This window comes from Salminus brasiliensis, chromosome 4 (genome assembly GCF_030463535.1).
Source record: "Salminus brasiliensis chromosome 4, fSalBra1.hap2, whole genome shotgun sequence".
In the NCBI taxonomy this organism is placed as follows: Eukaryota; Metazoa; Chordata; class Actinopteri; order Characiformes; family Bryconidae; genus Salminus; species Salminus brasiliensis.
Genome location: NC_132881.1, coordinates 13,355,308 through 13,427,396, shown reverse-complemented (window position 1 = coordinate 13,427,396; position 72,089 = coordinate 13,355,308). Strand labels below are relative to the sequence as shown.

Below are 72,089 nucleotides of genomic sequence, written 5' to 3'. Positions count from 1 at the left end.
GACAAAAAAAGAAAGTCAATACATGTATAGAAACTGAATGATGACCTACCTGTTACACACTTGCAAACAGATTGATAGCGAGCCACACACAGTTGCAGATGCACAGACCCTTGGTTCATGTGGTCCGAAAGACCTTTAAGACAAAGAAAGAAAGTAAAAACTTGTATAGAAACTGAATGATCACCTACCTGTTACACACTTTCAGACAGAGAGTAGCGAGTCACACACAGTTGCAGATGCACAGACGCTTGGATCATGTAGTCCGAAAAACCTGTAAGACAAAAAAGGAAGTCAATACATGTATAGAAACTGAATGATCACTTACCTGTTACACACTTGCAGACAGATAGAAGCGAGTCAAACACAGTTGCAGATGCACAGACCCTTGGTTTATGTGGTCCGAAAAACCTGTAAGACAAAAAAAGAAAGTCAATACATGTATAGAAACTGAATGATCACCTACCTGTTACACACTTGCAGACACAGAGTAGCGAGTCAAACACAGTTGCAGATGCACAGACCCTTGGTTTATGTGGTCCGAAAAACCTGTAAGACAAAAAAGAAAGTCAATACATGTATAGAAACTGAATGATCACCTACCTGTTACACACTTGCAAACAGATCGATAGCGAGCCACACACACAGTGGCAATGGAAATACCCTTGGTTCATGCGGTCCGAAAAACCTGTAAGACAAAAAAAGAAAGTCAATACATGTATAGAAGCTGAATGATCACCTACCTGTTACACACTTGCAGACAGATAGTAGCGAGTCACACACAGTTGTAGATGCACAGACCCTTGGATCATGTGGTCGGAAAAACCTGTAAGACAAAAAAAGAAAGTCAATACATGTATAGAAACTGAATGATCACCAACCTGTTACACATTTGCAGACAGATAGTAGCGAGTTACACACAGTTGCAGATGCACAGACCCTTAGTTCATGCGGTCCGAAAAACCTGTAAGAAAAAAAAGAAAGTCAAAACATGTATAGAAACTGAATGATCACCTACCTGTTACACACTTGCAGACAGATAGTAGCGAGTCAAACACAGTTGCAGATGCACAGACCCTTGGTTCATGAGGTCCGAAAAATCTGTAAGACAGAAAAAGAAAGTCAATACATGTATAGAAACTGAATGATCACCTACCTGTTACACACTTGCAGACAGAGAGTAGCGAGTCAAACACAGTTGCAGATGCACAGACCCTTGGTTCATGCGGTCCGAAAAACCTGTAAGACAAAAAAAGAAAGTCAATACATGTATAGAAACTGAATGATCACTTACCTGTTACACACTTGCAGACAGATAGTAGCGAGTCACACAGTTGCAGATATACAGACCCTTGGTTCATGCGGTCCGAAAAACCTGTAAGACAAAAAAAGAAAGTCAATACATGTATAGAAACTGAATGATCACCTACCTGTTACACACTTGCAGACAGATTGATAGCGCGCCACACACAGTGGCAATGGAAAGACCCTTGGTCCATTCGGTCCGAAAAACCTGTAAGACAAAAAAAGAAAGTCAATACATGTATAGAAACTGAATGATCACCTACCTGTTACACACTTGCAGACAGATTGATAGCGCGCCACACACAGTGGCAATGGAAAGACCCTTGGTTCATGCGGTCCGAAAAACCTGTAAGACAAAAAAAGAAAGTCAATACATGTATAGAAGCTGAATGATCACCTACCTGTTACACACTTGCAGACAGATAGTAGCGAGTCACACACAGTTGGAGATGCACAGACCCTTAGTTCATGAGGTCCGAAAAACCTGTAAGACCAAAAAAGAAAGTAAATACATGTATAGAAACTGAATGATCACCTACCTGTTACACACTTGCAGACAGATAGTAGCGAGTCACACACAGTTGGAGATGCACAGACCCTTGGTTTATGAGGTCCGAAAAATCTGTAAGACAAAAAAAGAAAGTCAATACATGTATAGAAACTTAATGATCACCTACCTGTTACACACTTGCAGACAGATTGATAGCGAGCCACACACACAGTGGCAATGGAAAGACCCTAGGTTCATGCGGTCCGAAAAACCTGTAAGACAAAAAAAGAAAGTCAATACATGTATAGAAGCTGAATGATCACCTACCTGTTACACACTTGCAGACAGATAGTAGCGAGTCACACACAGTTGGAGATGCACAGACCCTTAGTTCATGAGGTCTGAAAAACCTGTAAGACAAAAAAAGAAAGTCAATACATGTATAGAAGCTGAATGATCACCTACCTGTTACACACTTGCAGACAGATAGTAGCGAGTCACACACAGTTGGAGATGCACAGACCCTTGGTTCATGAGGTCCGAAAAACCTGTAAGACAAAAAAAGAAAGTCAATACATGTATAGAAGCTGAATGATCACCTACCTGTTACACACTTGCAGACAGATAGTAGCGAATCACACACAGTTGGAGATGCACAGACCCTTGGTTCATGAGGTCCGAAAAATCAGAAAGACAAAAAAAGAAAGTCAATACATGTATAGAAACTGAATGATCACCTACCTGTTACACACTTGCAGACAGATTGATAGCGCGCCACACACAGGTTTTTCGGACCGCATGAACCAAGGGTCTTTCCATTGCCACTGTGTAAGACAAAAAAAGAAAGTCAATACATGTATAGAAACTGAATGATGACCTACCTGTTACACACTTGCAAACAGATTGATAGCGAGCCACACACAGTTGCAGATGCACAGACCCTTGGTTCATGTGGTCCGAAAGACCTTTAAGACAAAGAAAGAAAGTAAAAACTTGTATAGAAACTGAATGATCACCTACCTGTTACACACTTTCAGACAGAGAGTAGCGAGTCACACACAGTTGCAGATGCACAGACGCTTGGATCATGTAGTCCGAAAAACCTGTAAGACAAAAAAGGAAGTCAATACATGTATAGAAACTGAATGATCACTTACCTGTTACACACTTGCAGACAGATAGAAGCGAATCAAACACAGTTGCAGATGCACAGACCCTTGGTTTATGTGGTCCGAAAAACCTGTAAGACAAAAAAGAAAGTCAATACATGTATAGAAACTGAATGATCACCTACCTGTTACACACTTGCAAACAGATCGATAGCGAGCCACACACACAGTGGCAATGGAAATACCCTTGGTTCATGCGGTCCGAAAAACCTGTAAGACAAAAAAAGAAAGTCAATACATGTATAGAAGCTGAATGATCACCTACCTGTTACACACTTGCAGACAGATAGTAGCGAGTCACACACAGTTGTAGATGCACAGACCCTTGGATCATGTGGTCGGAAAAACCTGTAAGACAAAAAAAGAAAGTCAATACATGTATAGAAACTGAATGATCACCAACCTGTTACACATTTGCAGACAGATAGTAGCGAGTTACACACAGTTGCAGATGCACAGACCCTTAGTTCATGCGGTCCGAAAAACCTGTAAGAAAAAAAAGAAAGTCAAAACATGTATAGAAACTGAATGATCACCTACCTGTTACACACTTGCAGACAGATAGTAGCGAGTCAAACACAGTTGCAGATGCACAGACCCTTGGTTCATGAGGTCCGAAAAATCTGTAACACAGAAAAAGAAAGTCAATACATGTATAGAAACTGAATGATCACCTACCTGTTACACACTTGCAGACAGAGAGTAGCGAGTCAAACACAGTTGCAGATGCACAGACCCTTGGTTCATGCGGTCCGAAAAACCTGTAAGACAAAAAAAGAAAGTCAATACATGTATAGAAACTGAATGATCACCTACCTGTTACACACTTGCAGACAGATTGATAGCGAGCCACACACACAGTGGCAATGGAAAGACCCTAGGTTCATGCGGTCCGAAAAACCTGTAAGACAAAAAAAGAAAGTCAATACATGTATAGAAGCTGAATGATCACCTACCTGTTACACACTTGCAGACAGATAGTAGCGAGTCACACACAGTTGGAGATGCACAGACCCTTAGTTCATGAGGTCCGAAAAACCTGTAAGACAAAAAAAGAAAGTCAATACATGTATAGAAGCTGAATGATCACCTACCTGTTACACACTTGCAGACAGATAGTAGCGAGTCACACACAGTTGGAGATGCACAGACCCTTGGTTCATGAGGTCCGAAAAACCTGTAAGACAAAAAAAGAAAGTCAATACATGTATAGAAGCTGAATGATCACCTACCTGTTACACACTTGCAGACAGATAGTAGCGAGTCACACACAGTTGGAGATGCACAGACCCTTGGTTCATGAGGTCCGAAAAATCAGAAAGACAAAAAAAGAAAGTCAATACATGTATAGAAACTGAATGATCACCTACCTGTTACACACTTGCAGACAGATTGATAGCGCGCCACACACAGGTTTTTCGGACCGCATGAACCAAGGGTCTTTCCATTGCCACTGTGTAAGACAAAAAAAGAAAGTCAATACATGTATAGAAACTGAATGATGACCTACCTGTTACACACTTGCAAACAGATTGATAGCGAGCCACACACAGTTGCAGATGCACAGACCCTTGGTTCATGTGGTCCGAAAGACCTTTAAGACAAAGAAAGAAAGTAAAAACTTGTATAGAAACTGAATGATCACCTACCTGTTACACACTTTCAGACAGAGAGTAGCGAGTCACACACAGTTGCAGATGCACAGACGCTTGGATCATGTAGTCCGAAAAACCTGTAAGACAAAAAAGGAAGTCAATACATGTATAGAAACTGAATGATCACTTACCTGTTACACACTTGCAGACAGATAGAAGCGAGTCAAACACAGTTGCAGATGCACAGACCCTTGGTTTATGTGGTCCGAAAAACCTGTAAGACAAAAAAAGAAAGTCAATACATGTATAGAAACTGAATGATCACCTACCTGTTACACACTTGCAGACACAGAGTAGCGAGTCAAACACAGTTGCAGATGCACAGACCCTTGGTTTATGTGGTCCGAAAAACCTGTAAGACAAAAAAGAAAGTCAATACATGTATAGAAACTGAATGATCACCTACCTGTTACACACTTGCAAACAGATCGATAGCGAGCCACACACACAGTGGCAATGGAAATACCCTTGGTTCATGCGGTCCGAAAAACCTGTAAGACAAAAAAAGAAAGTCAATACATGTATAGAAGCTGAATGATCACCTACCTGTTACACACTTGCAGACAGATAGTAGCGAGTCACACACAGTTGTAGATGCACAGACCCTTGGATCATGTGGTCGGAAAAACCTGTAAGACAAAAAAAGAAAGTCAATACATGTATAGAAACTGAATGATCACCAACCTGTTACACATTTGCAGACAGATAGTAGCGAGTTACACACAGTTGCAGATGCACAGACCCTTAGTTCATGCGGTCCGAAAAACCTGTAAGAAAAAAAAGAAAGTCAAAACATGTATAGAAACTGAATGATCACCTACCTGTTACACACTTGCAGACAGATAGTAGCGAGTCAAACACAGTTGCAGATGCACAGACCCTTGGTTCATGAGGTCCGAAAAATCTGTAAGACAGAAAAAGAAAGTCAATACATGTATAGAAACTGAATGATCACCTACCTGTTACACACTTGCAGACAGAGAGTAGCGAGTCAAACACAGTTGCAGATGCACAGACCCTTGGTTCATGCGGTCCGAAAAACCTGTAAGACAAAAAAAGAAAGTCAATACATGTATAGAAACTGAATGATCACTTACCTGTTACACACTTGCAGACAGATAGTAGCGAGTCACACAGTTGCAGATATACAGACCCTTGGTTCATGCGGTCCGAAAAACCTGTAAGACAAAAAAAGAAAGTCAATACATGTATAGAAACTGAATGATCACCTACCTGTTACACACTTGCAGACAGATTGATAGCGCGCCACACACAGTGGCAATGGAAAGACCCTTGGTCCATTCGGTCCGAAAAACCTGTAAGACAAAAAAAGAAAGTCAATACATGTATAGAAACTGAATGATCACCTACCTGTTACACACTTGCAGACAGATTGAAAGCGCGCCACACACAGTGGCAATGGAAAGACCCTTGGTTCATGCGGTCCGAAAAACCTGTAAGACAAAAAAAGAAAGTCAATACATGTATAGAAGCTGAATGATCACCTACCTGTTACACACTTGCAGACAGATAGTAGCGAGTCACACACAGTTGGAGATGCACAGACCCTTAGTTCATGAGGTCCGAAAAACCTGTAAGACCAAAAAAGAAAGTAAATACATGTATAGAAACTGAATGATCACCTACCTGTTACACACTTGCAGACAGATAGTAGCGAGTCACACACAGTTGGAGATGCACAGACCCTTGGTTTATGAGGTCCGAAAAATCTGTAAGACAAAAAAAGAAAGTCAATACATGTATAGAAACTTAATGATCACCTACCTGTTACACACTTGCAGACAGATTGATAGCGAGCCACACACACAGTGGCAATGGAAAGACCCTAGGTTCATGCGGTCCGAAAAACCTGTAAGACAAAAAAAGAAAGTCAATACATGTATAGAAGCTGAATGATCACCTACCTGTTACACACTTGCAGACAGATAGTAGCGAGTCACACACAGTTGGAGATGCACAGACCCTTAGTTCATGAGGTCTGAAAAACCTGTAAGACAAAAAAAGAAAGTCAATACATGTATAGAAGCTGAATGATCACCTACCTGTTACACACTTGCAGACAGATAGTAGCGAGTCACACACAGTTGGAGATGCACAGACCCTTGGTTCATGAGGTCCGAAAAACCTGTAAGACAAAAAAAGAAAGTCAATACATGTATAGAAGCTGAATGATCACCTACCTGTTACACACTTGCAGACAGATAGTAGCGAATCACACACAGTTGGAGATGCACAGACCCTTGGTTCATGAGGTCCGAAAAATCAGAAAGACAAAAAAAGAAAGTCAATACATGTATAGAAACTGAATGATCACCTACCTGTTACACACTTGCAGACAGATTGATAGCGCGCCACACACAGGTTTTTCGGACCGCATGAACCAAGGGTCTTTCCATTGCCACTGTGTAAGACAAAAAAAGAAAGTCAATACATGTATAGAAACTGAATGATGACCTACCTGTTACACACTTGCAAACAGATTGATAGCGAGCCACACACAGTTGCAGATGCACAGACCCTTGGTTCATGTGGTCCGAAAGACCTTTAAGACAAAGAAAGAAAGTAAAAACTTGTATAGAAACTGAATGATCACCTACCTGTTACACACTTTCAGACAGAGAGTAGCGAGTCACACACAGTTGCAGATGCACAGACGCTTGGATCATGTAGTCCGAAAAACCTGTAAGACAAAAAAGGAAGTCAATACATGTATAGAAACTGAATGATCACCTACCTGTTACACACTTGCAAACAGATCGATAGCGAGCCACACACACAGTGGCAATGGAAATACCCTTGGTTCATGCGGTCCGAAAAACCTGTAAGACAAAAAAAGAAAGTCAATATATGTATAGAAGCTGAATGATCACCTACCTGTTACACACTTGCAGACAGATAGTAGCGAGTCACACACAGTTGTAGATGCACAGACCCTTGGATCATGTGGTCGGAAAAACCTGTAAGACAAAAAAAGAAAGTCAATACATGTATAGAAACTGAATGATCACCAACCTGTTACACATTTGCAGACAGATAGTAGCGAGTTACACACAGTTGCAGATGCACAGACCCTTAGTTCATGCGGTCCGAAAAACCTGTAAGAAAAAAAAGAAAGTCAAAACATGTATAGAAACTGAATGATCACCTACCTGTTACACACTTGCAGACAGATAGTAGCGAGTCAAACACAGTTGCAGATGCACAGACCCTTGGTTCATGAGGTCCGAAAAATCTGTAACACAGAAAAAGAAAGTCAATACATGTATAGAAACTGAATGATCACCTACCTGTTACACACTTGCAGACAGAGAGTAGCGAGTCAAACACAGTTGCAGATGCACAGACCCTTGGTTCATGCGGTCCGAAAAACCTGTAAGACAAAAAAAGAAAGTCAATACATGTATAGAAACTGAATGATCACCTACCTGTTACACACTTGCAGACAGATTGATAGCGAGCCACACACACAGTGGCAATGGAAAGACCCTAGGTTCATGCGGTCCGAAAAACCTGTAAGACAAAAAAAGAAAGTCAATACATGTATAGAAGCTGAATGATCACCTACCTGTTACACACTTGCAGACAGATAGTAGCGAGTCACACACAGTTGGAGATGCACAGACCCTTAGTTCATGAGGTCCGAAAAACCTGTAAGACAAAAAAAGAAAGTCAATACATGTATAGAAGCTGAATGATCACCTACCTGTTACACACTTGCAGACAGATAGTAGCGAGTCACACACAGTTGGAGATGCACAGACCCTTGGTTCATGAGGTCCGAAAAACCTGTAAGACAAAAAAAGAAAGTCAATACATGTATAGAAGCTGAATGATCACCTACCTGTTACACACTTGCAGACAGATAGTAGCGAGTCACACACAGTTGGAGATGCACAGACCCTTGGTTCATGAGGTCCGAAAAATCAGAAAGACAAAAAAAGAAAGTCAATACATGTATAGAAACTGAATGATCACCTACCTGTTACACACTTGCAGACAGATTGATAGCGCGCCACACACAGGTTTTTCGGACCGCATGAACCAAGGGTCTTTCCATTGCCACTGTGTAAGACAAAAAAAGAAAGTCAATACATGTATAGAAACTGAATGATGACCTACCTGTTACACACTTGCAAACAGATTGATAGCGAGCCACACACAGTTGCAGATGCACAGACCCTTGGTTCAAGTGGTCCGAAAGACCTTTAAGACAAAGAAAGAAAGTAAAAACTTGTATAGAAACTGAATGATCACCTACCTGTTACACACTTTCAGACAGAGAGTAGCGAGTCACACACAGTTGCAGATGCACAGACGCTTGGATCATGTAGTCCGAAAAACCTGTAAGACAAAAAAGGAAGTCAATACATGTATAGAAACTGAATGATCACTTACCTGTTACACACTTGCAGACAGATAGAAGCGAGTCAAACACAGTTGCAGATGCACAGACCCTTGGTTTATGTGGTCCGAAAAACCTGTAAGACAAAAAAAGAAAGTCAATACATGTATAGAAACTGAATGATCACCTACCTGTTACACACTTGCAGACACAGAGTAGCGAGTCAAACACAGTTGCAGATGCACAGACCCTTGGTTTATGTGGTCCGAAAAACATGTAAGACAAAAAAGAAAGTCAATACATGTATAGAAGCTGAATGATCACCTACCTGTTACACACTTGCAGACAGATCGATAGCGAGCCACACACACAGTGGCAATGGAAATACCCTTGGTTCATGCGGTCCGAAAAACCTGTAAGACAAAAAAAGAAAGTCAATACATGTATAGAAGCTGAATGATCACCTACCTGTTACACACTTGCAGACAGATAGTAGCGAGTCAAACACAGTTGCAGATGCACAGACCCTTGGTTTATGTGGTCCGAAAAACCTGTAAGACAAAAAAGAAAGTCAATACATGTATAGAAACTGAATGATCACCTACCTGTTACTCACTTGCAAACAGATAGTAGCGAGTCACACAAAGTTGCAGATGCACAGACCCTTGGTTCATGCGTTCCGAAAAACCTGTAAGACAAAAAAAAGAAAGTCAATACATGTATAGAAACTGAATGATCACCTACCTGTTACACACTTGCTGACAGAGAGTAGCGAGTCACACACAGTTGCAGATGCACAGACATTTGAAGGACTGATCTACCATCAGGAAGGGAGGGGGTCATTCGATCTGAAAAACCTGTAAGACAAAAAAAGAAAGTCAATACTTGTATAGAAACTGAATAATCACCTACCTGTTACTCACTTGCAAACAGATAGTAGCGAGTCACACAAAGTTGCAGATGCACAGACCCTTGGTACATGCAGTCCGAAAAACCTGTAAGACAAAAAAAATACATGTATAGAAACTGAATGATCACCTACCTGTTACACACTTGCAGACAGATTGATAGTGAGCCACACACCGTAGCAATGGACAGACCATTGTTGGCTGTATACACCATCAGGAAGCGGGGGAGCCATTGGTCCTGAAAGCGTGTAAGACAAAAAAAGGCAATACATGTATACAAACTGAACGATCACTTACCAGTTACAGAGTTGCAGAATGATGGACAGCGAACCACACACAGTTGCAGATGCACAGACCCTTCTCGGCTGGATCCACCATTAGGATGGAGGAGGGGGGTGGGGTCTTGGGGTCCAGAAAGCCTGTAAGACAATAAAGTCAATGCATCAATAGAAACTGAATGATCACTTACATGTTACAGAGTTGCAGAACACACAGTTCAGACAGTGAGCCACACAGTTGCTGATGAAAATACATTTCTTGGGTTGATGGGGTTCCTGAGAACCTGTAACACAAAAAAAAGTCAATACAGGTATGGAAACTGAATATAGTGAGGCCGATGGGGTATACTTAGAAAGGAGAGTGGGTTCCGTTCCCAGACCTAATGTGAGAAACTGTACATGAACTGAACAAACATCACGTAAAAGAAATGTTAAGGGGTCCAGCTGTGTCTGCAGCACGTAGACCATGTAAGTAATGGTGGGGGCTAATGATGATTCCTTATGGATGAAATGCAGACATCCTGCATATGAGAACAGTCCAACAACATATGACGTATAGTAGGGTATAAAACATAAGGTATTCCTTTGTCTGGGAGAGAGAGAAGAAGGGCACCCAGAATTGGCAGACTCCTTCCACACTGTACTTTTGTTTGGAATAAAATGTTTCATTGTTACAATTGAAAGACGGTGGTCACGAGTCTCCTTTCAAAAGAAGTCCTCCTCCGAAGAAGTAGAAGAACCACAACAAAGTTTATTGTAGAAAAGGAATTTCTTAGTTTGGCAATGTAGGCTGTCCTAGTTATTTAGCTATATGTTGCTGAAATGATAGATCTGAATTAAATAAGACACCAAGATTTGTAGCTGCTGGACCAGAATAATGCAAAAAAACAGCCAAGTGTAACATTTAGTCTGAGTTTACTTCTAGTGTCTTTTGGACCTAAAAAGAGAACCTATGTTTTGTTACTGTTAAGGAGAACGAAGTCATGTGGCATCCAGAGTACATCCTTCACACAGTCCTCAATTTTCTTTAATCTAGAGTTACTATCAGGTTTGGCTGATATATAGAGCAGGGTCATCTGCATCTGTAAGTTAACACCCTTTCTGCTTATAATTGCCCTGTGGTAACATCTATAATGTAAATAATCCTTAGGCCTTCCACTTTCTTTTGGCCCAGGGAGAAAAAGGAAATTGCGCAATATGCAGAGGTGGTCAGAGTTAGGGGACCTGTCAATAATAGGTGCCTTTCTCACACTTTTCTACATCTGTTGAAGAAAAAATTAAGAAAAATCTCATTAACTTGTTTACTGTAAATGCAGTGTCTTGTCTGCTAATGATACTGAACATGTATACATCACTCTGCATTTAAAAGTAAAAATTAATTAGAACATTTTTGTGTACGATGTAAGCTAATTACAAATAATGCTAATGGGTACAATACACACAGTGCAGCATACGGAATGCTGAAGCATCTGGTGCTAAGGTAGTGGTATGGGGGCCCAAATGAAAATCTGCTTAGGGCCCCATAAAGTCTTGGGCTGGCCCTGGTCACGCAGATGCTCCCAGTGCCTCTCCATGGCCACCATATTCCTTGAAAGTAAACACAGTATTTCATTATCAAACTTTCTACTGTTCGAAACCATTCATCCATAAGAACGTCTTTATCTTCAAAATATTTTAAGCCTTCATGAGGGAAGGGGCAGCTGCTACCGAACCAGGTGATGCTAGCCTGAAATGGGACAGAATGCTAATTTGGAACACATCCTTGCCGAAGTGAGTAGAATGAGCTTGTCGCTGCAAACAGTTGCATATGATGTGTCAATGATTGAGGACACTACAGAATAAATGAAAAACGGCATGCAGGGGCGACTAGCAGAGGAGGAAGGGCAATCTCCAACTTGGAAGAGGCCACTCAACAACTGGTGAATGGCCATGAGCTGCATGGCAAGCGCATAGATACTCTGGAGAGCCGTGTGGAAGATCTGGAAAATAGAAGCTGCCACAATAATGTCAGATTGTTGGGCTTAAAAGAGGGCATTGAAGGGGAGAACTTGATTGTATGCATTGAAATGATACTGTCAGAGGGCCTGCACATGCACATTAACAACAAATTCGAAATTGAAAGAGCACACTGCTCTCCCAGATCTCGTCCGCATGAAGACCAGCCTCAGAGATTGATCCTCTCTGCGTTCAACCACAAGAGATAATGTCTTTAAAGCTGCGAGGGAGAAAGGAGGTGTAGTGTGGAGTGGAAGCAACATTTCCTTGTTTCCATACATGTCGAAGAAGCTGGTTGAGAGGAGGAAAACTTTCTGATTGGCGAAACAGCTGCTGCGTGACAAGAAAGTGAGGTTTCCTTTAGTCTTTCCTGCAGCGCTCCAGTTTGCGTAGAAGAGGAGAAACAAAGTTTGACGTCACAACAGAAGCTGTCAAGTTCATAGAGAAGTAAGTTACTGATGGAGAATAAACTATAAAACATCCACTAGCACAAGGAGACAGAGGTATGATTGGTCTGGATAGCTTTGTGTAGCTGTTTAGGCTATAACCTAGTAGACGTCTCAGACATTCCACTGACCTAAGTTAAGTTCTCTTCTTTTTTTTCTTCCTTTTTTCTCTTTGTTGTTAGTTTTGTGGACATGAATTTAACAAGAAGAGAATCCTCAGCTGGCTACTGGAGACATTTTTCTGTTCATGTTCTTCTAAGATATAAAGGGTAAATAACACTGTGTAATATCTATGCTCCTAACATGGAGGATCCATCTTTCTTTCATGGAGTTAATAAATTGGGAAATGCCCAAGGACAAGGCAGGACTTCAATTAGGTCTTAAATTTAAGGTCTTTAATTTGGGTAGCACAGACAGCGTAGCAATGGTTTTGGAGGCATCTAAAGCATACATTGGGGTAAAAGGATTGCACAGACTCTGAAAAGGGAAAAATAGCTCAATTAGAGAATTAAAACATTGGCAGCAGAACTAAATAGCATGGTAAAAAGAGTTGGCCAGACATTACTCTGAAAGCTTATTTAAAAACATTTGTAAATGTAAGTTTCGAATTCAGGACATTTTCAATAAAAATAAAAAAAAATAAAAAAAAACACGTTCAGACACAATTTTTGGCCAGACAGTTAAAAGAACAATGTTCTGTCCACATCCTTTCTAAAGGTAATAATGATGTCTGTAAACAATTCTATGAGAACCTGTATAGATCAAGCATTTATTCTTGATGCACCAATAACCCAAGAAGAGGTTAAAACTGGCATGAAAACAGGGAAATCACCAGGAACAAATGGGTTTCTGGTGGAGTACTATAAAGAATATAATTACTCCAATACTGACAAATATGTTTCAGGAGGCTTTTCAAAGAGGCTTTTCACTTCCAACATCTCTTAAAAAACACTCCTCACTCTGATACTTAAGAAAGGAAGAGATCATATGGATCCGGCTAACTTTCGACCAATCAGCCTCATCATTGTATATAGTAAGATACTGGCTAAGGTACTGATCTTCAGATTGGAAACAATCTTACCACACATTATACATTCAGATCAAGTAGGCTTTATAAAGGGTAGGTCTTCTACTGATAATTTGAGAAGGCTCATGCACCTAATGTGGTTAAATGCCTCCTAGTCAATGCCAATGCCAGTGGCCACTGTATTGCTTGATGCTCAACAGGCCTTCGATAGGGTCGAGTGGGACTCCTTACACTCGGACCTGTTGAGGTTTGGTTTTGGTTCTGGTTTTGCTAAATGGATAAAATAATATTTGTCAAAACTGATGCTTTAGGGTTGCTGTATGCCACTGCTCTTATTTACAATTGCACTGGAACCCCTAGCGGTGGCCATAAGAGCGAACCCTGCCATCAAAGGAGTAAACCCAGTCACTATGCACTCTCAAGAGGTCTGGGCAAAGGTTCATAAATTGCACAGGATTTCCCACTACAAACAACATCATGCATCATTCTGGTTCAACCCAGAGGTGAAGATTGGGAAGCAGAAAGTGTTTTGAAAAGGGTGTAGACAAGGGTATACACACTGTGAATGATCTCTAAAAAGAGGGGACATTTATGTAATTTACTGAACTTGTTCAACAGTAAATGCTACACGAAAAAGGTGATTTCTGGAAAATTTACAAATTAGACATTGCATAATTAGAAAGCCTTGCTCAGTAAGACCAGCCAACCCAATGGCTAACTATCTAGATAACTCTTATTAAGGCATCAATATTTTATAAAAGCTCAATTTCTTTAATTTGCAGTGTATGTGATCAATTAAGAATAATTTGGCAGAGACATATTAAGTGTGAAATTAATAGGGATACATGGAGTCAGATCATAGCACAAAATGGCAAATTTAGTTAAAGGGAAATTTATACAATATAAAATTCTGCACTGGTATTATTGGACACATTGGAGGCTCTTTAAAATAGGACTAACAAATAGTAGTTTATGTTGGAGGTGTAAAAAAATATGGGAATGCCACATAGTTAAACCATTTTGGCACAGTGTGTTGGAATTGTTGGACACATGGGCGGGAGTAGCCCTGCCAGTGTCTCCCCACTTATGTCTCTTGGGAGATAAAACAGAAACCCCAACTCTAACAAAAGGCGTATATTCAGTTTTGATGCTGGGGATAACCTCAGCCATCAGAGTTATATTAAGACACTGGAAACCACCCACATGTCCTACACTCCAAGAGTGGGAAATCCTAATGAGTGAGACCACATCACATGAGGTTATGTTAGCTAGAATGAGGGGCAAAGGGCCTGTGGAACTGGGAATTTGGGATTATTTTACAGCATGATTATAAGACTTAAACTAAGAGATGTTTGTATACCTTATTATTTCACTTTATAATTATTATTGAAGGATTGGTGTTGGTACAATGTGTATCAGTATGTATATCTGTACCACATGAGCTTTTGTTTACTGTGTTAAATTACAAAAAAGAAATGACTAGGAGTAGCAAGCAGATAGGCAAGTAAAGACTGGGATAGACAGAAAGAGCGTTGTGGTTGGACGGATAGAAAAGAGCATTGTAGAGGGACAGACAGGAATGCAACCCACAGATTCTTACTAAACTCAGTTAACATGGCTGCGTAAATCTAACGCCCATACCCAATCTCACCACTTTCCCGGGTGGTACCATTTCTACATATTTCTAAGACAAAGATGTTGCATTTGAAAGAACAAAGATCATACAAGATAACACTCATTACAGTATAACACTTCACCAAAGTGACATGGGTTGTCGAGCCAAAAAAAACAAAAACAAAACAAAAACAAACAAACAAACAAACAAACAAACAAACCCCACAAACACACACCAGGCCGCAGACAGACAGGCTAACTCTGTGAGCTGCTTTGAGGGGTCACCCAGGTTTCATCGCATTGAGACTGTGTCTGTGCCCCAAATTAAACCCAAACACAGAACATTTAAATCAGCTTGTTTTATTAATTTAATTTGTGTTAAATGTTCGCATTCAAATGATAACCGCACCATCTTAGACCTAAAGCTCGGTCTACTTAAAATTAGATCATTAACTCTGAAAGCAGTCATTGTAAATGAAATGAAGTGATCAGAAATAAGATGTCTGAAACCTGTATTAGACCTGATCAATATTTAGCACTAAATGAAGCCACCCCCGCAGGTTATAAATATGTACATAGCCCTAGATTATCAGGCAGAGGAGGTGGAGTATGCGTAATCTAACAGAAAACACTTATATTCAAAAACACTGTATCAAATTCACTTTGTTTAAGATTCTCTACATTAATATATCAAATCCAGCCACAAATAAAAATGCATTCACACTAACTATTATTTGTAGTCCTCCAGCACCACACTGATTTTGCTGCAGACTCTGCAGTGTGCAGCAACAAAGTTATAATAGTAGGAGACTTTAATATTAATTTTGAAAAAGCAGACGATCCATTAAAAAAGGCCCTTGCATCAATCTTAGATAACTGTAACTGGATCCACACATTACTGTAATCATACCCTAGATTTAGTCCTGAGCCTGGGTGTTAGCGATGATAATCTAAATATTCTACCTCAAGCTTAGTAATATCAGACCATTATTTAATCCCCTATGAGCTACATCTTAAGCAAAATGTTAATTTGGCCCCTTGCCACTTTCTAAAGCATGCAATAACCCAATGACCACTGTACAGTTTACTGAAAACCTCCCAGACCTATCAACCTTAGCTTACACTCCGTCAGATTAAACATAGCTAGATAGATTAACAAACGGTCTATAAAATACCCTTCAATTAACCTTAGACAAAGTGGCTCTGCTCGCACAGTGGTACAGTGATCAAACTCGTACCTTAAAACAAACAGCGCAGAAACTAGAGCGAAAATGGCGGACGACCCAAGTGTCCCAAGATTCCAGCTTCTTTAACCAGTAGTGTTTTTAATTTTTTAAATAATAAAATAGAAAGCATTAAACAACAACTCCAACACTCTTTATTAAATCAAACATTTGACCTTAAATCAAAATTGCCTACTGGAAGCCTTCTACCCACTTCCACTGCCAGATTTAGAAAAAGATTTCCTCAGCAAATTTCACAACCTGTACACTTGACCCAATTCCCTCTAAAATACTATACGAAATACTCCCAATTATAATCAGACCTCTTTTAACAATAGTAAATTCATCCCTTTGCTTAGGGCATGTACCCAAAACCCTTAAATTAGCAGTCATGACACCTTTAATTAAGGAACCAAATCTCCTAGTCCATCCATGAATAAGAAATTCCTATCTGGATTCAGACCCCATCATAGCACAGAGACAGCCCTAGTGAAGATTACAAAGATCTCTTTCTTGCCTCTGATCAAGGCTACGTATTCTTTATTAGCCCTACTAGACCGCAGTGCAGCCTTTGATACAATAGTTCACACTATTCTGCTACAAAGATTAGAGAAAATGGTTGGAATCACAGGAACAGCCCTACCATGGTTTAATTAATTACACAAGTAAGATATGGAGTTCCACAATACTCTATTTTAGGACTGCTATTATTTACATTATACATGTACCACTGGGCAATAATTTCCATTGCCATTGCAGATGACACACAGCTCTATATATCAGCCCAACATGTTGATAAATTTAGATTGAAGAAAATGGAGGACTGTGTAAAGGATATAAAACTCTGGATGTCACATAACTTCTTTCTTCTTAACAGTAACAAAACAAAACTTCTCCTTTTAGGTCCAAAAGACACTAGAAATAAACTATTTTTATTTAGACTTAATGTTAGATCAGCTGATTTTTCCATTATCCCTGGTCCAGCAACTAAAAATCATTTGACTGAATAAAGATTTGAATAAAGTAAACCATCACTTACCTGACTGGCGTGACTGGGTAAGGTCTTGGTGTAGCACCTTCTCAGTGTTTCCAGAGAGCACAACAGATTCCAGGCAGCAGAGGAGAAGCCTTTCTCTGTGATAGAGGACCGGACATCATACCCAATTTCATCACTTTAACTGGTGGTACTATTTCCACATATTTCTCAGACTAGGAGAAGCTGCATTTGCAAACACTAGTAAATTAAACTTCACAGAAATGAATCGGGCTGTCTTACTAATGAGCTAAAAAACACAGTCACTTGTTTGTAAATCCAAGCACATTTGAGTTTGAGAACCTTGAGTTTGGAAAGCTCAGTCAACTTAGTTTGATATTGGATCATTAGATATTCACTTTGCCCCTCCTCTCACTCACAAACAAATCCCCTAAAACCTCAAACATGACTTAAAAAAAACGATGGAGAACAGAGAAACTACACTCATTATATTTCCTCAACATTTCCAGTCTTTCCAATTGGACAAGGATATTTAATCAGAATAACCAGAATTCCTGCAACAGGTGCTGTTGATGCTAAAAGACAAAAAAAAATGCGGAAATCAAAAACTCTCAGAGATAAAGAGCTGCTGGTGTTACTTATAAAGACAAACAAACCTACTGAAGAACAGAGAAGAAATTAAAATCAATGACAAACCTTAACTTCTTCAACAAACAGTTTTTTTTATCACTTTAGAGGTTCTAAACACGCATGTAGCGCATTTTCATAATAAATAAATCACTACTGTGACACTGTGGTACAATATGCCTATTTTAACCATTTTTAATGTAATATTGTTCCAGTTAAACATCCATAAAGCATATAAATCCAAAATCAGCTGTAGTGTAGAGAGACATCTGAAATATACTACTACCCTTAGAATAGCCAGATTACAATATACAAAAAAAGTACTTAAGAGAGCCTGCAGATTTCTTGTGGACTGCTCACTAGTGCTTGAAGGTGGGTAAAATGTTGTCTGTACTCACCCTCTTATTAACGGTACTTACTTGAAGTCCATAGAACCAATCCAAAACACAGGAGTTGGTATTTCAGACATCTTTCTTTCTGATAACAGTTTATAATCCTGGATGTTTCCTTGTGAAAGGAAAGTCTGAACCATGGAAATCCGTGGTTTGAGTTGCTGAGAGTCAATTCAGGAGTGATACATTTGTCTTCTGTGTGTAAAGTCTATCCCAATGTCCATAAGAAGAACAAGTTAGTTGTAAGGACTGCAAATAGAGAAACAAACAAACAAAAAACAAGACAAAAGTGAAGCTTTCTGCAAAAGCAGAACAGCACAAAACCTCATGAAGCCACATCTAAACCACCTTGCTGCTTCATAGTTCCCTCCCTTTTGGCTTGTAACCTGGCCTACTTCCAATATACTGCCACATAGTGGATGGAGTAGGAATTACCATTAAAAAAAAGGTCACAACACTGGAGTCAACCGAGTGTCAGCTATGGCTTCAAGTAGGCCCAAGTTTTAGGATTTTTTTAATGCCAATATAGAAAATAGACAATAGGCAAGTGGCTTAAAGTTCCAACCACAACAGGCCCAATGATACCTAAAGAACCAGCACAACAGGCCCAATGATAATGATCATTACAAATCAATACACATAACCAATCATCAAAATGATTGCATTTTCAACTAAAAAAAAAAAAAACATTCTGTTAATAGACATCTCATATGAAGACATTTGTATCCTTTGAAAAGAACAAAATCTGGCATGTGTGACTGTCTCCTATAAATACTTATAAATAAATGAACACATTGTAAGGTGAATGCTGTGCCAAGCTCTCACAAAGTGGTTTGTATTTCAGACATCCTTCTTTCTGATAACAGTTTATAATCCTGGGTGTTTCCTTGTGAAAGGAAAGTCTGAACCATGGAAATCCCTGGTTTGAGTTGCTGAGAGTCAATTCAGGAGTGATACATTTGTCTTCTGTGTGTAAAGTTTATCCCAATGTCCATAAGAAGAGCAAGTTAGTTGTAAGGACTGCAAATAGAGAAACAAACAAACAGAAAACAAGACAAAAGTGAAGCTTTTTGCAAAAGCAGAACAGCACAAAACCTCATGAATAAAACATACACAAAGCTTGACTGAATATAGAAAGAATTAAATGACAGCAAACTTACAGTGAGTGTTAGAACCTATAGTTCCACCAGTAAGGATCTTCATTACAGTGAGGCCTGAAGTGAGCCACATCTAAACCACCTTGCTGCTTCATAGTTCCCTCCCTTTTGGCTTGTAACCTGGCCTACTTCCAATATACTGCCACATAGTGGATGGAGTAGGAATTACCATGAAAAAAAAAGCAGTCACAACACTGGAGTCACACGAGTGTCAGCTATGGCTTCAAGTAGGCCTAAGTTTTAGGATTTTTTTTGTGCCAATATAGAAAATAGACAATAGGCAAGTGGCTTAAAGTTCCAACCACAACAGGCCCAATGAGACCTAAAGAACCAGCACAACAGGCCCAATGATAATGATAATTACAAATCAATACACATAACCAATCATCAAAATTACTGCATTTTCAACTAAAAAAAACATTCTGTTAAAAGTCATATCTCATATGAAGACTTTTGTATCCTTTGAAAAGAACTAAATCTGGCATGTGTGACTGTGTCCTATAAATACTTATAAATAAATGAACACATTGTAAGGTGAATGCTGTGCCAAGGTCCTGCACAATTGTTTCTTATTTTAGTGACAAATAAATAGCAATTTAATACAACTATTTTACAAAGTTAGTGAGATAATGTTTACATCAATCCTGATGCTTTAAATCTCTCCCACATGGTGAGGTATACGGTTTATTTATTTAACAATGGTATCGGATCGGTACTGTGTATCGATCAATAAGTTTATGTATTGGTATCGATTATGTATGGTGTATCTGTAAATGTAACATATAGGAAACAACATATGACAGCATTATTGTAAGGCATTTCTGGCAACTTCACTGGTTAATAGAATATGCCTACATTGATAAATCCCCTTAAGTTGCACCCTGATTGGTGAATGTTTAGCATGTCAAATGTATGCTTGAATGTGATTGGCTAATACCAACCACAATAACTGACATATCAAGTCCTCTGGTCAGACTATTATAGAACAGGCTAAAGATGCAGCATGTAAAATTGTAGGTTGACTGGATGAATGGTTTCTAAGAGTTATGTACTATTGGCCTCGCTTTCTTGTGACAAATGTCCACCAAACTTGACATACCCCCTCAAAATAATGTGCTGAACAGATTTTGTTAAAATGGGCTTGTTCAAAGTCAAAGTGTTCAAAAGGTACAAGTTATTCCTTATAATTATTATTAATTATAAATATTGCAGGTATTTTGCTACCAGATGTGTGAGGATTGGCAAAAAAATTCTTGAAGTAGAAAGGATCAAGAAATTACCCCCCCCCCCAAAAAAAAAAAAAAAAGAAGAATTTTGTGTGTAGGACACAGATGCTACAGACCAGATGCTATTGAATAAAAACGCTTAATGCTTTGTTGTAACGCCACCATCAGGCCAGTGAATGTCATTTTTCTTGAAGCTGCTGTAACTTTGTTGTGTCCATATGCAATGTGTTTAATGCATATATTAAACAAATTCGTTGTTACGGATTTAGGACACTGGGGGGCACTAGTGGACTGTTTGAGGTAAGAGAAAGAAGAGAGGAAAGGAGGAGAAGAATAAACAAAATAGTAAGCTCTCTGTTCCATAATCGTGTGTGGTTAATGTCTGACTCTGAACGACAAGCAACACAACAAAGTGGCGACGAGAGAAGGAGTGAAGATACAGACATGGCTCTGCTCTCCTTGCAACCTCCTGCTGTGTTCCTGGACTGCCCAGGCAACCCGACAATTCCATTTGCTACTTGGAAAATGCTATTCGATAACTATCTGCTTGCTGTCGGGGGAGGCGAGTTTCCTGCCGAGAGGAAGAGAGCCTTGCTTATTCACTGCTTGGGAACGGAGGGTAACCGAATCTACAGCACCTTACCACTCGAAAAAGATGACTATGAGGGCTCAGTAAAGGCTTTGGAGAAGCACTTCAGTCCAAAACTAAACATTGTCGCAGAAAGATACCGCTTTAGGCAAAGAGCACAAGCTGTAGGTGAGTCAATTGATCACTATGTCGCAGCATTGCGTGAACTGGTAAAAAAATGTCAGTTTGGAGCTATGGAGGATGAGATGCTTCGGGATCAAATTGTAGAGAAAACAAACAGTTCCCGCATCCGTGAAAGACTTTTAATGGAAGAAGGTTTGACACTGGATAAAACTCTGGATGTAGCCAGGCGTACTGAAGCCGCTATAGCTGTTAGCGATTTCTGTGACTGATACAAAGCCCGTTGCTGCTGTGCAAGTGCAAAAGAAGGCCCGTAACCCAAAAAAAAACCTGCTCGTAAAACTGATGGTGCGACGTCATGCTACCGGTGTGGTGCTGCTGAGCACAAAGCAAATGACAAGTCGTGCCCTGCAACAAACTCTAAATGCAAGTCATGTGGAAAATTGGGACACTTCTCAAGAGTATGCAAGTCCTCTCGAAAGCCAGTTAATGAAGTGACTGTGCCTGAAATGTGTGTTTTAAGTGTTGAAAATAATTTCACTGTTGATGCAATTAAACTAATGTGCCCTGTTACCATCACTCTACCAAATACTACTGCTGCATGTAATGTAAAATTGCTAGTTGATACAGGATCTGGCGTTTCTATACTGCCTAATAGTATTTACAATGCTAATTTTAGCTCAGTTAAACTGCATAATCCAAAAGTGCAGCTTGTGACGTATTCTAAGGAAAAACTGAATGTGATAGGATGTCTTAGAGCTGACGTTACTCACAATGGTAGTACTGCCTCTACTGACTTTTACATAGTGAAGACAGGGACACCTGTACTGGGCATGGACCTGGTTACTGCTCTCCAGCTGCAGATTAAAGGAGGACAGTTACTAACACAGGCGTCGGAAATCTGTGCAACGCTCCACCAAGCCAAAGCTCCATCTACTCACTTTGAACATGATGGTGGGTCACCTGCCACGTTCGGATGTGCGAGAAACTTCGTGCACAAAGTGAAGCTCCGGCCTGATGTGAAGCCTGTACGACAGAACCTCCGACGCTTACCTCTCTCAGTTCGCGATGCTGTCTCCGAGGAACTCAAGGACCTGGAAAAACACGGCATAATTGAGAAAATTGATGCGTCTGAATGGGTCTCTCCAATTGTGGTCACCAAAAAAGAGAACTGGTGGCATACGCATGTGTGTTGACCTGAGGGAACTTAACAAGGCTGTGATTAGGGATAGCCATCCATTGCCACTGATTGAGGACATTCTGTCAGAACTGCGTGGCGCCGTGATGTTCTCAACTCTGGATTTGAAATCTGCTTACCATCAACTGACGCTGCATGAAGAGAGTAGGGGGCTCACTGCTTTCATTACACATGAAGGACTGTACCGGTACTGCAGAGTCCCATATGGACTGTGTTCAGCCCCAGCAGCTTTCCAAAAGATGATGATGCAGATTCTCAGTGGCATGAAGGGGGTGCAATGCTACCTTGATGACGTCATTACATATGGATCGTCAGAGGCGGAGCATGACGCCAACCTGAGTGCGGTGTTGCGCAAAATCAATGATGCTGGACTGAAGCTCAATGTTAACAAATGCCAACTCCGGCAAACCACACTAAGCTTCCTTGGTCAAAAGATTGGACCAGAGGGTCTGCTGCCAGATGACTCTCACGTTGCTGCTATTCTGAATGCACTGTCCCCTTCCGATCCTGCAACCTTGCGCTCTTTCCTTGGCCTGAGTGCATGGTACAGCAAGTTTGTGCCAAATTACGCAACTGTCGTTGAGCCCATGAGAGCTCTTCTTTGAAAAGATTGTTCATTTCACTGGAACAAGACAGCTCAAGCAGCATTTAAGCAAGTCAAGCAGTTGATTGTGCATAGCACTGCACTGGTGATGTTTGACCCCAGTAAGTCAACCATTGTTTCAACAGATGCCTCAGACTATGGGGTAGGTGCAGTCTTGACTCAGATGGACAGTAACGGGGCAGAGCAGACTGTTGCTTTTGCATCTCGCAGTCTTTCTGAGGCAGAGAGGAAATACTCTATAGTCGAGAAGGAAGCGCTAGCTTGCGTCTGGGCTGCCGAGAAATGGCGGACATGGCTGTGGGGAAGGAGATTCCTGTTACGCACTGATCACCAAGCACTTACCACGCTGCTGACTACCAAAGGCAATAACCGTGCTGGTCTCCGCATTACCCGATGGTCTGCTCGTCTCCTAGAGTTTGACTACGACGTTGAATACAGAACAGGGTCCCTGAACCATGTTGCTGACTGCCTGTCGAGACTCCCACTGCCTGAAACTGACACTGCATACGCAGAAGAGATTGAGTCAGTGGCTGCCATACTCACTGACCTGAGTGCTGTGTCTGAGGAAGACTTCCGTTCAGAATGTAATGACTGTCCAGTGCTCACTAAACTCCGTGCACAGATACAGAGAGGCTGGCCATCACGGAAGTCTACACTCGATCTTAACATACAGCCATACTTTCCAATTCGCCATGAACTTGCTGTCATGGATGAATGCATAGTCAGAGGGTCTCACAGATTACTTGTGCCAGAGTCATTGCAGAAAAGACTCATTGTGCTAGCCCATGAAACCCACCAGGGTATTGTGCGTACCAAACAACGCCTTAGAGAGTTGTACTGGTGGCCCAAAATGGACTCTCAGATAGAAATATGCATTAAGAACTGCTCAACCTGCCAACAGAATGACAAGACAACTGTCACCCATGATGCTCCACTGCAACCAGTTCCCCTACCAGCTGCTGCTTGGGAAAAGGTGTCCGTAGACATCATAGGCCCATTTGAGAAAGCTCCTCCTGATTGTAGATTTGCCATATCACTGGTAGATTACTTTAGTAAATGGCCTGAAGTAGCGTTTGCTCACCGCGTTGACACGGCTACTATTATACAGTTCCTGACTGCCCTTTTCTCTCGAGAAGGAATCCCAAAGACGCTGATAAGTGACAATGGTCCTCAATTTCTCTCTGCTGAGTTTGCTGACTTTCTCAAAGAGAGTGGAATACAACACCTGAGATCTTCAGTGTACTACCCAAGAGCTAATGGAGAAGTTGAGAGATTCAACAGAAGCGTTAAGGACTGCTTACAGACTGCATCCATTCAAGGAGAACCCTGGAAGTCATTCCTGAGAACTTACCTGAGGGACTACAGAGCAACTCCTCATTCAACCACTGGAGTATCCCCATCAGAACTGCTCCATGGCCGGCGAATGAGAACAAAGCTACAGGTGATCGATATGCCTGCCCCACTAACAGAGAAGAAAGCGATGCGAGAAAGAGTGGGGAGTAAACAACAGAAAATGAAAGCGTACACCGATCAGCAAAGACATGCCAAGTCTTCCAACTTCCAGCCTGGTGACAAAGTGAGGGTGAGGAAACCATGGAAAGTGAAGAAAGGAGAACTGAAGTTTTCTAAACCTAGAACTATCGTGACAAAGAAAGGACCGGATACATACTTGTTGGATGATGGAAGAACCTGGAACTCCTCACATCTGTCCGTACTTCCCAACTTGAGCACAGATGTGGATTCTGATAGGGCAATGGACTGTACTGATACAGGGACTGACCAAATAACTAACTCTGACTCGGTTAGCCAGTCCAGACCTGTCAGAATAAGAAATGCACCTAGCTGGACTAAAGATTTTGTTATGGAATGATCATAAAATGTGATTTACAATATTCAGGTTTTAGTTAAAGTGTTACTGTTACATTAATAATACTGTCAGGTACTTCTGAGTTACAAGAAGGTATTCTTTGTTCAAGAGGGAAGATGTTGTGTCCATATGCAATGTGTTTAATGCATATATTAAACAAATTCGTTGTTACGGATTTAGGACACTGGGGGGCACTAGTGGACTGTTTGAGGTAAGAGAAAGAAGAGAGGAAAGGAGGGGAAGAATGAACAAAATAGTAAGATCTCTGTTCCATAATCGTGTGTGGTTAATGTCTGACTCTGAACGACAAGTCAACACAACAAGCGCCTGTCTAGTAAACAGGAGATCCTGGCTTGGAATCCCAGCGGTGCCTTTTCCTTTGGTAATCTTTAATCAGTAACTGCTACAATGAGTAAATCAACCCTTTTTTTATTGGCGTCAGACTATGACTAACAGTATGCAGAGCTTTGGTGTGTGCTTAGACCACTGGGATTTACATATGCATAGTAAATTTATTATTTGCCTCAAATATTAGCAGCACTACTGTTATTTTATAGGAAGGTTGGCCAAGGAACCAATTTCTTCACCTGGGCTCTGTGGCGCAATGGATAGCGCATTGGACTTCTAGATAAATAGCTGGAGCAAGTCAAAGGTTGTGGGTTTGAGTCCCACCAGAGTCGAGAGTGTTCCCTCTTCTTTATAGCTCTGTCTACTACCTTTTTGTACTTTTATTTGCAAGATTTTCTCTAGTCTTTTTACCTAATTAATAGCAATTTCAAACTTTCAGAAATATTCTGTTTGATGTTGGGGTATTGGAACATATTTGTGCTGCAGAAGATTCTGCATGTATTTGTGAAAAGTGAGATGAAGCAGTTTGAAATGTAGGATTTTAGCCTTCTCTGAATCAGAATGATGTTTGCTGATCCATTAAAAGATGTTTAAACGGAACCTGAAGGATAACAAAAGATGCTAAGTTTTGTGTGTACATTCTGCGTGACAAGGTCTAGTACTCTGTACATGTATATGATAGGTTTAAGCAATTGAGACAAGCTTTCAGAGTTGATGTTATTTGTTTCTGGAAAATGCAGAGGTTCCTAATCAGGGAAGTTGTTTTTGCTGTCTGTGTGAAGTTTGTATGCAAGAGAATGTTTTTGAGTTTGCCTGAAGCTATATTGTATTGATATAGAAGACCAGTCAGGTAGGGCGCCGTGGCTTAGTTGGTTTTCGCGCCTGTCTAGTAAACGGGAGGTCCTGGGTTTGAATCCCAACGGTGCCTTTTCCTTGGGTAATCTTTAATCAGTAACTGCTACAATGAGTAAATCAACTCTTTTTTTATTGGCGTCAGACTATGACTAACAGTATGCAGAGCTTTGGTGTGTGCTTAGACTTGCAGATAATCATCAGACCACTGGGATTTACATATGCATAGTAAATTTATTATTTGCCTCAAATATTAGCAGCACTACTGTTATTTTATAGGAAGGTTGGCCAAGGAACCAGTTTCTTCACCTGGGCTCTCTGGCGCAATGGATAGCGCATTGGACTTCTAGATAAATAGCTGGAGCAAGTCAAAGGTTGTGGGTTTGAGTCCCACCAGAGTCGAGAGTGTTCCCTCTTCTTTATAGCTCTGTCTACTACCTTTTTGTACTTTTATTTGCAAGATTTTCTCTAGTCTTTTTACCTAATTAATAGCAATTTCAAACTTTCAGAAATATTCTGTTTGATGTTGGGGTATTGGAACATATTTGTGCTGCAGAAGATTCTGCATGTATTTGTGAAAAGTGAGATGAAGCAGTTTGAAATGTAGGATTTTAGCCTTTTCTGAATCAGAATGATGTTTGCTGATCCATTAAAAGATGTTTAAAATGAACCTGAAGGGTAAACAAAAGATGCTAAGTTTTGTGTGTACATTCTGCGTGACAAGGTCTAGTACTCTGTACATGTATATGATAGGTTTAAGCAATTGAGACAAGCTTTCAGAGTTGATGTTATTTGTTTCTGGAAAATGCAGAGGTTCCTAATCAGGGAAGTTGTTTTTGCTGTCTGTGTGAAGTTTGTATGCAAGAGAATGTTTTTGAGTTTGCCTGAAGCTATATTGTATTGATTTAGAAGACCAGTCAGGTAGGGCGCCGTGGCTTAGTTGGTTATAGCGCCTGTCTAGTAAAGAGGAGATCCTGGGTTCAAATCCCAGCGGTGCCTTTTCCTTGGGTAATCTTTATTCAGTAACTGCTACAATGAGTAAATCAACCCTTTTTTTATTGGAGTCAGACTATGACTAACAGTATGCAGAGCTTTGGTGTGTGCTTAGACTTGCAGATAATCATCAGACCACTGGGATTTACATATGCATAGTAAATTCATTATTTGCCTCAAATATTAGCAGCACTACTGTTATTTTATAGGAAGGTTGGCCAAGGAACCAGTTTCTTCACCTGGCCTCTGTGGCGCAATGGATAGTGCATTGGACTTTTAGATGCATAGTTGAAGCAATGCAACGGTTGCGGGTTTGAGTCCCACCAGAGTCAGGAGTGTTTCCTCTTCTTTATAGCCCTGCCTACAACCTTTTTGTACTTTTATTTGCAAGATTTTCTCTAGTCTTTTTACCTAATTAATAGCAATTTAAAACTTTAAGAAATATTCTGTTTGATGTTGGGGTATTGGAACATATTTGTGCTGCAGAAGATTCTGCATGTATTTGTGAAAAGTGAGATGAAGCAGTTTGAAATGTAGGATTTTAGCCTTCTCTGAATCAGAATGATGTTTGCTGATCCATTAAAAGATGTTTAAACGGAACCTGAAGGGTAAACAAAAGATGCTAAGTTTTGTGTGTACATTCTGCGTGACAAGGTCTAATACTCTGTACATGTATATGATAGGTTTAAGCAATTGAGACAAGCTTTCAGAGTTGATGTTATTTGTTTCTGGAAAATGCAGAGGTTCCTAATCAGGGAAGTTGTTTTTGCTGTCTGTGTAAAGTTTGTATGCAAGAGAATGTTTTTGAGTTTGCCTGAAGCTACATTGTATTGATATAGAAAACCAGTCATGTAGGGCGCCGTGGCTTAGTTGGTTGTAGCGCCCGTCTAGTAAACAGGAGATCCTGGGTTTGAATCCCAGCGGTGCCTTTTCCTTGGGTAATCTTTAATCAGTAACTGCTACAGTGAGTAAATCAACCCTTTTTTTATTGGCGTCAGACTATGACTAACAGTATGCAGAGCTTTGGTGTGTGCTTAGACTTGCAGATAATCATCAGACCACTGGGATTTACATATGCATAGTAAATTTATTATTTGCCTCAAATATTAGCAGCACTACTGTTATTTTATAGGAAGGTTGGCCAAGGAACCAATTTCTTCACCTGGGCTCTGTGGCGCAATGGATAGCGCATTGGACTTCTAGATAAATAGCTGGAGCAAGTCAAAGGTTGTGGGTTTGAGTCCCACCAGAGTCGAGAGTGTTCCCTTTTCTTTATAGCTCTGTCTACTACCTTTTTGTACTTGTATTTGCAAGATTTTCTCTAGTCTTTTTACCTAATTAATAGCAATTTCAAACTTTCAGAAATATTCGGTTTGATGTTGGGGTATTGGAACATATTTGTGCTGCAGAAGATTCTGCATGTATTTGTGAAAAGTGAGATGAAGCAGTTTGAAATGTAGGATTTTAGCCTTTTCTGAATCAGAATGATGTTTACTGATCCATTAAAAGATGTTTAAACGGAACCTGAAGGGTAAACAAAAGATGCTAAGTTTTGTGTGTACATTCTGCGTGACAAGGTCTAATACTCTGTACATGTATATGATAGGTTTAAGCAATTGAGACAAGCTTTCAGAGTTGATGTTATTTGTTTCTGGAAAATGCAGAGGTTCCTAATCAGGGAAGTTGTTTTTGCTGTCTGTGTCAAGTTTGTATGCAAGAGAATGTTTTTGAGTTTGCCTGAAGCTATATTGTGTTGATATAGAAAACCAGTCAGGTAGGGCGCCGTGGCTTAGTTGGTTTTCGCGCCTGTCTAGTAAACGGGAGGTCCTGGGTTTGAATCCCAACGGTGCCTTTTCCTTGGGTAATCTTTAATCAGTAACTGCTACAATGAGTAAATCAACTCTTTTTTTATTGGCGTCAGACTATGACTAACAGTATGCAGAGCTTTGGTGTGTGCTTAGACTTGCAGATATACATCAGACCACTGGGATTTACATATGCATAGTAAATTTATTATTTGCCTCAAATATTAGCAGCACTACTGTTATTTTATAGGAAGGTTGGCCTGTTATTTTATAGGAAGGTTGGCTTCTTTCCTCTTCTTTACTGTTATTTTATAGGAAGGTTGGCCAAGGAACCAGTTTCTTCACCTGGCCTCTGTGGCGCAATGGATAGTGCATTGGACTTTTAGATGCATAGTTGAAGCAATGCAACGGTTGTGGGTTTGAGTCCCACCAGAGTCAGGAGTGTTTCCTCTTCTTTATAGCTCTGCCTACAACCTTTTTGTACTTTTATTTGCAAGATTTTCTCTAGTCTTTTTACCTAATTAATAGCAATTTCAAACTTTCAGAAATATTCTGTTTGATGTTGGGGTATTGGAACATATTTGTGCTGCAGAAGATTCTGCATGTATTTGTGAAAAGTGAGATGAAGCAGTTTGAAATGTTGGATTTTAGCCTTTTCTGAATCAGAATGATGTTTGCTGATCCATTAAAAGATGTTTAAAATGAACCTGAAGGGTAAACAAAAGATGCTAAGTTTTGTGTGTACATTCTGTGTGACAAGGTCTAGTACTCTGTACATGTATATGATAGGTTTAAGCAATTGAGACAAGCTTTCAGAGTTGATGTTATTTGTTTCTGGAAAATGCAGAGGTTCCTAATCAGGGAAGTTGTTTTTGCTGTCTGTGTGAAGTTTGTATGCAAGAGAATGTTTTTGAGTTTGCCTGAAGCTATATTGTATTGATATAGAAGACCAGTCAGGTAGGGCGCCGTGGCTTAGTTGGTTTTCGCGCCTGTCTAGTAAACGGGAGGTCCTTGGTTTGAATCCCAACGGTGCCTTTTCCTTGGGTAATCTTTAATCAGTAACTGCTACAATGAGTAAATCAACTCTTTTTTTATTGGCGTCAGACTATGACTAACAGTATGCAGAGCTTTGGTGTGTGCTTAGACTTGCAGATAATCATCAGACCACTGGGATTTACATATGCATAGTAAATTTATTATTTGCCTCAAATATTAGCAGCACTACTGTTATTTTATAGGAAGGTTGGCCAAGGAACCAGTTTCTTCACCTGGGCTCTGTGGCGCAATGGATAGCGCATTGGACTTCTAGATAAATAGCTGGAGCAATTCAAAGGTTGTGGGTTCGAGTCCCACCAGAGTCGAGAGTGTTTCCTCTTCTTTATAGCTCTGTCTACTACCTTTTTGTACTTTTATTTGCAAGATTTTCTCTAGTCTTTTTACCTAATTAATAGCAATTTCAAACTTTCAGAAATATTCTGTTTGATGTTGGGGCATTGGAACATATTTGTGCTGCAGAAGATTCTGCATGTATTTGTGAAAAGTGAGATGAAGCAGTTTGAAATGTTGGATTTTAGCCTTTTCTGAATCAGAATGATGTTTGCTGATCCATTAAAAGATGTTTAAAATGAACCTGAAGGGTAAACAAAAGATGCTAAGTTTTGTGTGTACATTCTGTGTGACAAGGTCTAGTACTCTGTACATGTATATGATAGGTTTAAGCAATTGAGACAAGCTTTCAGAGTTGATGTTATTTGTTTCTGGAAAATGCAGAGGTTCCTAATCAGGGAAGTTGTTTTTGCTGTCTGTGTGAAGTTTGTATGCAAGAGAATGTTTTTGAGTTTGCCTGAAGCTATATTGTATTGATTTAGAAGACCAGTCAGGTAGGGTTCCGTGGCTTAGTTGGTTATAGCGCCTGTCTAGTAAAGAGGAGATCCTGGGTTCAAATCCCAGTGGTACCTTTTCCTTGGGTAATCTTTATTCAGTAACTGCTACAATGAGTAAATCAACCCTTTTTTTATTGGAGTCAGACTATGACTAACAGTATGCAGAGCTTTGGTGTGTGCTTAGACATGCAGATAATCATCAGACCACTGGGATTTACATATGCAAAGTAAATTCATTATTTGCCTCAAATATTAGCAGCACTACTGTTATTTTATAGGAAGGTTGGCCAAGGAACCAGTTTCTTCACCTGGGCTCTGTGGTGCAATGGATAGCGCATTGGCCTTCTAGCTGCATAGCTGGAGCAATTCAAAGGTTGTGGGTTCGACTCCCACCAGAGTCGAGAGTGTTTACTCTTCTTTATAGCTCTGTCTACTACCTTTTTGTACTTTTATTTGCAAGATTTTCTCCAGTCTTTTTACCTAATTAATAGCAATTTCAAACTTTCAGAAATATTCTGTTTGATGTTGGGGTATTGGAACATATTTGTGCTGCAGAAGATTCTGCATGTATTTGTGAAAAGTGAGATGAAGCAGTTTGAAATGTTGCATTTTAGCCTTTTCTGAATCAGAATGATGTTTGCTGATCCATTAAAAGATGTTTAAACTGAACCTGAAGGATAACAAAAGATGCAAAGTTTTGTGTGTACATTCTGTGTGACAAGGTCTAGTACTCTGTACATGTATATGATAGGTTTAAGCAATTGAGACAAGCTTTCAGAGTTTATGTTATTTGTTTCTGGAAAATGCAGAGGTTCCTAATCAGGGAAGTTGTTTTTGCTGTCTGTGTGAAGTTTGTATGCAAGAGAATGTTTTTGAGTTTGCCTGAAGCTATATTGTATTGATATAAAAGACCAGTCAGGTACGGCGCCGCGGCTTAGTTGGTTATAGCGCCTGTCTAGTAAACAGGAGGTTCTGCGTTTGTATCCCAGCAGTGCTTTTTCCTTGGGTAATCTTTAATCAGTAACTGCTACAATGAGTAAATCAACCCTTTTTTTTATTGACGTCAGACTATGACTAACAGTATGCAGAGCATTGGTGTTTGCTTAGACCTGCAGATAATCATCAGACCACTGGGATTTACATATGCATAGTAAATTCATTATTTGCCTCAAATATTAGCAGCACTACTGTTATTTTATAGGAAGGTTGGCCAAGGAACCCATTTCATAAACTGGCCTCTGTGATGCAATGGATAGCACATTGGACTTCTAAATGACTAGCTGGAGCAATTCAAAGGTTGTGGGTTTGAGTCCCACCAGAGTCGAGAGTGTTTCCTCTTCTTTATAGCTCTGTCTACTACCTTTTTGTACTTTTATTTGCAAGATTTGGTCTAGTCTTTTTACCTAATTAATAGCAATTTCAAACTTTCAGAAATATTCTGTTTGATGTTGGGGTATTGGAACATATTTGTGCTGCAGAAGATTCTGCATGTATTTGTGAAAAGTGAGAGGAAGCAGTTTGAAATTTTGGATTTTAGCCTTTTCTGAATCAGAATGATGTTTGCTGATCCATTAAAAGATGTTTAAATGGAACCTGAAGGCTATACAAAAGATGCTAAGCTTTTGTGTGTACATTCTGTCTGACCAGGTCTCCTACTCTGTACATGTATATGTACATGTGATGTTTTTTGTTTCTGGAAAATGCAGAGGTTCCTATTCAGGGAAGTTGTTTTTTCTGTCTGTGTGAAGTTTGTATGCAAGAGAATGTTTTTGAATTTGTCTGAAGCTATATTGTATTGATATAGATTACCTTTCAGGTAGGGCGCAGTGGCTTAGTTGGTTGTAGTGCCTGTCTAGTACACAGGAGATCCTGGGTTTGAATCCCAGCAGTGCATTTTCCTTGGGTAATCTTTAATCAGTAACTGCTACAATGAGTAAATCAACCCTTTTTTATTGGCGTCAGACTATGACTAACAGTATGCAGAGCTTTGGTGTGTGCTTAGTCTTGCAGATAATCATAGACGTTCAAAAATCAATTTTAACAACCCAATCAGAATCAACAGCGCTTCGTGATGTCCGAGTACTAGCAACTCCTGCGTTAAGTTTGGGCTGTTAAACGTACGGTCTCTAACACGTCAAGCCGTCATTGTCAATGAAATTCTAACTGTAAACCTCCTCAGTTCACTGTGTCTCTGTGAACCGTGGGTTAAACCTAATGAATTATTGCTGTGAATGAATCAACTCCCCCAGGCTTTAACTACTGCAGTTATCCACTCAGGTGTGGTCGTGGTGGCGGCGTTGCCACAATCTATGATTCAGTTCTAGGCATAATCCTAAACTCAGGTTATGAAGCTAAATCGTTTGAAGTGCTTATTCTTAAAGTGGCAGGCTTTTCTCCGGCTTCTAAAAAGCAGCTCTCTTTCCTGCTTATTACAGTCTATCGTCCTCCTGGACCTTATACAGATCTTGTTAGTGAAATTGCTGACTTCTTTTCAGAAGTAGCTGTCTCTACTGTGTCATGAAAAATATTGTAATCATGCTGATTCATAATGTATCCATTTAATCTTGTATCCCCTTAATATTTCGTATTCGTAAATCATGTTCTGTTCTATATAATCTACTGCACAGTTGTACAGTACATTCTGATACTATGTCTGGCGCCAGCCGAGGCCAGATAAGAAATATATGGGTAAGCATTAGCTGAAACAGAGCAGTTAATCATGTTGTCCCCTTACTCACCCTCACACTCAGGGGCACAGTGTCTTAAATCTATCAACAATAGGCAGAAAAGTGTGCCAGAGGTCACACACCACTAGTGTTAATTACATACACTCCTTCTTAGGAGGTGCCAGGTGTCGTAAGTCATGACTTCAGGATGCGTATGCAACATGTGAGGGTGGGTGGGGGATATTCCTATAAGTATGTATGTTGAATACCATTGAGGCAGTCTGTATCGTGGTCACGAGCTGCGTGCAGATTCATTAAACTTGCTACTCAATGCATATTCCCTTGTCTGCTTCATCACTCTCTGACAGATTTCCACCACAACTGATAAGGCTTTTATTGTTTGAGATTTCAGTATTCACTTTGAAAAGAGTCCTTAGGACCCCCTTAGAATTAGGTTTAAATCAATCTTAGATGCTTTGGGATTCATTCAAAATGTTATAGGTCCAACTCCTAGATATAGGTCCAACCATACACTAGACCTAGTTCTGACCCTGCATATTGAAACAGAACATGTAGTAAGCATTTCTCAGCCTGACTCCATTTCTGACCATTACCTAATCATGTTTGTAATCTTAAACCAGGATATCCACCTGATGCCTCGCTTTATGAGCAAACGTACCATAACAATGTCTACAGCTAGTGTATTCATTAATAACCTTCCAGATTTAACCATCTCCAGCCCATCTCATCATATAGAACTTGAGCATGAACCAGATGATCTGCTGTCTGTGCTCCGCTCTAATCTTGACAATGTTGTGTCAATTAAGATCAAACAAATTAGGGAGAGAAAGCTAGCGCCTTGGTGTAATGACCATATGCGTACTCTCTACGGCTTGAATGCATCATAGTCATGCGGAATACAAAAAAGCTTTAATTAAAGCCAAATCCTCATAAATCGCATCACTAATAGACAATAACAAAAATATCCCCAGATTCCTTTTTAATACTGTGAATAAACTCACCAGCAGTCACAGACAAACTAACTCAGCCATTCCTGCTGACATTAGCAGGATAAAATTGAAAACATTAAAAATTCATAGTCAGTCCCTGACCACTGCAGTGAATGTTGATGAATGGTGCACCAGCTTTAATGCACACTCTGAATACTCTGAATAGCCTATTAAAGTCATCCTCATGTGTACTAGATCCTGTTCCAACACAGTTGTTTAAACAGGTTCTGCCTAGGGTTATACAATCAGTACTGGCCATAGTTAACTCTTCCCTCAACATTGGCTACATACCTAAATCCCTTAATTCAGCAATTATCAAACCTGTTCTCAAAAAACCTAACCTTGACCCCAATGAGCTTGGTAATTATACACCAATCTCAAATCTCCCCTTCATAGCCAAGGTCCTAGAAAAAGCAGTGTTTCTGCTGCTGTGCACAACAGTAGCATTTACAAGGTCTTTCAGTCTGGATTTAGACCCAACCACAGCACTGAAACAGCGTTACTAAGAGCCACAAATGACCTCCTCGTTTCATTTGATAGAGGCTGCACTACTATTCTTGTGCTGCTTGACCTTAGTGCTGCCTTTGACACCGTAGATCATGCCATTCTGCTTGACAGGCTTGAAAATACTGCAGGAATTAAATGATCTGCACTCGCTTATCTTAATCTCATGTGGAATTTGTACAACATACAAAGGAACCCAAAAGGAGATCCTCGAGAGATGGTCAGCTCTGGTCACTGAGAGACAGCTAACCAGTCACACAAGTCAGATGTAAATGTAAATGTCAGATTTACTGTATATATTCTATTCAAGTGTGCTGTATGTAGCTATTATTTAATGTCTGTCCTTGTCTCCTCAGATTAGGACACGGTTAAAAAGAGTCATCAGCACAGACCTTTTCCGCTCTTTTATCAGACTACTTAATGGTCTGGTCCTAAAAACTGCTGAAGGTGAACAAAGCAGCAGCCATGAATGAGGAGAAGCCGGCTCTCATAGGCATTTTGGACTGCCCTGAGAAATATGTCAGTGAATAACTCTGATAATATCCTGTAGAACAACTGCAGCTTAGCTTGGTCTGCCACACTAAGAAGTTCCAGATCTCAAATTTCATCAGGATGTCTGTACCTGTTTTTGTGAGGCTAAACTGTGGTGCATGTATAGATTTGAACATGTACTTGTGATGCAGGTATGCTGTGGGTCCTGTGAATAATGATTTCTTTTTATTAATTATAGAAACTATAGAGGATCATTACTGAGAAGTCCTGGACATGTCCCTGTTCATTAAATAAGGGCTTTGTTCTATAGGTTGTACACTGGCAGTAATGAGTTAACTGAGCTCATCCGTTCAGTGATCAGAAATCCATTCTCTCTCCATTAGCAGAACTGATCAGACTGATCAGCTGCTCCTCAAACCATTGATGAGTTGGATCAGCTGTGCTAAAGCAAAGAGAGCTGGAAAGTAAGCAGGGAGGGTTGCTTCAATGAGTGGAGTTGGGAATCATCAGTCTAGGCTTATGACAAAGTTTTGGCCTCATAGAGTAAAGTCTTGTCCTTCTAGACTAAATGGAAACTCAGTTGTTTCTGATGTGGACATGAAGCGGACTTACTAAGAAGCAATGCACTGTAAAAAGTGGGACTGGGGTTCATTAATATTTACTAAATAATTAAAAGTTACCAACACATAATAAAATAAGAATATATGTAGTTTAAAATCAAATCGAGTTTTTTAATGTTTTTATTAATTGTATGTAACACAAATGTTGCTTTAATAATAAAATTAGCTGAGTAGAATTTACTTAACGGCAATATTATATATATATTGATAGATATAATATAAATATTGAATTTGGGGTTTCATTAGTTGTCAGTTATAACCATCAAAATTAAAATAAATAAACACTTGAAATATATCAGTCTGTGTGTAATGAATTAATATAATATACAAGTTTACCTTTTTGAATGGAATTGAAATAAATCATCTTTTTCAAAATATTCTAATTTTATGACCAGCACCTGTACATGACTCAACTGAAGATGTTCAGAAATGAGGTTCTGAATCTTCTTGTTGTGCTTCTTGATTCAGACTGCCTTCAGAACACCCACTGCTCCTGATTCAGTCCCAGAGACGAGCTTCATTGGTGGAGAGACATCATAAAAATAATTGTTTAAATAACAGGAAAATAGGAACCTTGGCATCGCTGTCCAGACCTTCAGCTCCTTATGGATGATGAGTACCACAATCTGCTCCTCAATGGTTGTTTTACCAACAGCAAGATTTATTTGGGAACATCTCCTACAGAAATGGTACATTTATCTTCTGAGGTATATTTTTATGAAATTTAGATAAATATTTTTAAATGTACATAATGATTAAATATTCATATTTTAGTTTCAGGGTTTGAGAAATCGTTTGTCTGCAGGTCAGGGCGGCCTCATTACTATGCTCCTCCCTCATTGAATACACTTCTCCTTTAGATCAGAGGTAGTAAAGCTCCTCTGTGGATGTAGATTTAGTTCCAAAAACAACCAGTTTAAGAAACAGATCAGCAGCATTCATACATGACTCAACTGAAGATGTTCAGAAATCAGGTTCTAAATCACACTTGATTTAGACTTACGTTAGTCCACCCACTATTTCTGACTCAGTCCGAGACAAGCTCCACTGGTGGAGGGACCTCTGTGCTGGTCCATGGCCTCTTCAGCCTTTACTGAGAGACAGACAGACAGAGACATTATCAGGCTAACAAATGAGTGCTTCCCTAAAATCTTTTATAGTCTTTTATATTTATATTTAAAAATCTTTTATAGTGACCAAGTATACAATATTCACATTCAAATACAGAATATATAAACATATACACTATTTTACACTATTATGCACGATCTGTTCCAAATAAACATATTTACATATAAGCTCTTATAGTGAGTGAGTCTGTAGTAGAAAATAAGGTTATATTACAGGATATAAACAACATAAATTATTGTACAATTCCAAATATACCAATTTTACATATTTTCCCTGATGTTTATATAATTTCCATATAATATTCCACATAATTACCAACTGTTTAGATTCTAATATTAGTAATATTACTGTTTTTATTTCATTACTTTACAGAACAAACCAGACAGAATATCTGCTGTAGGGGTGCAACAGCTAATCGACATAGTCTACAAAAATCGACGACCCAATTAGTTCATTAGTATTTAATAGACGATTAGTTGTTGACGTCACCACACATATTTCTTGTGCTAACTCGGACCGTTTGTACATGGATCACATGTTCTGGTGAGTTTCACTTACTTGTCAAAGCATGCTACCATAGTGTAGATTTATTGGACCATGTATGTGATACAGATGTTATTAGTCATTGGTAGTTGTGAATACTGATAGAGCAAAATTCATTTTAGTTTGTGTATATGCGATTAACAGTATTGCGATTAACCAAATATTTGAAGCAGACCTTTGTAGGAAGATAAAGTAATGGAAGGTAAAATACTCGACAGATCAGGTTGTTATAGGAGAAGACTTTAATGTAGTTCCAGATGGCTCAGTTGACCGTCTTCCCTCTAGAGGGCAGCATCATCTTTTTGATTATATTTTCAATAATTTAGTCTCCGATACTAATCTGACAGACTGTTGGAGGACAGGAAACCCCAATGCCAGACAGTACACCTGGTTTAATGCTTCCAATAAAGGTCAGTGTTCAAGGCTACACTACTGGTTAATCCCTCACAATGTGACGGATAGTATTTTAAGCTGTGAAATTTCAGCATCTCCTTTAACTGATCACTGTTCAGTTACCTTGTTCCTCTCTTGGGAACAAATGTAAATCATCTTTGAATTCAATTTGGAAATTTAATAGTAACCTTTTACTTAATTGAAGATATTTCACTACTGGAAATTTCACCTCTGAACAAATGGGAGTGGTTTAAATGCAATGTTAGGGCAGCAGCAATTAGGATAGCATGCGTCTAAACAGATGAGGGCCCAACAATCCCAACAGACACACACAGACTCGTTTAGCATTGATTAGGAAGTAAATATGGGTTGAATGCAGTCACTCTGACGCCCACTTTCCAGAGTGTGTGAAAGTGTGTAAAAAAAGAAAATAGAGAGAGACATTTTTAGGTAAAATAAAGTTTATTTTATTATCTTTATCGGTTGTTAATAAGAATGAGAATTATATCAGTGGTATATTAATTTAATTTAGAAAATATCAAATTGACATTTACGTTGTATTAAAGGACAGAAACAGTCATTGTAGGAAATGAAACTAGACGCTAGATGGCAGCATGGAGTCAGGAGTCAAATGCTTCAACAGCACTGAACTGTGTTAATACTCTGAAAAGCTTCTCAATAACCATCTCTACACCAAAGCTGCTCAAGTACTTCTAATAAGGAGAGGATGTAGTTTGTACCTGTTTGATAATTGCTATGCAGACGATGGCGGTCCGGTCGAGTTGTGCAGCCATGTGTTTCTTTATGAAGGTAAATGTGCCTAAATGAACCAGTAGGTGGGATATTTCTACAGGCTAAAAGCATCATATCAGAGAATGCTCCCAGCAGACGTATATGAGAGATATAGTGTTAGTGACTATATGAGAGTAATAATTATGAGGTAACAGAGGTGATAAGAAATTGTTTTTTATTACTTTTATTTTTTTAATCACAGTTTACACTTTTTCACTCTAGCAAATATTAACGGTAAGCAGAGATTGCATGAAGCAACAAGAAAAACAGAATTATCATGAAAAACACATGAAAACTGTAAAAATAATTGGTCCACGCATGCGCAGAATCGACTCAAACAGAGCTAGTTGTGCACTAATGGCACCCCCTGTGGAGAGTCTTAAGCTTGCGGGAGCCATTACAGCACAGTGTGTAATAAAAACTGAATAAAAATTTCTAAAGAATTTAATTTTTAAAGCATAAAGAAAAATGATATCACTCTCCAGTGTAAATTAGACCTTCCAGCAGTAAATATTCACTCAGCTTCTAGTTTAAGGAAACAGTGGCGTAGGGTTCAATTAAACTCCTCATACCACTTTATATTTATACAAGGAAGCTGTTACTGACATATAATGATCGCTAGATGGCGTTTCTTCCACACGTCATTCAGTTGGGTGTAGAGATTCTCGATATGCCAGGTGAGTTTAAACTGTTCACTGGATGTTCAAAAATAATATTATTATAATTAAAAGATATTAAATAATAATAGTAATAATAATAAGGACTTCCTGTTCGTTTCTGTTCATTTGTGTTGATTCATTGTTCATGTGTTTCACCTGGGACTGGGAGTACTAAAGGAGCGTAGTTCCCTTTGTTCACTGCCGTGAATTGACTCTACTGGAATCCCTGTGATGCTCTGGGATTCCTCACACGTTACCGCCGTGTTCAGGTCAGCTCTAGTTTTGTGGCCCATGTTTAGGAGAGATTCTCTGTCCGACTCGGAGGCAAGCCAGGTACGTTCGCTTCCTGCTCAGGTTCCATGGTGAACCAAGTTCTAGGCAGTACTCTACAGGTTCAGGTTAGGTCGGCCTTGCTTTCTGGTCTGGCAGCTGGTTCCCCCGCTACCTTTGTTTGTACACAGAGCTCGGCTCTGTCCTTAGTATCTCCCCTCTCTGCCCAAGCGAGGTTTGTGGCTTTGTGTTTATACCCCTTTAGTTTTCCCCCTCGTTTCACTCTCGTTTAGCTCCCTGCTCCTCCCAGTCCCAGGTTTGTTTTGTTTGCCATCTGACTTGTTGCGTTTTGGTTCTGTTCATGGTTTTGCCCATGTTGCTGCACTTTGCTTTTTGGATCCCATTGTTTTGTATTTGGTTAATAAAGTATCTTGCTTCGATTTCCATTTCTGCGAGTGTTCATCCCTTCAGGTCTGGCCGTACACGCCATGACAATAACATTAACAGGTGAACGTCATTCTTTATTTTAGTTCATTTATTTTGATTTTCATTTGTTGTATTTAATAATCATTTATAGTGAGACAAAAAAAAGTATTTAGTCAGCCACTGATTGTGCAAGTTCTCCTGCTTAGAACAATAAGAGGTGTGTGAAACTATGAAAGACAAGGGAGGACAATGAGGAAAACAAATCCAGGAAATCAGATGGTAGAATTTTTGTAAGAATTTATTTGTAAATTATGTTGGAAAATAAGTATTTGGTCACCCACAAACAAGCAAGATTTCTGGCTCTCACAGGCCTGTAACTTCTTCTTTAGAAAGCTATTCTGTCCTCTACCTGTTACCTGTATTAATGCCACCTGTTTGACCTTGTTATCTGTATAAAAGACACCTGTCCACAGCCTCAAACAGTCAGACTCCAAACCTAACCATGGACAAGACCAACATTAGATAAACATTAGAGCTTAAAATGTTGGGCTGATTTAAATACAATCAGGGTCATAAGTAATTGGACAGTGACTGAATGTGTGTAATTTAGCTTCAGTACACCACCTCAGGGGATCTGAAATCAAGTAGTCACACAAATGAGCTGGGCCTTGGCATCGCCTTCCACACCTTCAGCTTCCTCTGGTTTTTCTGTTCTTTCTGTCATTAGCAGTGCAAGCTGTTGTAGGAACCAGTGTGATGAGTATCACAGATCTGCTCCTCAAGGGTTGTTTTAACAACAGCAAGATTTATTTCCTACAGAAATGGTACATTTATCTTCTGAGGTGTATTTTTATTAAATTAGACTAATTATTGTTACTGTGTGTAATTATTAAATATACATATTTTAGTTTCAGGATTTGAGGAATCGTTCCTCTGCAGGTCAGTACGGCCTCAGGAGGAAACTAGTACCTGCTAGACGGCTGAAGTACTTGCAGCTAAAAAGTAGACTTTCTAAGGCCAAAGCTCCAGAGATCTCAATACAGGTGTTGAGCTCCAGGCTGGTCCACACTTACAGCTGCATCTCCAAGTCTGTAAGTACTCCTCAGCAGGTAAATCACACACCAGCACAACCTAGAACCCCTTCAACCATGATCCTCCCTCATTTAATAGACTCCTCCTTCAGATCAGAGGTAGTAAAGCTCCTCTGTAGATGAGGTGAAGAACATTTAACCACTGCACTTTAATGATCACTTCTCTTGTAAATAAATGTACTTTTTCTCTCAGAACAGATGTTTAATCATGAGCTGCATGAAGAATTGTACAATGAAATGCAGATATTGTTAAATTTTATTGTAAAAAGATCTTTTTCAAATTTCTCCTTTTCAGTTGTTTAAAACTAACCTACTTTCAGACTTACCAAAAAAGAAAAAGGTAAAGGTGCATGTATTTGTCACTGCACAGCGAAATGTGTCCTCCGCATTTAACCGATCTGTGGTAGTGAACACACACACACACTAGTGATCTAGGGGCAGGGAGTACACACACACCCCGAGCGGTGGGCAGCCAACTCCAGCGACCCAGGGAGCAGAGAGGTTAAAGGGCCTTGCTCAAGGGCCCACCATTGGCAGCTTGCCAAGCCCAGGAATTGAACCCACAACCCTGTTATCGATAGCCAGATGCTCTAACCGCTGAGACACCGCTGCCCCTAAAACCAAGCGTTTCAGTTAACTTACACTTTATGTCCAAATGTTTGTGGAGACCCCTTCTTAGAAATGCATTCATCTACTTTATGTTGCACACACTTTTGACACATATGTGCAAACTGTGGAACTGTGGGGTGTTCATCATCCAACATCCTGACCTCACTAATGCTCTTGTGGCTGAATGCTTCAAAATCTAGTAGAGAGTCTTTTTTCCCTGGACACTAAAGACATCCAACAAAAACAGGTTGTTTTAGGACCTAAATCTACATCTACAGAGGAGCTTTACTACCTCTGCTCTGAAGGAGGAGTCTATTAAATCAATGAGAATTGATGAAGGGTTTCTAGGTTGTGCTGGTGTACCTAGTTTCCAATACAGGTGCTGAGCTCCAGGCTGGACCATACTGACCTCATGAACAGACTCTTCCTTCAGAGGTAGATGTAGATTTACTTCCAAAAGCAACCAGTTTAAGAAACAGATCAGGAAAAATCATACATGACTCAACTGAAGATGTTCAATAATCAGGTTCTGAATCTTCTTGTTGTGCTTCTTGATTCAGACTGCCTGCCGACCACCTACTGCTCCTGATTCAGTCACAGAGACGGGCTGCCCCCCGGACGGGCTGGTCCATGACCTCAGTGTGAGGGACTACCAGAATGTGGTAGGACATCTCCAGTCCTACAGTCTGCAGCTGGGCCAAAAAAATCTAGCAGTGTCTGTAAGAGGAGGTCCGCTGTCCAACACTAATTAAGTGTGGAAATTTAGGTCCGCATCACTTAGGTCTTCAGGTCACCCTCTGGAACACGCAAGTGGATGCCTGAGCAGGACAAGAAGAAGAGGTGAAGACTGTGGTGCTGCATTCAACCACTGCACTTTAATGATCACTTCTCTTGTAAATAAATGTACTTTTTCTCTCATGTTTAATCATGAGCTGCATGAAGAATTGTTCAATAAACTGCAGATATTGTAACATTTTACTGTAAAAATATTTGTAAAATTTGGGTTGTCTAAAACTACTTGCAAACCCTTTCACTTAACCCACACTATATGCCCAAATGTTTGTGGACACCCCTTCTAATAAATGCATTCAGCTACTTTAAATTGCACCCATTGCACATATATGCAAATGCACACACTTTAGTCTTTGTAGAGAAGTAGTGCCAACAGAATAGGACTCTCTGGAGCATTCATCTATTGGCACCATGCTGCCTAATGCCAGTCGTGGGGCAGAGGGGTATAAAGCCCCCCAGTATTGAGCTGTGGCACAGTGGAACTGTGGAATGTTCCACTGCGCCACAGCTCAAACACATTCTCTGGAGTGATTAATGGTGTTTCATCCAATATTTTTGGAATAAGTTGGGGTGGTGATTATTTAACATCCTGACCTTACCAATGCTCTTCTTGCTGAATGCAATCAAATCCTCACAGCAATGCTCCAAAATCTAGTAAGCTGTCTCCAGCCTTCCCTAGACACTAGAGACAGTCAATCCAATAAAACAGCATCAAGAATGAATGAGCAGGTGTCCCAATACATCTGTCCATGTAGTGCATGAGTCTCACTTATCCTACACCTCAAACACCTATAAAATAAAGCATAACACTACTCATAAACCTAATTCCAATCCAAAACCTTTAACTAACTTTACCCTGTTGAACATACACTGAGATGGTGATGATGGTACGCTCGATGAAAGCTAGTCTGTGTGTGTGTGTACTCACATTTCACTGATCTGTTGACTGGGTCCCTGCACCTGCCCCGCCACTGTGTGTACTGACTGACAGACAGACAGACAGAGACATTATCAGGCTGACAAATGATCTGCATCATCTGCAGAATTATCACCATTAACAATATTATCATGATCCAGATTCAGTGGCTGCTTACCTAAATCAAGTCAAGTGACTTTTATTATATAGTATATGATACACAAATTCAAATCCAGAATCTATACACATAAATACACACTATTTTACACTATTCTGCAAGGTCTAGGTGCAACAACTAAGATTAGTTTTAAATTTAGTTAAATAAAAAAAATTAGTTGATGTCATCACTCATGTTTCTCGCACTAACCAGGAACGGTTTGTGCATGGATCACGTTTTCTGTCAATGTTACCATAGTGTATATTTACAGATAAAGCTGCCTAAATACACCAGTAAGTAGGAAATGATGATAGACTAAAATCATTATATGAGAGAACGCTCCCAGCAGGAGAGTGTAAATCACCATGTCAGTGTAAATATAAGCTAATAATGGTAATAAGAAATCATTTTTATATATTTATATATATTAACACCCAAGTAAATCCTCAGATTCAGAGATATAGAGTAATGAAGTAGAACTACTTCAGTACTGTACTTAAGTACTAAAATACTGTATCTGTATCTACTGGAGGATTATTTTATCTCCTACTTCCACTTTTACTTCACTACATATTTTGGATGAGTTTAATACTTTTACTCCGTTAGATGTTTATGTGCTGCAGCTGCAGTGAGGACACTAACGCTAGAGCTCTGTAGTTTATTCCGAGATGGAAGAACCACTAGAAGAAACACCACCTTCCCCACCTTCAAATACTCGTATGTGGCCGAATGGTTCATGTTCATGAACTCAGTCTTCTACAGTTCTGTCCTTCTACTACAGCCAGAGGAACTGTGACAGTACTTAAGTCTGAGCATTTGAAATAATAGAAACACTGATACTCAGACTTTTGACTGCTTTCTGTAAGAACTACAGAACACAATACTGTACTTTTACTTTCAGTACTTAAGTAACTACATGCAATACTTAAGTACTTCCACTTAAGTCTGGAGCTTAAAGACACTTCTACTTCTACTCAAGTCACTTTTTTGATTGGGCACTTGTACTTTTACTCAAGTCTGGGTCTCTAGTACTTTCTACATGTCTGCTGAGATTGTATTTTGCACGTGAGAAAAACAGATTTATCATAAAAAAAAAAACACATGAAAGCATTTGTTGGTGGGTTGTGGGTCCGCGCTTGCACAGGTCACATTTGGATGGGTAGAAATCGGCAGAACACCAGTCTTCTGCGGCACGGCTGAGGAGAGGTGCGTACAGCTTGAGCTCTAGTTCTTAAACTGTTTAAAGAGTTAAAACTCATGATATGCTTAAAAGAAGAGAAAGCTTTAGTGAAAGCAGACTCATTTAGCATTGATTACGAAGTGAGTATCGGTTGAATGCAGTGGATTAAGGTTTGGCCTCTATACAACCTTAACATCTTGTACAGAAATGGTACATTTATATGTAAAAAATAGTAATATTTTAAACTGTGCAAAATAATTAATAATAATAATTAAACATTCGTATTTTAGTTTCAGAATTCAAGGAATCATTCCTCTGCAGACCAGTACGGCTTCAGAAGGACACTAGTATCTACAAAACGGCTGACTTGGAGGAAATGTCTGCATTAGAGCTGCTACACTGAATCTATAAAATTGATAATAATCGATTATTAAAAGTGTTGGCAACGAATTTCATTATGGATTTGTTGTGTCGCACGATGTATGTGTTACTCGTCTTGTCATATCAGCTCATCTCCGCTTACGTTACCTGTGGCGCTTTGTCTACTCTGGAAAAAATGTATAAATAAGAGGGAGATGAGCGAAGTGAGTCAGAGCGGAGGCATAATCTTTAAAATAAATTTAACATCAAGAAGTAAAAATATTCCAAAAAATTAAACATGAATGACGCAGAACAGAAGTTCAGCTTAAATCCTCACCAATGTGGGAGCACAGTCACTACAATAACCCCAGTTAGTTCTGTTTTGAAGTGAGGAAACGTAACGGTGCACTCACACTATGTGAACCGGTGTAACACGGCACATGCTGTTTTTTGCTTAACTAAACAATGACAATGATAGAGTGTGTAAGTGTGTGTGTGTTACTTTTATTATCTGTGTAATTCGCTTAAGCAGTGTTTAAATGTGCTTTATAAAAGTTTAAAAAAAAAACATACAAACTAAAGGCAATTCATCCTGTCTCACTCCTCACTCCAATACAGTGCAGTGTTTGCATCAGCAATGCACTTATTTTTCTTTATTATTTCATTTATTTTATTTTTAATTTATTTAATTTATTTAATAATGTAATCTATTATTATTGAATTATTGTACACACTTATTTGCTCTGTTATTCAATGTTCTATTTTTAAATAAAGACATGGAAATGTATTTTTTTTCGACAGATTAATTGATTATTAAAATAATCGTTAGTTGCAGCCCTAGTCTGCATCTCCACGTCTATCAGTACTCCTCAGCAGGTAAACCACACACCAGCTCAACTTAGAAACCCTTCATCTATGATCCTCCCTCATTTAATATACTCCTCCTTCAGAGCAGAGGTAGTAGATGGAAGCTCCTCTGTAGATGTAGATTTAGGTCCAAAAACAACTAGTTGAAGAAACAGATCAGGAACAATCATACATGACTCAACTGAAGATGTTCAGAAATTAGGTTCTGAATTTTCTTGTTGTGCTTCTTGATTCAGACTGCCTTCAGAACGCCCACTGCTCCTGATTCAGTCCCAGAGACGAGCTTCATTGGTGGAGAGCCTCCCTGCTGTTCCATGGCCTCAATATGGATCACTCTCCAGTCCTCCTAGGCTGGTAAATTAAGCAGTGTCTAAGTCCAAATATTTGTGGACACCCCTTCTAAACAATGCTTTCAGCTACTTTATGTCCCGCCCTTCAACAAAAACAACCAATCAGGTTGCTGCTTACAGATTAAGTCCCGCTCTCCGGTCATGAGCTAAAGTCTCTCGACTACTTTGTGGCTCTGGCCAGACCCCACAAAATAAAAGTGACTAATACAAACGAATCTGCAACATAAAATACTTTTTGACTGAGAAAAATTACTGTCTTACATTAATTCCCACTTCCACTTTTATTTTGTTGTTCATCCAAAAATGTATATGAAAACTGATTAAGGGAAAACTGATCTATTTTTGTTATATTTTATTGCTGCTACATTACTAATCCTTGGTTTTAAAATTTAAAAGAGAAAAGGTATTGGAGTTTTATTAATCTTTTATATTATATAACTTTTATATTAGCAGCGTAATTCATTAACACAGTGAATTTCTGACTAAGTTATAAATTTTTTATGAACTTAATTGTTACTTAGCAAATACCTTAAACTACCTCAAGCTAAATCAGTTATTTATTTCAATAATTGTCAGATTATTCGATTGTAAAAATAGCCCTAATCTGCTGCAGCCTGAGAAGCTTAAAAATGAATAAAGGTTTTATTTTAATTGAAGTGTTTGTCATTACTAAACAGTATGACTATTACTCCACTGAGTGTCATTTTAGTAAGAGAAGGACATTAATATGTAATGTTTAATATCTCAAGCAAGTTTGTTTATGAACATTAAAGCACGTACATTAATCATTTAACAAAATTAATAAATAGCCTTACTCTGCTTACAGGGCCAAATCATCTCCTTTCAGTCCAACTTGAGTGTCAAGTAAAATAATTAAAAACAAAGTTTTACTTTTACCACCGTTTACTTAAGTTTTTCAGATTCATGTCAATGTAAAATATATAAACAAATTCCTAAATAAAATAAAAAACTCAGATACAGACGAGCTCATTTGTGTTTATTTACATTTGTGTTTTAGGCTGTGGCCAATCTACTGTGGTGAGAAGCAGTTTGACCAATGGTTGCTGTAGACCCCTGTACATGTAGACTAATCGTGTCGGTGAGAAGGCGGGGCTTCAACAGGCATGTTTAAAGCTGTACACTGGAAATCAAAATTAGAGAACAATGTATGAACACTTGATTTTTGCAGAAATAATGCAATCTTCATTGGTCAACATTTGAAGGATTTCAAATTCTTGTGAGTGTTTAACAAAACAGTGTTTAACAAAATAACCAAAGTATTCAACAACAAATCTTTATTTCACAAAAAACACAATAATCAAAATTAGAGAACAGCAATGACTGTAGCACAGAGAAAGATTACAACTAAATTTTCTGAAGGTTACAACAGTCACCAGTCAGTAGGAAGTGTACAGGCATGTGCTTTGAATGACTTCAGCACATCTGCAGCCACAGGACATCACTAGTCTCTCACACTGCTCTGGTGTGATTTTGGTCCACTCTTCTTGCAGTTTCTTCCACAGTTCGGTGACTGTAGTGGGTTTCTTGGCCATAACTTTATCACCAAGGATTTTCCAGATGTTTTCTATTGGGTTTAGATCAGGATTCTGAGCTGGCCATTTCATTGTTTCAATGTTTTCAGTTTCAAGGAACTGCTTTACCCGTTTTGCTGTGTGACAGGGGGCATTGTCATGCATGAAAATTGCTGGCTGACTGAGTGACAAATGCAAGGAAGGAACCACGTGTTGTTGAAGAAGGTTCTGATACACACTTGCATTCACTCTGCTGTATGAGAGGCCCAACTCCTGCTGCTGAAAACATTCCCCAACCCATGACATTTCCTCCTCCACCTTTTACTGACTTCTTTACAAACTTTGGGTTCAGTCTTTCCCCAGCTTGTCGACGGTTTCCTATCAGACCCAAATAAATGAAACTTGCTTTCATCACTAAAGTGAACTCTGGAACACTTTTCCTCTGTCCACACAACATGCTCCTCAGCAAAGGTTAATCTAGCCTTTTGATTCTTTCTGCTAATGAGAGGTTTGGTCACTGCAGAGTGGGATTTCAGTCCAAATGCTTGTAAACGTTGAACTGGTGAGCAATTCCAGCTGCAGTGTTGAACCGATTGCCCATGGAGATTCTCCGCATTATCCTGTCCTCTCTTGCATTTGTCTTTCGTGGACGACCAGCCTTCTTGGGGGACTTGAATGAGTTTGTGGTGTTGTAAAGATGCAGTATTCTAGAAATCACAGACTTGGGATACGACCAACTTCTCTTGCTATGGCTGATAGGGTCACCCTTTTGGCCTTCATCTTGACAACCTGCTGACGGAGGGTTTCAGTCACTTTGGAACGGCTTTCCATTTTGCAAAGTCAGTGAAAACAGGAAAGTTATGCTGCCAGTTAAATAGGGTTTGTCAGATAATTAAGGAAATTAGCACCACGTGCCAGATTAACACCAACAATTTGCAGGTGTCTGAGAGTGTTCTCTAATTTTGATCAGTGTTCTTTTTCAAATACCTCATTTATGTTTTTATACTGTGCATTAGAATATATGCAACTCATGAAGTATGTTTAAAATACTGCTCACTCCTGACCTTGACCTTTAGGAAATTGTGTGTTGTTCTCTAATATTAAACTCCAGTGTATAAATCTGCACACAGACTGAGTAGTGACTGTAGAAAGAGACACAGATGTGAAATAAATGCGCACACATTTTTCACATCCCAAAAAGAGAACATGTCCGGTAAAAAGAGGGCGTCTGGTCACCCTGCTTAACGAACCTCTTCGTCTGTCCTGATCATTTATATGATCATTAAATCAGGATTTCTACTGGAGCTTTCCAGCTGCTGGTCTTTTAACACAGGTTTAACTCAGTCTGATATTAAACGGTATATTTGCCATCTGCTGGTCACTTAACCACATTACATCAGCGCTGTATTTTCCCCTCACAGCGTTTATCATTTTTAACATTTTTAAATTATACTGATATTGAATTATTCAATCAATGATTTTACATGAATTTAAAAGTGTTAACAGTGGTGGCTTTTAACAGATGTTTTTAAATTAAATTTAATTAAATGTAATTAAATTAAATTAAATTAAATTAAATTGGTGATTTTTTTCGTTGATTGTATCAGAAAAGTGCTGGACACCACCAGATAACATTATTAAATTATTAAATTATAATTATAAATTATTAAATGCTGGCACTGAATATACAGTTATAAATAACACGTTTACCAGAAACAGAGATGCTACGACAAACATATGTCTGCCCTTACTGGAGTAACACCCGTGTAATTGGCGCTTTGTCTCCGTCTAGCGGCCAGAATCTGTAACTGACTGTATCAATCATAAAAGAAATGACGAGGCTCGTTTCGTTTGACCCAGTGACTCTGCTGCTGCTGGAGGAGCAAGAATTACCAGAGACCCAAAATTGTCATTTATAAATGATTCATCATTTTTATACAGATAACAGCTCTCACTGTAACACAGAACAGAGGAAAACAACTCAACACACTTTTAATCAACAATTATAAGACTTCAGTGGTTTCAGTGGTTAAAAATGTTTGAATGTTTTTTTTCTGGTCTTTCAGGCAGGAATCATCTTTAATCTTTAATTACTAAAGCAGAAGAAATCCTTACATAAATTAATAAGAAAAAAATGTAACAGCACACACGTTGTAACGGTGGTTTTACGTGTATTGTACTACTGCGCATGTGCGCCAGAGTTGTGCCTCTCTATGAAGACGGTGAGTTAGCTGTAGCATGGCCTCCGGTCTGATGTACCTACTCTAAGCTATCTGGACAGTAATGGGGAGATGCGTTGGTGCTTATGTACTATTAAACCCGTCTTCTACCCCGCATGGAGTGTGTCCTGTGTGTGTGCCTCGAGGGAAGCCAGGATTAAGTGTATTTTCTCTGCTAGCTCCTCCACCACCCGCGTTTTCACCCATTACAACGTCCTGCCCTACAGGAAACAGATGTAGAGCAGAAACCGCTCCCATTCTGGCTGCTGAGTGCTGATTGACTGGTGAACTGAACTGCTTATTGGCTGGTCAGACTCACTGACGTCTTAAATGATGTCTTATAATTGATTAAAATGTGTGTTGAGTTGTTTTATGATGTATTGTGTGGAGAATGTGAGCAGTTATCTATATCAAAATCATTATTACTTTTGCACAAAAGCTCTGTATGGACCCATTCATTTTGGACTTGTGGTTGAGCGCCCTCTAGGGTCTGAACAAAACGGAAGGCATAATCAAGTGGTTTATCTATTTAGAATAATGTCTAATAGTATAGGTCATATAATGTCCTCAGTAGGGGGGTCTCTGATATTTCTCGTCACTACAAGTTCTCTTGGATTGTATTAGCTAGCATGCTACTGCTTAGCCAGCCGAGTTGCCCCCCCCCCCCCCCCCCTTAACAGTGTGTTTTATCTAGTGGTAGTTGTTTTTTATTGCTTTATTATTTTATTTGGATCCCAATTATCTGATGATCTTACACAAGGTTAGCTCGATAGCGGATAGCAAGTGCACGATAACTAGTGTAAAATTATTGCACATAAAAATGAGTAAAAATAAGACAGTGTCGTATTACAACCTCAAGTACCAATTATCCATTTAACTGGATATATAGGAAGTCAGGAGCACAACCATGAAACAAACACAATGAGATACAAGAACTTAAAGAGCGCAAATAAAATAAAATAAATTAATTCAATAAATAAGTGAACACTACAAACTTCACAACAAAACCACCAAATTATAAATACATGTGAATTATACATTCCACAACGACCCAAAGCTTGTTACTCACTTTGATGTACGATGTTACAGTAAAGAAAAAAAGGAGTTACTACTTTTCATTTACTAATTGTTGTACATTGAAACAACTAATCTAAAGATAACACTGGTCTAAAATATTGGCACTCAATAAAACAATGAGATTAAGACTCTTATTTATAAAAGCATGTAAAGGGGAAGGAAAGAGCAGTGATTCATTTAAACTAGCAGGGGATTCGACTCCTGTAAGGGGAAACACACTACATTAATGCTCTGCAGCTTCCACCAAAACCCCCAGTCAATTACATACATTTACACACCTGTAACCAAAGCTTTAGTGCATCTGCCTTAGAGCTCTGCTCTCTGCTCACTAACCCAGACTCAGTCCCAAACCCCAGGCACTGCTACACGCTGCAGTCAGTAAGAGTTTGCTTTAAAGACAAGTGCATTAGCGAGCAGACTCTACATTTGCTACATGCTAACTTGGACACAAACAGTAGGGACCTGTATCTAGGCCTCACTGTTGCAGACCGGGTTCAATGCCACAAACACCATCCATTTTAAATGAAGCCCTCAAAGCCTCACTAAAACTGCAGTCCAAGCTGCTGCACACTAGAACCAACAGACACCTGCTTTCACACAAGCTGAACAGCAGCAGATACTGTGACTCCGTTACAGCATCAACTACTAAAACCAACACACAGCAAATACCTGCATCTGGCTTCAATGCTGCATACCGGACTCCCTGGCCTGTACAGCAGTTCACTCCTCCACATCCTCCAAACCGTCCGAATGAAGAATTCCAAGCTGTGCTGAACTTTAACGAGAGCTCTCCTCCTGCTACCTGCACATGTCCCTGGCACTGAACCAAATGATAACTGGAGCAAACAATTAGAAAGGTGTACTTGCTCTTCTCCTACTGTAATACCCTTAGTATGGGTCACACTAGCTTTACCTGTTAGTATCAGTTTTAAATGCCAGAGTAGCAACAACAGTATTACATCAGTTTAACATGCTAGTGTTTAACATTTGATTAATAAAGATACATTTATATTAAGATAAAAGCAAAACTTTATTCAGAGAAAAACATCTCAGTAATGATCAATAAATATCTTTCCATAAATTTTAATCTGGCATATAAGTATGAATTAATCATAATATAATTATGTTATATTACATAATGAAAATATATATTTATTTTATATATTATATATAATTATTATATATAATATTATATATTATATTTATAATATAATACCAAAAGTATATTTAAATAATTGTTTACTGTTGACTACAGAATATTGGTTCCTCAAAATACCACTTCCCTTCTATTACCATAAAGGTAACACTAACAAGTGATTGTCATTTTAGTTCATTTAGACTTTAATTTATTGTATTTATTAATTATTATTGTATTTGGTGTATTAGAATGTACTGCTTGTTTTCTAGAAAAAATTCATAATCCTGTGTGAATAATTCATAAGAGTATTTTATGGACAATCAATTCTTTAACAGGCTTATTTACTATTTAAGTGGTGAAAAATGCACACAGACACATCAGTGGAATGCACCTCACACTAGCAGGTGTTACAGTATAAGAGCATCACAAAGACTATAAACCTTTGAGAAACTGCCCTTCTAGGAAAAAACAGCATACCCCAGCAAACCAGACCAGCATAAACCAGTTTAAACCATTTTAGATGAAGATGTAATCCTCAGTTTGGAAAAGTAGAGATTGTTTTAACAGGTTTTGGGAGGCATCGTTGGCAGCTGATGATTAATAGCCTTTTATTAAAGATGAATGAAGATGACCTAGGCCCAAATATGTGATGTCCTCATACTTTATTAAAACTACTGTAATAAAAGAAGTGGGAATGTTACTTTTTACCTCTGGAAATAGATGAAAACAGACCACTTTACACAGTAAACCCCAAATCTCAGAATCTCTTTATTCCGCCAACTATGTTACACTTTTACTTGGTGAGAGCAACACAACTATGACATGTAACAAAAAAACAGACCGTTAACAAGTATTATACTAAAAGAGAAAAATACACGAAACAATAAATAGAATAAATAATAAGTTAAAAAAGTAACAAAGAGCTGTAAAAAAATCTGTAATCAGAAATCTGTACTTGTACAGGTATGAATACTGTACATCAATATGTAGCCCGAGTAGACATCTATATACAAACTATTATGTACAGATATGATATAAATATCTACAGAAACTTAACATCTATACAGCTGTGCAAATAATCATAGTGCAAATGGTAAGCATGTTATGTATCCGTACATTGTTGAAGTTAAATCCAGTTTGGTTCAGTGAAATTTAGAAGCTCAGTTCTAAAGAACTTTTCTTTAGAATAGGTTTATAGATTACAGTTCTATTATTAAGCTTATATTTCACAATTGCACATTTCTGTTCCAAAGTTCATGACAGTACATCAGGTATGAGAGAAAAAAAGTACATTTTAATAACAATAACAATAAGAAGAAGAAGAAGAAAAAAAAGAAGAAGAAGAAAAGTAGTTAAAATAGTAAAAAGGAGTTAAAAGTCATGTTTGCTGCTTTTCCTGATCTCAGTGTCTTCGCCTCCTCCTTTTCCTCTTGGGTTGCTTAGGCAGTGGCTCTCTGCTTGTGTCCAGTTCAAAGTGAGAGGCGAAGCTTGTCCCAGTTGGTGAGCTGAAGACCTCTGCGATCTGGACCTCCATACTCCGAGCGGGACAGCGACACTCCTCCCACAGGCGCTGCTTAATTTCTTGGCCTAGCTGCAGGCTGTAGGGATGGAGATGTCCTGATGGAGTTCTGAGCAGAGGGTCCACCACAGAACCAGAAGTGAGGTCTCTCTACCAGTGAAGCTCATCACTGGGACTGAGTCAGGATCAGTGGGTGGACTGACAACAGTCTGAATCAAGAAGCACAAAAAGAAAATTCAGATGGACAGAACCTTGTTGCCCGGATCCACCATTACGGGGGGGTCCTATGAAACTAAGACAAAACAAATGACAATACATATATAGAAACTTTATGATCACCTATGTGTTACACAGAATCAGACCGATATAAAGCAAAAAACACACAGTTGCAGAAGGACAGACCCTTGTTGGCCACATCTACCATCACGATGGGGTCCTGAAAACCTATAAGACAAAAAAAGGAAAGGAAACTAACCTTTCACACTTGCAGAAAGATAGATAGCAAGTCACACACACAGTTGCACATGGACAGACCCTTGTCCACCAGATCCACCATCAGAACCTGTAGGACAAAAAAAAGAAAGTCAATACATGTACAGAAACTGAATTATCACCTACCTGTTAGACAGTTGCAGAAAGATAGACAGTGAGCCATACACAGATGCAGATTGACAGGCTGTGGTGGCTGGATGCATGGTCAGGGAGGGAGGGGCTCATGGGGTCATGAACCTGTAAGACAAAAAAAGAAAATACATGTATAGAAACTGAATGATCATCTACCTCTTACACACTTGCAGACAGATAGATAGCGAGCCACACACAGGTGACTTGAAGGAAAGATCCACCATCAGGAAGGGGGGAGCATTGGGTCCTGAAAGCATGCAAGACAACAAAAAGGCAATACATGTATAGAAACTGAACGATCACTTACCTGTCACAGAGTTGCAGAATGATGGACAGCGAATCACACAGTTGCAGATGAAAATATATTTGTTAGAAGGATACACCTTCAGGGAGAAGAAGAGGTTGATTGACTTGTTGAGAACCTGTAACACAAAAAAAGAAAGTCAATACATGTATAGAAACTGAATGATCATCCACCTGTTACACACTTCCACACGGATAGTAGCGAGTCACATACAGTTGCCGATGCACCTTGAAGGACAGATCCACCACCAGGAAGGGGGGAGCCATTGATCTTTAAAGCCTGTAAGACAACAAAAAGTCAATACATGTATAGAAACTGAATGACCACCTACCTGTTACACACTTGCAAACAGATAGATAGCGAGCCACACACACAGTTGCAATGGACAGACCCTTGTTGGCTGTATGCACCATCAGAATGGAGGGAGCCATTGGTCCTGAAAGCCTGTAATGGGGCCTTTGAGGGCTATGATTAAAGATACTGGAAATGCCAAATTCCACTGTAATCTTTCCTGGACACAAGAGGGTCTTTTAGCATTTGAGACCGTGAAACAGAGGTTACAAGAAGCTCCAGCATTGGCGTTTCCAGATTACTCCAAGAATTTCTTACTGTATGTGTCTACTTCTACTGGAGGTAAATATGCATGTGCAGTCCTCTGTCAAGCGACAGGTACAGGAACAAGTCCACAGCCTGTTTCTTATTATTCCACAGCTTATTCAGAAGTTGAGTTGGGACTGCCATTGTGTTATAGAGCTATGGTAGGAGTTTATCTAATGTATGACAAAGCATCAGCAATCACGATGTGTTAGCCAGTAACAATTCTTACCCATCATAGCCTTAGAAACCTACTGAACCATGGCAAATATACACTGACTATGCCAAGGCTTAGAGATTATTATAGGCTTTTAGAGCAGGAAGATGTCACCCTAGTAAGGTGTGCCACAGTGAATCCAGCTGAAACTTTGCCAACTCCAAAAGATGGTGAGCCACATGATTGTGTGCAAGAAGCTGAGAAATACTCAAGGCTTAGGTCAGATTTAAAAGCCCTCCCACCGGAGAAGGCAGACCTGGAATATTGGACTGATGGGTCCTGCTATAGGAGAGGAGACAAATTGTGTGTGGGTTATGCAGTAGTAAAAGCCCAAGGAGAAAACTTTGTGGTTGAGAAGGCTGCAGTCATACCACAGCTGGCTTCAGCACAACTTGCTGATAGTTCCCCTATACAGGATCATGAGCAAATAATGAAATTGTTACATGCCATGATGAAACCCAAAGAAATTGCTATGTGCATCACATAAAAGGGATATGTCAAGGGTCACACAGGGGAATAAAGCGGCTGATGAAGCTGCAAAGGCAGTTACAGGAGCAGACAAATGGGGTGAAGTCTTTTTGGTTACACATGAGGTAGACATGAAAGACAGAATAACAATTAGGGATGTGACCTTAATGCAGGAAGCAGTTCCTGAGATAGATAAACAGTTGTGGCGAGATCAAGGAGCCACTAAAGACTCTACTGGCCTTTGGAGGAATCATGAGGGGCTGGTAGTAGCACCTCCTGACCTGTTAGGTCTGATGATTCAAGAAGCGCATGGTTTAGCCCATGTGGCAAGGGGCGAGGTAAGGAGGAAGATTATTAAGGAGTATGGGTTTTGGGCACCATATTTGCTTGAGCAGATAGACTATGTCATTGGTAGATGCACAATTTGCTTGAAAAACAATGTTCGTTGTAGTGGACCGCTTTTCAAGGTGGCCAGAGGCCTGTCCAACCAAACGGAAAGATGCACAGTCCGTTGCCAAGTTTCTGTGCAGAGAGGTCATAAGCAGGTGGGGACTTCCAGATCGGATATCCTCAGATAATGGGAAGGAGTTCGTGGATAAGACAGTGAAATTAATTTGGCAAAAATTGGGGATAAAACAGTGTCTTGGGGCAGTATATCATCCTCAAAGTCAGGGAATTTGTGAGAAAATGAATGTTGTTTTGAAAAACCGCATTGTGAAAATCTGTCAGCACACAGGTTTGAATTGGGTTGATTGCTCTTCCATTGGCATTAATGGTGTGTCGCTCAAGTGAGCTGCGTGATTTGCATATGACGCCACATGAGTTGGCGACAGGCAGACGAATGCCAACACCGTGCCTGCATACAGGGGGAAAGGGTCCAAGTCTTGGACTTTTGGAAGATGAAATGAAAGCGTATGTGACATACATGGCTAATCCACATAAGAGAATATCCATGTATGTGTCTGACAGGCAAAAGAAAGAAGAGGTACAGGAGAGGCTGGATGAGCAAAAGAGGAATGTGGTGCAACCTGGGGACAAGGTGTTTGTGAAGGTGTTTAGAAGAAAATGATATAACGAACGCCGTGAAGGTCCTGAGGTTGTGCGTAGTACTGGAACTGCAGTCCAGGTTAAAGGGTCTCCAACGTGGTATCATTTGTCACATTGTGTTAAAGAACTTAGGGAAGAGGCAGCCCATTTGCTTGGAGGAGATGTGGAAGGCTCAAGGGAACCAGGACATACAGAAGGAGAAAGGCAGGAAGATCTCCAGGGTCAAATTCCAGAAGAGGAGATTGTCCATGATGTGGACAATGGTGATGACTCTGTGGGCATTGCTGATGATGCCGGAAATGACTCTGCAATTAATCAACAGGAAAGAAGGTTTGAGAACATTGAGGTTAGGAATGTCCCAGAAACGGAAAGGAATCATTTCAGGGGAGTGTGAAGCACCAAAGGCTGCTGAGGGCACTGATTCCTCTATAGGGGAAGTCAGAGAGTCAAATAAACATCCAAGACCAGTTCGAAAAAGGGTCAAACCGAAGATTGAGGTAAATGTATCAGTGGGAAATTCCACTTTATTAACATTAAATATTACTAAAAGCATAAATGTGTCACATCCACCAGAATCAGCTGTTCAGGTGATTCCAGTAACAGTAACTCCTGTGCAGTTGGTAATTACAGTCAAACCAGGCAGATCAGTTCTTCCATGTAGGTGTGGAAGATTTAATACTGAAGGTAATGATCCCCCTGAGTGGAGAAATAGTCGTGGTGAAGAGATTGTGTTAGCAGGGCCTACAGCTGATATGGTGCCTTACAATCAAAGAAAGTATGTTTTGTCCAATGACATTCAGAGTTAAATATGATTGTTCAATTCTTATGCGTAATGTTACATGGGAAGATCAAGGGGAGTATACATGTACTTACTTTGAGCCAGAGTTCAGCTTTGTACCAGTGCAGAAAGTGTGGAAACAGGAGCATGTAACTCGTAAGATGATAGTTAACATTAAAAACTCAAGCTTAACTGAGAGCTCCACAGGAGATAAAAGGGGACCAGGAACAATTTCCTGTAATAACCATCTCAGGGGTAAAAACTGTGCCAAGGCAGGTTACAACTGTAGCTCCAGAAACAACTAAAAGTGTTAATGTTACAGGTCAGGTTACTACTGTAATCATAAATAATACAGAACCTGTAAAAACCACAATGATGACAAGAACGCCTGTAGGTGTCACTTTAGGGAATAGAACTAGTGAGAATATGACAAGCTCAACTGCAGTGAATGGTACAGGGATAACAACACCAGTAATGGAAGTAGCAAAAGTGACCCATCCATCTAATATGACATTAGTAACACTGCAAGATGAAGTAAATACAACTGAGAAATTGTTAGTAACCATAGAACGGAGTGAGAGCAATAATGATGACAGTGTTGGAGAACACTGTTGGAGAGTGAAGTAAGTAGAGATGTAATGATGCATGAGCCTTCTACCAAGGTGACAAATGTATTACAGGATTTAGACTGGATTCCAGGAGATGTGATAGATCAGAATCAAGCACTGAAAAAGAGAGGCGCTAAGTGGAAGGCATATAGATTTGATTCATCTGTGTTGCAAATATCAGACCCTTGGGCAGCCAGGAACTTATGGTTTCAGCAGATAACACATTCTGTAAGAACAAGCAAACAAATTAGTGGTCCATGTGTGGTGAAAGTCCCGACACCAGGCACTTGGCCTTCCATTTTGGAAACAGTTCCTGAACCTTTAAGTACAGAATGTCAGTATTATGCATTATCATGGCTGTTCTACAAACAGCAAGCAGCATATGATATGTGGATGGCTACATCAGTGGGTTTGTTTAGACCTGGAGAGAAGTGTAGTTGGATGAGGCAATTACCATATGTAAACATAATTGATCAACATGAACATGTACAGACAGCAGTCCCTGATTCAATGGAAGTAAAGGCAGTAAAGGCTAAAGGTTGTTTTTGTTCTAATAATACTCATGGTGGGTCTGGAACGTTTATGGGAATTTCAGATTGTGACAGCTATGATACATTTGGATGATAAACATAAAAATAGGGATGGTTTGTTTGAAGTGATTTTCCGGCTACCACGTGGCCAGAATAAAATAGTGATGGTGCATCATGAAACATTGCCAGGTAATGTGACCCTAGGAAATTTTAAAGATCTTTGGTGGGTTTGTGATGATAAGGCATATATATTTTTGCCATATGGGTGGACAGGATGTTGTTACTTGGCAACATTAAAATTGCCATATGAGGTGTACAACATTAAGAAAGGTGAAGCACCTGATGACACCCAAGCCAAGGTAATTCCTGGATATAGACAGAAAAGTGAAATGGCACAATTTCAAATTTAGAGGCCTATCACTGGAGGATAAGTATAGAAGAAAAATGGGGAATAGGCTTATTTCCATGGTATGGTGTGACCTTCCTAGCAGACCATATTGATAACATCACTTACACCTTACAGGGATTTGCTAATGAGACTATTAGAGGGTTTGAATATTTATCAAATACTCAGAAGAGTCACAGATTGACGTTGTTGAAACATGATATGGCTCTTGATTACATTCTGGCTAAGCAAGGGGGGTTATGTGTAGCTCTGAATTTAACAGGAGATGCTTGTTATACTTTAATTCCTGATAATTCTGATAATATGACTGATGTAATAGGGGCACTAAAAAAGATAAGAGAGGCATTTGGCCCATCCCAAGGAGCAGAATGGTCTGTGAATGCATGGTTGCTGGAGAGATTAGGACCAATGGGAACATTGTTGGCTCAGTTGTTCGGTGCTGCGCTTTTGTCGCTATGTGTGATGTTCTGTTGCTGCACATTCATATTGACTTTTGCTAAGGCGATGATTTTAAGATGGGTTGGAGTTGTAATGCCGGGGGAACAAGTTCAACTGCCATTATTACCTAGGACAGATTCGGAAGAAGATGAGGGATTAGTGTTAGAAGGTGATTTGGTGGATAAATATCCATTCTGAGTATCTACTCTGATTATTACTTCCATTTAAAGTATCAGGTCTTTTTATCATAAGTTATAACACCTATGTTACATTATCATATGTTATGTAAAGGGGATTGTAGTATTTTGTAGTATGGCTGAAAAAGGTGGCTTAAAATATGATTTAATGAGTAGTAATAGTTTGACAGTATAATACTGTTGTGTAATGTGCATTTGATGTTTTGAAGAAAAGATATTGGCTGTTGTTTTTTATCTTTCCCTTCAGACTAGCGGTGGGGAGTACCACTGTGGGGTGACTGGTATTCTGAGATCCCGAGAGGCAGAAAAGGGGTCAGACGTTGATGGACATTACTAATCGGGAGATCTGAAGACCTTTTGAACAAGGACATTGTAAAGGCATCTATCCAGATTCACCATCAAGGAACACCGATGTTGATGAATTGCAATGTGCCACATTTAAACTTGTCATTTATTACTGTCTGTACTCTAAATACACTACATGTACAAATAGAAGTTCTGATATGTATAACCTATTGTTATTATATTGTAAACAAGTTGTAAGATGATGTATTTTGTTGTGAGTAAGCACAGTGTGAACTCAGGGGTTTTGATCTTTTCTCGATACTAGGGACAGTAATGGTAGGCAGGGACAGGTGTATTGGAAGGTCAGATGGGTTGACCAGCCTGAAAGTACACATTATTTTTGGTTTAATGGGGTTCCACATGTATTTACTCACACTTGCAGGATTCCATATTCAATATCTATATTGGCAAGACATTCCTTCTTTTTTTACATTGGCAGAGGGACCGTAAGAGAGTTTTTCCTGTCTTGGGTGATTGAGAGATATTAAAGGTGAGATAGCTGCCTGGCAGGTTTTCGCTCTCACACTCACACTGAAATTAGTGCTAGGCACTCATAGAAGGAATAGCTCTTTAGAAGCACATGTAACCATGTGTGCCATGCTCTTTTATTTTATTGAGCCGTTGATAAGGCTCAAAGGGGGGCAAATGTAGTGTATTTATTGGCTATACAGATGTCCATAGGCCTGAAGGAATGGTATGGAGTTGAGGAATGATATGGTAAGCCACATGGGGTAGATGTGGAAAAGAAAGGGGGTCCTGTTTCCTGACCAAATGTGAAAACTATACATGAATCAAGGAACATAAGATGCTGTTTAGATTTGGACATCCCTTTGGGTGTACATGACATAGATTTAAACGTGGTCCAGATGTGTCTGTGGACAATGTATGTAATGGTGGGGGCTGATGAGTGTTCCTTATGGATGAAATGCAAAGATTCTGCATATGGGAACAATCCAACAGAATATGACGTGTAGTAGGGTATACACACTCAAGGTATTCCTATGTCGAGGAGAGAGATCGAGGAGCACTCAGAATTGGCAGACTCTCTCCACACTTACTGTACTTTTGATTGGAATAAAATATTTCATTGTAACAACTAAAGACGGTGGTTACAGACTCTCCTTTTTAAATAAGAAGTCCATCTCCAGAGGAAGACGAACCGAGACGACAAAGGCAATACATGTATAGAAACTGAATGATCACCCACCTGTTACAAACTTGCAGACGGATAGATAGCGAGCCACACACAGTTGCAATGAACAGACCCTTGTTGGCGTTATGCACCATCAGGAAGGGGGGAGCCATTGGTCCTGAAAGCCTAAAAGACAACAAAAAGGCAATACATGTATAGAAACTGAATGATCACTTACCTGTTACAGAGTTGCAGAATGATGGACAGCGAACCAAACACAGTTGCAGATGAAAATATATTTCTTAGAAGGATACACCTTCAAGGACAAGAAGAGGTTGATGGACTTCTTGAGAACCTGTACACAAAAAAGAAAGTCAATACATGTATAGAAACTGAATGATCACTTACCTGTTACACACTTGCAGACAGATAGTAGCGAGTCACACACAGTTGCAGATGCACAGACTCTTGGTTCATGTGGTCCGAAAGACCTTCAAGACAAAAAAAAGAAAGTCAATACATGTATAGAAACTGAATGATCACCAACCTGTTACACACTTGCAGACAGATAGTAGCGAGTCAAATACAGTTGCAGATGCACAGACCCTTGGTTCATGTGGTCCAAAAAACCTGCAAAACAAAAAAAGAAAGTCAATACATGTATAGAAACTGAATGATCACTTACCTGTTACACACTTGCAGACAGATAGTAGCGAGTCACACACAGTTGCAGATGCACAGACCCTTGGTTCATGCGTTCCAAAAAACCTGTAAGACAAAAAGAGAAAGTCAATAAATGTATAGAAACTGAATGATCACCTACCTGTTACACACTTGCAGACAGATAGTAGCGAGTCACACACAGTTGCAGATGCACAGACCCTTGGTTCATGTGGTCCGAAAGACCATTAAGATAAAAAAGAAAGTCAAAACATGTATAGAAACTGAATGATCACCTACCTATTACACACTTGCAGACAGAGAGTAGCGAGTCATACACAGTTGCAGATGCACAGACCCTTGGTTCCTGTGGTCCGAAAAACCTGTAAGACAAAAAAAGAAAGTCAAAACCTGTTACACACTTGCAGACAGATAGTAGCGAGTCACACACAGTTGCAGATGCACAGACCCTTGGTTCACGCGGTCCGAAAGACCTTTAAGACAAAAAAAGAAAGTCAATACATGTATAGAAACTGAATGATCACCAACCTGTTACACACTTGCAGACAGATTGATAGCAAGCCACACAAACAGTGGCAATGGAAAGACCCTTGGTTCATGCGGTCCGAAAAACCTGTAAGACAAAAAAAAAAAAAAGTCAATACATGTATAGAAACTGAATGATCACCTACCTGTTACACACTTGCAGAAGGATAGTAGCGAGTCAAACACAGTTGCAGATGCACAGACCCTTGGTTCATGTGGTCCGAAAAACCTGTAAGACAAAAAAAGACAGTCAATACATGTATAGAAACTGAATGATCACCAACCTGTTAAACACTTGCAGACAGATTGATAGTCAATACATTTATAGAAACTGAATGATCACCTACCTGTTACACACTTGCAGACAGATAGTAGCGAGTCACACACAGTTGCAGATGCACAGACCCTTGGTTCATGTGGTCCGAAAGACCTTTAAGACAAAAAAAGAAAGTCAAAACATGTATAGAAACTGAATGATCACCTACCTGTTACACACTTGCAGACAGATTGATAGCAAGCCACACAAACAGTGGCAATGGAAAGACCCTTGGTTCATGTGGTCCGAAAGACCTTTAAGACAAAAAAGAAAGTCAATACATGTATAGAAACTGAATGATCACCTACCAGTTACACACTTGCAGACAGATAGTAGGGAGTCACACACAGTTGCAGATGCACAGACCCTTGGTTCATGTGGTCCGAAAGACCTTCAAGACAAAAAAAAGAAAGTCAATACATGTATAGAAACTGAATGATCACCAACCTGTTACACACTTGCAGACAGATAGTAGCGAGTCAAATACAGTTGCAGATGCACAGACCCTTGGTTCATGTGGTCCAAAAAACCTGCAAAACAAAAAAAGAAAGTCAATACATGTATAGAAACTGAATGATCACTTACCTGTTACACACTTGCAGACAGATAGTAGCGAGTCACACACAGTTGCAGATGCACAGACCCTTGGTTCATGCGTTCCAAAAAACCTGTAAGACAAAAAGAGAAAGTCAATAAATGTATAGAAACTGAATGATCACCTACCTGTTACACACTTGCAGACAGATAGTAGCGAGTCACACACAGTTGCAGATGCACAGACCCTTGGTTCATGTGGTCCGAAAGACCATTAAGATAAAAAAGAAAGTCAAAACATGAATAGAAACTGAATGATCACCTACCTATTACACACTTGCAGACAGAGAGTAGCGAGTCATACACAGTTGCAGATGCACAGACCCTTGGTTCCTGTGGTCCGAAAAACCTGTAAGACAAAAAAAGAAAGTCAAAACCTGTTACACACTTGCAGACAGATAGTAGCGAGTCACACACAGTTGCAGATGCACAGACCCTTGGTTCACGCGGTCCGAAAGACCTTTAAGACAAAAAAAGAAAGTCAATACATGTATAGAAACTGAATGATCACCAACCTGTTACACACTTGCAGACAGATTGATAGCAAGCCACACAAACAGTGGCAATGGAAAGACCCTTGGTTCATGCGGTCCGAAAAACCTGTAAGACAAAAAAAAAAAAAAGTCAATACATGTATAGAAACTGAATGATCACCTACCTGTTACACACTTGCAGAAGGATAGTAGCGAGTCAAACACAGTTGCAGATGCACAGACCCTTGGTTCATGTGGTCCGAAAAACCTGTAAGACAAAAAAAGACAGTCAATACATGTATAGAAACTGAATGATCACCAACCTGTTAAACACTTGCAGACAGATTGATAGTCAATACATTTATAGAAACTGAATGATCACCTACCTGTTACACACTTGCAGACAGATAGTAGCGAGTCACACACAGTTGCAGATGCACAGACCCTTGGTTCATGTGGTCCGAAAGACCTTTAAGACAAAAAAAGAAAGTCAAAACATGTATAGAAACTGAATGATCACCTACCTGTTACACACTTGCAGACAGATTGATAGCAAGCCACACAAACAGTGGCAATGGAAAGACCCTTGGTTCATGCGGTCCGAAAAACCTGTAAGACAAAAAAAAAAAAAAGTCAATACATGTATAGAAACTGAATGATCACCTACCAGTTACACACTTGCAGACAGATAGTAGGGAGTCACACACAGTTGCAGATGCACAGACCCTTGGTTCATGTGGTCCGAAAGACCTTCAAGACAAAAAAAAGAAAGTCAATACATGTATAGAAACTGAATGATCACCAACCTGTTACACACTTGCAGACAGATAGTAGCGAGTCAAATACAGTTGCAGATGCACAGACCCTTGGTTCATGTGGTCCAAAAAACCTGCAAAACAAAAAAAGAAAGTCAATACATGTATAGAAACTGAATGATCACTTACCTGTTACACACTTGCAGACAGATAGTAGCGAGTCACACACAGTTGCAGATGCACAGACCCTTGGTTCATGCGTTCCAAAAAACCTGTAAGACAAAAAGAGAAAGTCAATAAATGTATAGAAACTGAATGATCACCTACCTGTTACACACTTGCAGACAGATAGTAGCGAGTCACACACAGTTGCAGATGCACAGACCCTTGGTTCATGTGGTCCGAAAGACCATTAAGATAAAAAAGAAAGTCAAAACATGAATAGAAACTGAATGATCACCTACCTATTACACACTTGCAGACAGAGAGTAGCGAGTCATACACAGTTGCAGATGCACAGACCCTTGGTTCCTGTGGTCCGAAAAACCTGTAAGACAAAAAAAGAAAGTCAAAACCTGTTACACACTTGCAGACAGATAGTAGCGAGTCACACACAGTTGCAGATGCACAGACCCTTGGTTCATGTGGTCCGAAAGACCATTAAGATAAAAAAGAAAGTCAAAACATGTATAGAAACTGAATGATCACCTACCTATTACACACTTGCAGACAGAGAGTAGCGAGTCATACACAGTTGCAGATGCATAGACCCTTGGTTCCTGTGGTCCGAAAAACCTGTAAGACAAAAAAAGAAAGTCAAAACCTGTGACACACTTGCAGACAGATAGTAGCGAGTCACACACAGTTGCAGATGCACAGACCCTTGGTTCACGCGGTCCGAAAGACCTTTAAGACAAAAAAAGAAAGTCAATACATGTATAGAAACTGAATGATCACCAACCTGTTACACACTTGCAGACAGATTGATAGCAAGCCACACAAACAGTGGCAATGGAAAGACCCTTGGTTCATGCGGTCCGAAAAACCTGTAAGACAAAAAAAAAAAAAAGTCAATACATGTATAGAAACTGAATGATCACCTACCTGTTACACACTTGCAGAAGGATAGTAGCGAGTCAAACACAGTTGCAGATGCACAGACCCTTGGTTCATGTGGTCCGAAAAACCTGTAAGACAAAAAAAGACAGTCAATACATGTATAGAAACTGAATGATCACCAACCTGTTAAACACTTGCAGACAGATTGATAGTCAATACATTTATAGAAACTGAATGATCACCTACCTGTTACACACTTGCAGACAGAGAGTAGCGAGTCACACACAGTTGCAGATGCACAGACCCTTGGTTCATGTGGTCCGAAAGACCTTTAAGACAAAAAAAGAAAGTCAAAACATGTATAGAAACTGAATGATCACCTACCTGTTACACACTTGCAGACAGATTGATAGCAAGCCACACAAACAGTGGCAATGGAAAGACCCTTGGTTCATGCGGTCCGAAAAACCTGTAAGACAAAAAAGAAAGTCAATACATGTATAGAAACTGAATGATCACCTACCTGTTACACACTTGCAGACAGATAGTGGCGAGTCACACACAGTTGCAGATGCACAGACCCTTGGTTCATGTGATCCGAAAGACCTTTAAGACAAAAAAAAGAAAGTCAATACATGTATAGAAACTGAATGATCACCTACCTGTTACACACTTGCAGACAGATTGATAGCAAGCCACACAAACAGTGGCAATGGAAAGACCCTTGGTTCATGCGGTCCGAAAAACCTGTAAGACAAAAAACAAAGTCAATACATGTATAGAAACTGAATGATCACCTACCTGTTACACACTTGCAGACAGATAGTAACGAGTCACACACAGTTGCAGATGCACAGACTCTTGGTTCATGTGGTCCGAAAGACCTTTAAGACAAAAAAGAAAGTCAATACATGTATAGAAACTGAATGATCACCTACCAGTTACACACTTGCAGACAGATAGTAGCGAGTCACACACAGTTGCAGATGCACAGACCCTTGGTTCATGTGGTCCGAAAGACCTTCAAGACAAAAAAAAGAAAGTCAATACATGTATAGAAACTGAATGATCACTTACCTGTTACACACTTGCAGACAGATAGTAGCGAGTCACACACAGTTGCAGATGCACAGACCCTTGGTTCATGCGTTCCAAAAAACCTGTAAGACAAAAAAAGAAAGTCAATAAATGTATAGAAACTGAATGATCACCTACCTGTTACACACTTGCAGACAGATAGTAGCGAGTCACACACAGTTGCAGATGCACAGACCCTTGGTTCATGTGGTCCGAAAGACCATTAAGATAAAAAAGAAAGTCAAAACATGTATAGAAACTGAATGATCACCTACCTATTACACACTTGCAGACAGAGAGTAGCGAGTCATACAAAGTTGCAGATGCACAGACCCTTGGTTCATGTGGTCCAAAAAACCTGTAAGACAAAAAAAGAAAGTCAAAACCTGTTACACACTTGCAGACAGATAGTAGCGAGTCACACACAGTTGCAGATGCACAGACCCTTGGTTCATGTGGTCCGAAAGACCTTTAAGACAAAAAAAGAAAGTCAAAACATGTATGGAAACTGAATGATCACCTACCTGTTACACACTTGCAGACAGATTGATAGCAAGCCACACAAACAGTGGCAATGGAAAGACCCTTGGTTCATGCGGTCCGAAAAACCTGTAAGACAAAAAAGAAAGTCAATACATGTATAGAAACTGAATGATCACCTACCTGTTACACACTTGCAGACAGATAGTGGCGAGTCACACACAGTTGCAGATGCACAGACCCTTGGTTCAAGTGATCCGAAAGACCTTTAAGACAAAAAAAAGAAAGTCAATACATGTATAGAAACTGAATGATCACCTACCTGTTACACACTTGCAGACAGATTGATAGCAAGCCACACAAACAGTGGCAATGGAAAGACCCTTGGTTCATGCGGTCCGAAAAACCTGTTAGACAAAAAAGAAAGTCAATACATGTATAGAAACTGAATGATCACCAACCTGTTACACACTTGCAGACAGATAGTAGCGAGTCACACACAGTTGCAGATGCACAGAACCTTGGTTCATGCGGTCCGAAAAACCTGTAAGACAAAAAAAGAAAGTCAAAACATGTATAGAAACTGAATGATCACCTACCTATTACACACTTGCAGACAGATAGTAGCGAGTCAAAAACAGTTGCAGATGCACAGACCCTTGGTTCATGTGGTCCGAAAGACCTTTAAGACAAAAAGAGAAAGTCAATACATGTATAGAAACTGAATGATCACTTACCTGTTACACACTTGCAGACAGATAGTAGCGAGTCACACACAGTTGCAGATGCACAGACCCTTGGTTCATGCGTTCCAAAAAACCTGTAAGACAAAAAAAGAAAGTCAATAAATGTATAGAAACTGAATGATCACCTACCTGTTACACACTTGCAAACAGATAGTAGCGAGTCACACACAGTTGCAGATGCACAGAAACTTGGTTCATGTGGTCCGATAGACCTTTAAGACAAAAAAAAGAAAGTCAATACATGTATAGAAACTGAATGATCACCAACCTGTTACACACTTGCAGACAGATAGTAACGAGTCAAACACAGTTGCAGATGCACAGACCCTTGGTTCATGCGGTCCGAAAAACCTGTAAGACAAAAAAAGAAAGTCAATACATGTATAGAAACTGAATGATCACCTACCTGTTACACACTTGCAGACAGATAGTAGCGAGTCACACACAGTTGCAGATGCACAGACCCTTGGTTCATGTGGTCCGAAAGACCTTTAAGACAAAAAAAGAAAGTCAAAACATGTATAGAAACTGAATGATCACCTACCTGTTACACACTTGCAGACAGATTGATAGCAAGCCACACAAACAGTGGCAATGGAAAGACCCTTGGTTCATGCGGTCCGAAAAACCTGTTAGACAAAAAAGAAAGTCAATACATGTATAGAAACTGAATGATCACCAACCTGTTACACACTTGCAGACAGATAGTAGCGAGTCACACACAGTTGCAGATGCACAGAACCTTGGTTCATGCGGTCCGAAAAACCTGTAAGACAAAAAAAGAAAGTCAAAACATGTATAGAAACTGAATGATCACCTACCTATTACACACTTGCAGACAGATAGTAGCGAGTCAAACACAGTTGCAGATGCACAGACCCTTGGTTCATGTGGTCCGAAAGACCTTTAAGACAAAAAAAGAAAGTCAATACATGTATAGAAACTGAATGATCACTTACCTGTTACACACTTGCAGACAGATAGTAGCGAGTCACACACAGTTGCAGATGCACAGACCCTTGGTTCATGCGTTCCAAAAAACCTGTAAGACAAAAAAAGAAAGTCAATAAATGTATAGAAACTGAATGATCACCTACCTGTTACACACTTGCAGACAGATAGTAGCGAGTCACACACAGTTGCAGATGCACAGACCCTTGGTTCATGTGGTCCGAAAGACCATTAAGATAAAAAAGAAAGTCAAAACATATATAGAAACTGAATGATCACCTACCTATTACACACTTGCAGACAGAGAGTAGCGAGTCATACACAGTTGCAGATGCACAGACCCTTGGTTCATGTGGTCCGAAAAACCTGTAAGACAAAAAAAGAAAGTCAAAACCTGTTACACACTTGCAGACAGATAGTAGCGAGTCACACACAGTTGCAGATGCACAGACCCTTGGTTCATGCGGTCCGAAAGACCTTTAAGACAAAAAAAGAAAGTCAATACATGTATAGAAACTGAATGATCACTAACCTGTTACACACTTGCAGACAGATAGTAGCGAATCAAACACAGTTGCAGATGCACAGACCCTTGGTTCATGTGGTCCGAAAAATCTATAAGACAAAAAAAGAAAGTCAAAATATGTATAGAAACTGAATGATCACCTACCTGTTACACACTTGCAAACAGATAGTAGCAAGTCACACACAGTTGCAGATGCACAGACCCTTGGTTCATGTGGTCCGAAAAACCTGTAAGACAAAAAAAGAAAGTCAAAACATGTATAGAAACTGAAGACATGTATAGAAACGGCAGACAGATAGTAGCGAGTCACACACAGTTGCAGATGCACAGACCCTTGGTTCATGCGGTCCTAAAAACCTGTACGACAAAAAAAGAAAGTCAATACATGTATAGAAACTGAATGATCACCTACCTGTTACACACTTGCAAACAGATAGTAGCGAGTCACACACAGTTGCAGATGCACAGACTCTTGGTTCATGTGGTCCGAAAGACCTTTAAGACAAAAAAGAAAGTCAATACATGTATAGAAACTGAATGATCACCAACCTGTTACACACTTGCAGACAGATAGTAGCGAGTCACACACAGTTGCAGATGCACAGACCCTTGGTTCATGTGAACCGAAAGACCTTTAAGACAAAAAAAAGAAAGTCAATACATGTATAGAAACTGAATGATCACCTACCTGTTACACACTTGCAGACAGATTGATAGCAAGCCACACAAACAGTGGCAATGGAAAGACCCTTGGTTCATGCGGTCCGAAAAACCTGTTAGACAAAAAAGAAAGTCAATACATGTATAGAAACTGAATGATCACCAACCTGTTACACACTTGCAGACAGATAGTAGCAAGTCACACACAGTTGCAGATGCACAGACCCTTGGTTCATGCGTTCCAAAAAACCTGTAAGACAAAAAAAGAAAGTCAATAAATGTATAGAAACTGAATGATCACCTACCTGTTACACACTTGCAGACAGATAGTAGCGAGTCACACACAGTTGCAGATGCACAGACCCTTGGTTCATTTTGTCCAAAAGACCATTAAGATAAAAAAGAAAGTCAAAACATGTATAGAAACTGAATGATCACCTACCTATTACACACTTGCAGACAGAGAGTAGCGAGTCATACACAGTTGCAGATGCACAGACCCTTGGTTCATGTGGTCCGAAAAACCTTTAAGACAAAAAGAGAAAGTCAATACATGTATAGAAACTGAATGATCACCTACCTGTTACACACTTGCAGACAGATAGTAGCGAGTCACACACAGTTGCAGATGCACAGACCCTTGGTTCATGTGGTCCGAAAGACCTTTAAGACAAAAAAAGAAAGTCAATACATGTATAGAAACTGAATGATCACCTACCTGTTACACACTTGCAGACAGATTGATAGCAAGCCACACAAACAGTGGCAATGGAAAGACCCTTGGTTCATGCGGTCCGAAAAACCTGTAAGACAAAAATGAAAGTCAATACATGTATAGAAACTGAATGATCACCTACCTATTACACACTTGCAGACAGATAGTAGCGAGTCACACACAGTTGCAGATGCACAGACCCTTGGTTCATGCGGTCCGAAAAACCTGTAAGACAAAAAAAGAAAGTCAACACATGTATAGAAACTGAATGATCACCAACCTGTTACACACTTGCAGACAGATAGTAGCGAGTCACACACAGTTTCAGATGCACAGAAACTTGGATCATGTGGTCCAAAGGACCTTTAAGACAAAAAAAAGAAAGTCAATACATGTATAGAAACT

The 72,089-nt window shown here is 39.6% G+C and overlaps 1 long non-coding RNA gene and 1 other non-coding gene across 2 annotated transcripts; one reads left to right on the top strand and one right to left on the bottom strand.

The window, feature by feature from the left end:
- Nucleotides 1-30,513: 30,513 nt before the first annotated feature.
- trnar-ucu (transfer RNA arginine (anticodon UCU)) lies at nt 30,514-30,603 on the top strand. The gene is given in 2 exon segments: nt 30,514-30,550; nt 30,568-30,603. It is a non-coding gene; the product is annotated as a tRNA-Arg (tRNA).
- A 24,110-nt stretch (nt 30,604-54,713) lies between these two features.
- Nucleotides 54,714-55,403, bottom strand: LOC140554003 (uncharacterized). The gene is made up of 3 exons (XR_011979581.1): nt 55,370-55,403; nt 55,057-55,167; nt 54,714-54,730 (listed from the first exon to the last, which is right to left on the bottom strand). It is a non-coding gene; the product is annotated as an uncharacterized lncRNA (long non-coding RNA).
- Between the last annotated feature and the right edge of the window lie 16,686 nt (nt 55,404-72,089).